Raw genomic sequence first — 69157 nt, forward strand, 5'->3', positions numbered from 1 at the left:
TCACACAACCTCAACCCAATTGAGATGGTTTGGGTTGAGTTGGACCGCAGAGTGAAGGAAAAGCAGCCAACAAGTGCTCATCATTTGTGGGAATTATTTTGAGACTGTTGGAAAAGCATTCCAGGTGAAGCTGGTTGAGAGAATGCAAAGTGTGCAAAGCTGTTAAGGCAAAGATTGGTTACTTTTTGAATAATCAAATATATTTTGATTTAACACTTTTTTTTGGTCACGTGTTCATAGTTTTGATGTCTTCACTATTATTATACAATGTAGAAAATAGTACAAATAAAGAAAAACCCTTGAAGGAGTAGGTGTCCAAACCTTTGGATGTGTGTGTGTGTGTGTGTGTGATAGATGGATAGATAGGTGAGTTGCCTACCAAGAAGACAGTGAATGTTCCTGAGCGACCAAGTTTTACTTAAATCTGCTTGAAAATCTATTTCAATACTTGGAAAAGCGGTGTAGCAATGATCAACAACCAACTTGACAGAGCTTGAATAATTTTTCTAATAATAATGGGCAATTATTGTACAATCCAGGTGTGTAAACCTCAGACGTACCCAGAAAGACTCATAGCTGTAATTGCTGCAAAAGGTGACAAATTCCCCTTTTTAAAAGTTTTTCTTTTTTTTTTGCCTGTATTGACTCAGGTTGTGAATACTTATGTAAATAAGGTATTTCATTTTCAATAATTTGCTAAAAACAGGTTTTCRCTTYGTTATTTTGGGGTATTGTTTAGCTGGCTGAGAAAAATTTAAAGAAGCTATTTAATCAATTTGGAATTCCGGCTGTACCACCACAAAATGTGGAATAAGTCAAGTGGTATGAATACTTTCTGAGGGCACTGGATGCTGTCCTTCCTCTCTTTGTCATTGAATAAATTATTTTCAATCACATTTTTTGATMGTTTATCTTTAATTTTGAGTCTGGTTGTGGAGGCCTAGTCTAAGCATACTACACATACAAACCATGGCCAATGGAGAATCTCCACTAACTGTAGTGTGCTTATCCTGGGATTGTGTAKCTGCCCTTGTAAATGAGAATAGACAAACTATAGTTTGTGTACTCAACAGGTTAACTAGCGTGGTTAAAGCCTACTACTCCCTACTTACCCTTTTAACAGACACCCACTCACCAAATATGCAGACCAGACATCTCTACTATGCCATTAAAAAAAGTTTGTGTGTTGGCAGTGGACTGCTGGGATGGTCCAGATGGAATGCCTGTCATCTACCATGGACACACCCTCACCACCAAGATCAAGTTCTGTGATGTCCTGGCGACCATCAAGGAACACGCCTTTGTGACGTCTGAGTGAGTCTCCATGTGCTCACAGTCTTTGTGTTTTGTATGCTTGAGTGATACTCAGTAATCTACTATCCTCTAAAGAGAACATGAAATTAAATGAGAAGTTCACAAGGGGGGGGGGGGGGGGGCTTTCCACCACGCCTTTCACCTTTGACGTGCTGTTGACCTCTGACCCCTCTCCCCCTCTTACTCCTTCCCCAGCTACCCCATCATCCTGTCCATAGAGGATCATTGCAGCATTGTCCAGCAGAGGAACATGGCTACCTACTTTAAGAAGGTCTTTGGAGAAATGCTGCTTACCAAGGCTGTGGACATCTCCGCCGACGGACTGCCCTCACCCAATCAGCTTAAGAGGAAGATCCTCATCAAGGTCAGAGATCATAGGGTCATGTGGATTTGGAATTAAGATGTTTGTGTTGTCATTTTAATGTACTTGTGGATCAGAGCATCTGCTAAATGACTGTATAAACCAACTGCAGTCTCTTCCTCTCCCTGTCTTGTGCAGCATAAGAAGCTAGCAGAGGGCAGTGCCTATGAGGAGGTGTCCACCTCCACTCCCTACTCTGAGAATGACATCAGCAACTCCATCAAGAATGGCATTCTCTTCCTGGAGGACCCCATCAACCATGTGAGAGCTTTTTTTTCTATTTATCTACAGTSAGCTAGTGGAAAGCCTTCTAGTGGAAAGCCTTCCCAGAAGAGTGGAGGCTGTTRTGGAAGCAAAGGGGGGACCAACCCCATATTAATAAGGACAATGTCTGCACCCTGACGGAAATCTAACTAGCATAATAAAATAAGCATAGTAAAATCTCCATGAATGTCACTTTAAGCTAGAGATCAGTTTTTTGTTTACGTGTCAATCCACCGCATCTGCCTATGTCGCACTTCCGCAGCTGAGGTGAAAGGTGACAGAGCTAGTGCAGTGTTTGTCAGACCATGAGACATCCCAAAAATCGGTCTTCTCACAAAATTATCTGTAGCGTCCGACTGGTTTGGCCTACAAAACTATTATGACCCCTCTATGGAAAGATGACTCTCGCGAACAGTGTTTTGCTCTACGACCTCCACAAGTGTCAAGAGACTCATCTGACGTTGGTACAGCTGATCTGCCAACTTCTGTCTGTAGCGTCCAAACCTTTTGGGTTACACACTCTCACGAACATGTACATGTTGGATATTTTGCTCTAGGATGCCCAAGACTCATCTGAAGGTCCCCCGGTACCAGTTGAAAAAATGTATGGAAGTACACTACCGTTCAAAAGTTTGGGGTCACTTAGAAATGTCCTTTTTTTTTTTTTWTTWWGAAAAGCAAATTTTGCAATTGTTAGCACAGCTTGCTTTCTTTAGACTAGTTGAGTATCTGGAGCATCAGCATTTGTGGGTTTGATTACAGGCTCAAAATGTCCTCTTGCTCAGTTGTGTACTGGGACCTCCCACTCCTCTTCCTATTCTGGTTAGAGCCAGTTTTTACTGTGGGCTGTTCTGTGAAGGGAGTAGTACACAGCGTTGTACCAAATCTTCAGTTTCTCGTATGAAATAGCCTTAATTTCTCAGAACAAGAATAGACTGACGAGTTTCAGAAGAAAGTTCTTTGTTTCAGGCCATTTTGAGCCTGTAATCGAACCCACAAATGCTGATGCTYCAGATACTCAACTAGTCTAAAGAAGGCCAGTGTAATTGCATCTTTAATCRGGACAACCTTTTTCAGCTGTGCTAACAACTGCAAAAGGKTTTTCTAATGCTAGCCTTTTTAAAATGATAAACTTGGATTAGCTAACACAACACATTGGAACACAGGAGTGGTTGCTGCTAATGGGCCTCTGTAGGCCTATGTTTTAACCTTTTATTTAACTGCGCAAGTCAGTTAAGAATAAATTCTTATTTACAATGATGGCCTACCGGGGAACAGTGGGTTGTTAGCACAGCTGGCTTTGTTCAGGGGCAGAAGGACAGATTTGTACCTTGTCAGCTCGGGGATTCGATCCAGCAACCTTTCGGTTACTGGCCCAACGCTCTAACCACTAGGCTACCTGCCGCCCTTAAATAGATATTCCATAAATAATCTGCTGTTTCCAGCTACAATAGTCATTTACAACATTAACGATGTCTACACTGTATTTCTGATCAATTTGATATTTTAATGGACAAAGAATTTGCTTTTCTTTCAATGACAAGGGAATTTCTAAGTGACCCCAAACTTTTGAACAGTAGTGTATATATGGAGACTGGTTAATACCAAAAAATATGTGGTTGAATACATGTAAAAAAAGAAAGAAAAAAAAAATAGATATAGGAGAGACACTTCAGCACAAACTTCCTTTTTGATATTTTTTGGGAACTATCTGTTCCATGTAGTGAATCTGGTTTTCAATGTGTTCATTTTTTTTTTATACTTCAGGGGATCTTAAACTCCAATAGCTAAATGATCCTTGGTATGACCTTAAAACAATTCCATATAGTTTAGTAGAACCCCCCCCCCCCCCTTATTGTAAGTAAGAATAGAATATATTTCTAAACTCTTCTATGTTTAATGTAGTTCCGTGTAGCTCAGTTGGTAGAGCATGGTGCTTGCAACGCCAGGGTTGTGGGTTCGATTCCCACGGGGGACAATGTTAATCATGGATGCTACCATGATTACAGATAGTTCTGAATGAATCGTGAAAAAGTTAGACGCTCAAATATCGTACCCCCAAGACATATATTGGGGGGGGGGGGGGTTTTTATATTTATGCCTCTAACTTTCTCACTCATCATGATTCATTCAGAATTATCTGTAATCATGGTAGCTTCCACATTAATGTAGCAATGTTTAGAAACATATTATATTCTTATTTACGATAACAGTGAATCCAAAATGACACACTACGTTATTTACCATCAATTTATATTGGGCACAAAATAATCTGAAACACAACCAAAACATTGGGGGGGGACTACGTACAAAAAGTGTTATGATTTCAAAACGTTTCACATGATATGGATGAAAAAACCCTCAAATTAAAGCTGACTTTAACCTTTATAGTCACTGTATAATTTCAAATCCGAAGTGCTKAGTACAGAGCCAAAACAACAACCAATGTCACTGTCCCAATATTTGTTGTTCTCACTGTAAATGCCTTGGTTGTATGGTCCATAGCTCTCTTGCCACTGTTACCTTTTTTWAAATACCTTTTTCTAACTCAAACACCATCTCCCCCTCTCTCTGCAGGAGTGGTACCCTCACTTCTTTGTCCTGACCAGCAGTAAGATCTACTACTCGGAGGAGACGTCTAACAACCAAGGCAACGAGGATGAGGAGGAGCACAGAGAGGTAAGGCCTTGCGGTACATCAGTGTTTCATCTGAAAAAATGTGTAGCAGTGGGAGGGAAAGGAGCCGGGGGTGCAAATAAATAGGCTGAAGCATGGGGTTGCCTATCTGCATTTACCCCATTGGGCAGATCTCAAATGTGTTCTCTTAACTAGTTATCATATTGATTCATTTATGTCCCAAGAAACTTGCATAAGCACTGAATAAAATCTAGGCCTATTTGTTAATTTTYCCCCCAACACTTTATCTGGGTTCCACTCCTTTTGCTCAACCAAAAATATTATCTGTCTCATCACAATTTAAGTCATTCAAATAAATAATTGAGGTAGTGAGGCGTTGTACCCCAAGTCACCCTACAATTGACCGGTGTTACWTTCAGCCCCACTCCCCTATGCACTCACTGTGAATTGCTGAGCATAACATGCTTAACCATGCTTCTGCTAAAAACCATGGGTTTAAAATGGTGCAGTTTGTGCATATTTAGGAGTTAAGAAATAAATTAAGTAGGAATGGAAAGCTGGGATTCCCCTCTTTATAACAAAAGCCATTAAAACTGCTGTTTTCGCGATTGCAATAATTGTTGTGCATTGACTGCTTGTCAGAATGCATGTTTCCCTTCCTATGGCACTTATAACATGAATGAGCCACGGAGAGGAATATTTATCTGGCATAGAACACAACAAGCCGACTAGGTAAATAAAGACACTATTCCACTATGGGGTTGTTATTTTTTCTATTAATTAGTTGTTTTGTTTGCAGATAAAGCACATGTGGAATGGAAAAATGCTCCTCAACAGAGTTTTTCATGTTCCATATTTTTTTTATTGTGTGGAGGCAATGATTTTGCAGTGGCGCAGCACCACAGCAAATAAAGCCAGCGGACACACAGCGGTCCATACAGGACAGAACACCACTTTATGGTGCTTAATGCCATAGGACAGGGTTTCCCAAACTCTGTCCTCGGGACTCCAAGGGGTGCACGTTTTTGATTTTTGGCCTAGTACTACACAACTGATTCAATTAATCATCAAGCTTTGATCATTTGAATCAGCTGTGTAGTGTCAGGGTAAAAACCCCTCGGGGTCCCCAGGACCAAGTTTGGGGAAACGCTGCCATAGGAGTTCCAACATTAAACTCTAGCTGTCTGTCTAGGTCTCTAACGGTATGGACCAACATATAGCAGAGAAGTGGTTCCATGGGAAGCTTGGTGCTGGTCGCGACGGGAGACAGATAGCTGAGCGGCTGCTGTCGGAGTACTGTCTTGAGACGGGCGCTCCCGACGGGTCCTTCCTGGTCCGGGAGAGTGAGACGTTCGTRGGAGACTACACCTTGTCCTTCTGGTAAATCTCCCCTACTGTACCCCCCTCTACTAACTCCCTTCTCCTCACCCTTGTTCCTAGCTCACTCTGAACCTGCCTCACCCCACTCCTCATCCCTGTTCCTAGCACACTTACCTAACCCCCCTTCTCCTGACCCTCTGTCTCCTCACCCACCTCATTGCTTGCATCACATAGTTCAGATAATACTTGTGCTGTATGTTCGGCTAGCCCCGGATCTACGGTGCCCATAGGTTTGCTACACTGCTAAACCTTGGACCTGAACAGTCAATCAATCCAAATGGTTGTCCTATTGATTTTGTGTAGTAGCCAGTCACGGTGTAGGCTAGGCTGCTGGTCTCTCTGCTAATGCATGGGACAGGGCTGAGTAACTGGGATMATTTCAAATCAATACCTGGTCTCTCTCTTTCACTGTCCACACAGGCGTTCAGGCCGGGTGCAGCACTGTCGCATCCACTCTCGCCAGGAGGCGGGCAGCCCCAAGTTCTACTTGACAGACAACCTGGTGTTTGACACGCTATTCGCCCTCATCATCCACTACCAGCAGGTAGCGCTGCGCTGTAACGAGTTTGAGATGAAGCTGACTGAGCCTGTGCCCCAGACCAACGCCCACGAAAGCAAAGAGTACGTCCAGCTTTCAAGGCTTCAGATAGTCATTCATTTCAATCTCATGTGTGTCAGTGATGACTTTATGAAAGGAGAAGGAGGGTAGGAAAGATGTAAGTATGAGTGTATGTTCTAGGTGGTACCATGCCAACCTGTCTCGGAGCCACGCTGAGAACATGCTGATGAGGGTTCCACGTGACGGGGCGTTCCTTGTCAGGAAAAGGGCAGAGCTAAGCTCCTTTGCCATTTCCTTCAGGTGAGTCTCAAATGTATAGAAACAAACGACTAAACAAAAAGACAATTGTTTGTTCTGGTTGTTACTGATGGGTAAAATGCAGCATTCCGGTATTAGTTACTTGATATTAGGAAAGTTGACATACATTACCGCCTCACCAGCTTGCTAGAACTTGTTTTGAAAGCAAGACGTTCAGAGTACTGAGCTAGCTCAGAGAACGGTGACCTGGTGCAAACTTCTATGCCTTCTACCTTTTTAAAGATTTTCATGAGAAAGACCATTGTTCTGTTTATCCTACAGTTGGAAACCTAAGCCACAATATCGTAATATGGGACGGCAAGGGCTCTAAATAAAAACATGTCATTGGTAACTTAATGGCATTATGTAACTTTATGGGCGACCCTACCAAATTCACATAGAAATGTGAGTTATAGCTCTATTATTAACCTTGAATGCAAGTCTAAGACACGGTAGATCTGTTCTAGATGCACTTTCTATGCTTCCCGTTAGGTTTAGTTTGTGTCTCTTCACTTTCGGTTTTGTACACCAGCTTCAAACAGCTGTAACAACATTTTTGGTTATGTAAAATATATTTGACAGCGGTTTAGACGGTACGATGATTCTCTCCACTRTACTGTGTTAGATCACTAGTATAGCTCACGCAGCCATCCACCTGGCCTCCCGAGACATGTGTTATAGCGTCTGCTCTGTTATTACTGACTGGGTTGTTTTGAAAATGKACAGGCCAGTTATAGGTCTAATTACAATGAAAAGCATCTTCCATGACCATGGGTTCTTGCCACTGTCGTCTTGGCGTCCTCTTTTGTTTACGGGGGTTTTGGTTCAGATTGCTGTGAAGCACCTGATGATTAATGCATGCAGCAGGACACGTACGTGTGTGTTTAACCCTGTTTTGTCGTCCCCTCAGGGCAGAGGGGAAGATCAAGCACTGCAGGGTGCAGCAGGAGGGCCAGACGGTGGTGTTGGGGACGTCGGAGTTCGACAGCCTGGTGGATCTCATCAGTTACTACGAGAAACACCCGTTGTACCGCAAGATGAAGCTCCGCTACCCTATCAATGAGGAGACGCTGGAGAAGATAGGCACCGCTGTGAGTGGACCACACACACTTGTGCTCATGATTGTTGCTGTAGTCAATGTAAGTGAGTTGGATATCCTTTGAACTGTCATGTATTTGTCAGGAGCCAGATTACGGGTCTCTGTATGAGGGGCGGAACCCTGGGTTCTACGTAGAAGCCAATCAGATGCCCACCTTCAAGGTAAGACTGCACCGGATCTCTCATATCCTGTGTGTTTACATCCTGTCTCCTTCCCTCTCTTTGCAAATGTAACAATGCAAGGATTGTGTGTGTGTCCTAACCCCTTCACATCGGTCTGCAGTGCACAGTGAAGGCCATGTATGAGTACAAGGCCCAGAGGGATGATGAATTGTCCTTCAGTAAGAACGCCATCATCCAAAACGTGGACAAACAGGAAGGAGGCTGGTGAGTGACATCACACACAGGAAGTCAGGTTCACCATCCAAATCTATCAAATCATCACAGAGCTACATGAGTTATCTGGGGTTGGTTATAGAACATCCTTCTAGAGTAAACCCCATTCCGTGTGTGTGTTTTAACTCTCTCACTCAGGTGGAAGGGGGACTGTGGTGGGAAGAAGCAGCTGTGGTTTCCTGCTAACTATGTAGAGGAGATCAGTCCTTCAGCTGTGGAGCCAGACAGATCAGTAAGGCCCTCTACCCTGTAGACACATACTGGGATATGCATCTGCTAATCCCACCTGCTAATAATCCACATTTTACAGCCACTAGTCTATGCTATGAGGGACTGTCATTTTCTAGCATCGTTTATAGCAACAACATGTAAAATGCTGCTGTTGGGTTTTTCGAATAGCATTCACGCCCCCCCCCCCCCCTCCTCTCCCCCCCCCCCCCTCCTCTCCCCTCCCCCTCCCTCCTCTCCCTCCCCCTCCCTCCTCTCCCCCTCCCTCCTCCTCTCCCCCTCCCCCTCCTCCTTCCCCCTCCCTCCTCTCCCCCTCCCCCTCCTCTCCTACAGCAGCTGACAGAGAACAGTCTCTGGGAACCTGCTGAGAGGAAGTGTCGATGTGTCTTCCTGTCAGATTGGTGAGTAACTCCTCCCCTTCCTGTTTCTATCCTCCTGCAGATAGCAGGGTCACCGTTGCCTCGGGACGACCTCTAGATACTTGTTATCTCCCTCTCAATCTCTTCTTTGTTCTCACCACCCACTCTCGTTATCACTGTTATCACTGTTCCATCCTCTTCTCTCTGTGGGTTCTAACTGTTCCATCTCTCTCTCTCTGTGGGGTTAATCACTGTTTCCATCTCTCTCTCTCTCTCTCTCTCTCGCTCTCTCTCGTTCTCTCTCGTTTCTCTCTCTGTGGGGTTATCACTGTTCTCTCGTTCTCTCTCTCGTTCTCTCTCGCTCTCGTTCTCTCTTCTCGCTCTCGTTCTCTCTCTCTCTCGTTCTCTCTCTCGCTCTCGTTCTCTCTCTCTCTCGTTCTCTCTCTCGCTCTCTCGTTCGTCCTCTCTCGTCTCGTTCTCTTCTCGCCTTCGTTCTCGCTCTCTCTCGTCTCTCTCTCTCTCTTCTCTCTCTTCGCTTCTCTTCTTCTATCGTGTCTAATATGTTTGATACTATAAAGGTTCAATACACGGTCCTTCCATTACTACAGGCACATGCTGTGCCATGCACCACTCTGTTTGTTAGGAATAACTAGCACATGTTCATGGCTGCCACAGCTCTCTCTCTGCTCTGCTCTCTCGCTCCCCTCTCTCTCATCTTGCGCTCTCTCTCTCCCCCTAGTGGTGCGGCCTGATGGTAAGGGAAGCAGGCTGCATGTGTTCTCCCTCCTCCCCGCTGCCTCTCCTAGGGCAGGGCAGGTCTTGGACATTGCTGCCAATACCCAGGAGGAGCTCAAGGAGTGGGTCATCAAGATCAGAGAGGTCACCATGACATCAGAGGCCAAGGTATGGAAAGAATACTTTGTAGTAAATGTGTAAGAATAAAGAATGGAAGAAGCGTATACCATGTGCAGGAATACTTCCTCAGAAACTGAGTCTTATGGCTGTCTGTGAAGTAATGACTGTGAGTAGTGTCAAACTGAGTCTTGTGGTTGTCTGTGAAGTAATGACTGTGTGAGTAGTGTCAAACTGAGTCGTGTGTGTGTCAGCTGGAGGAGGGGAAGATGATGGAGAGAAGGAAGAAGATCGCTCTGGAGCTGTCTGACCTGGTCATCTACTGTAGACCTGTACCCTTCGACGAGGACAGTAAGGACACGTCTATACAGTTAAACACACTCTGTCACTCACACACACACAAGGATATCTCACCCTCCCATCTCCCCCCTGCTCCTGTAGAGATTGGGACAGAGCGGGCGTGTTTCCGGGACATGTCGTCGTTCCCGGAGACCAAGGCAGAGAAGTATGTGAACCGGATCAAGGGGAAGAGGTTCCTGCAGTACAACCGGCTGCAGCTGTCCCGTATCTACCCCCGTGGACAGAGGCTGGACTCCTCCAACTACGACCCTCTGCCCATGTGGCTCTGTGGATCCCAGCTGGTCGCGCTGAACTTCCAGACTGCAGGTAYAGAGGGAGGGAGGGAKGAGTTGTTACTGAGTGAGAAGGGGGATTGATACACTGGGGTAGGAGAGGGAATTTTTCAATAAAAAAAAAACATTTTTTAACAGTGGCTGGTTTTCCCTACATTACCTTTTTGAAGATGACTGACTGAACTTCTCCCCTCTCCAGACAAGCCCATGCAGATGAACCAGGCTCTGTTCATGTTGAACGGGAGGAGTGGCTAYGTCCTCCAGCCACCAATCATGAGAGACGACAACTTTGACCCCTTTGACCGACACACACTGAGGGGCCTGGAGTCAGTSACCCTGCAGATAGAGGTGTGTGGTCTTCTATCCTCGTGGAAATCCTCAGAAGTCCCCACAAGGATTGTAAAACAAGGAAAATTCTCCCTCAATGGGACATTTCCCACGTCCCCATGAGGACAACGGCTATCTTAAACTTAGGGGTTGGGGTTAGGGAAAATTTTAGGTCCCCACGAGAATATAAAAACGTGTGGAGGTGTTTAAACTGTCTGTCCTCTCCAGGTGTTGGGTGCTCGTCATCTGCCTAAACACGGTCGTGGCATCGTGTGCCCCCTGATCGAGATCGAGGTGTGTGGCGCAGAATATGACAGTGCCAAGCAGAAGACTGACTCAGAGGGTGAGTAACACACCTTACACTAATACTTAATTCAACCAATCAGGTTCTTTACATCTAGTTAGTAGTTGGTTAGTTGAACCAAGTGTTATTTCGAAGAGAAGGGTCCTAGGTTTTAGGGCAAGGATGTAGTGATGGGTTTGGAATTAAGCTCGTCATTTCCTGTCCAGTTATGGAAAAACAAAGTTGTACAAATATCTAAGGATTGTGTGGCAACCTGATGGACAAAACATCTCCTAGTGTGTACACACAGACTTGGCTGATCTAGTCTTCTCTCTCTCTCCATGTTCTCTTCAGCGGATAATGGTCTGAACCCCACGTGGCCTCGGAAGCCTTTCCAGTTCACCGTGTGTAACTCTGCCTTTGCCTTCCTGCGCTTTGTGGTGTACGAGATTGACATGTTCAGCGACCAGAACTTCCTGGCTCAGGCCAGCTTCCCCATCAACAGCCTCAAGACAGGTAGGTGTCATATCGCACCAACATCCACTCGGATTGGCTGAGACAAGTATGATACACCCTGACTGTCTCTCTGACTAACAGAATAGTTTGGCATTTCAGATTATCATTCTTTTGGCATTACTAGACTCATGTCTGTCTGTCTCTGTGTGGTGTCAGGTTACCGGTCGGTCCCTCTGAAGAACAGCTGTAATGAGGATCTGGAGCTGGCCTCTCTGCTGGTGCACATGGACATCACCCGGAGCAGGGTGGGTACTGGTACACTCACTGGACTGACTCCACCACCACTGTCAGAGTTCCCATCACACATTGACAGTTATTCACTAGGGCCGGGATGGTACCAGTATCGCGTTACTCGTTAGTATCCTGGCAAGGAAACCAAATACATGTTTCCAACATCCCTAATGTTGGAAACGAATATCATTATGTTGTCACCCAGAATCACATTTAATTTCCAAGCTATAGTGCACAGTATTTTACATACAGCAGGTTTTTAAAGGACCATAGTGTTACCTTTGTTTTTCATTTTTGCCATGGAAAACACATTGCATTACTGGTATCATCCCTAATATTCACTCCAACTTATTTTCTCTCCCTCTACTAGGCTGAAAATGGGGAGGTGCTGAGCCCGTTTCTGCCGGTAGGAGGTGTCTCTGCAGCGGTGGTTACCCAGACAGGGCGTGAGCGTCTGGGGGAGACAGGCTCCACGTCCTCAGCCTCCTCCATGTCCCCTCTGCCCCAGTCCCCAGCAGCCCAGACCCAGGCTCAGACACAGGCCTACAGAGGCAGAGAGGGCTCCTTCGAGGCCCGCTACCAGACACCTCTGGATGACTTCAGAGTATCACAGGAGGCTCTGCTGGACCTGGACCCTCAGAACAGGAGGTATGTGTAAGGAGGTATGTGTAACTTCTATCTGTCTGTGTTGGTGCATTTCAGTTTTGTGAGATTTTAGTCCTTGCTTGCTCTCTCTCTCTCTCTCTCTCTCTCCCTCTCTCTCTCTCTCTCTCTCTCTCTCTCTCTCTCTCTCTATTCCAAACCCCCCTCAGGATGATGCGCAGGACCAGAGTGGGCGGAGAGAACCGTGTTTAGGCCGGACCAATCAGGGCGCATTCCAACCCCTCCAGCTCCTCCCCGTACCGATGATGTCACTGACTGCTGTGAACACTGTTTCTATGGAAACACCCACCACCGCTTTGGCCTACATTTCAGGCAGCTCTCCCTTGCTCTGCTCTCTTTCTCTCCTCTGTGTGTCCCCCTCCTGGAGTGAGTGTGAGGTGGAGGGGGCGGGAAGGGAGAGAGACGACAAAGATGACAAGAAAAAAATAATACGCAAAGAAGTTTCAGCCCTCGGCTAAGATGTCGGGAGATGGGGGATTTTGGCGTGCTTGACTCGGGCGCAAAGGTTTGCGAGGGAAAGAAGAATGGAAGAGGGAGGGATGAGATGAGGGAGGGAGCTGTGAAGGTGTCAGTTTGAAACTGTTTTCCACGTTAGGTTATTATTTTTCTCTTCTCTCTGGCGTATATGAGTATATATATTTATTCCTGCTGTGCTGTTGGCCAGACGACGGCAGCAGCCAACCTGCTCTTAAAGAGCTTCTGTCTCCATGTTTTTTTAATTATTTTTATTTAAACTTTTAAACATTCATGTGATTTTTCTTTAATGTGTAAAACACGAGGGCTCTCTGTGGAGTAACTCAAGCCTTTATATATATACACAGGCTTTTCTTATTTTGCCAAACTTGCATTCTGAAAACTACGGGTCATTCCGTTGCCTGCCTTGTGATGTAAAAGCAGTTTCTCTTAACAGTCTCTAACAGTAAAAACACTCACACTCTTACCCCCTATACACTATTCAATCTGGAAAGCTGAAGTGTTAGATTCCGTGATAGAAATGTAAAGGTAATTGAGCCGACAAATGCAGCATTTACAGTGAAAGCAGAGACTGCAAACGCGGGAACATTGCCTTTAAATTCTAATCACGCTGTAAAACTGAACTTCTGTTGTGTAATGAATAGTTCAATTTACCCCCCCCCCCCCCAAATATAGAACCTTGTCAAATGTGCTACCCTATTTGGAGATTAGCATGGCATTATTTTCCCTTTTTAGGATGCCATACTGCATTGTAGAGTGCTGGAACTGAGCTAGCCTGTCTGTCCCTGAAAGTTGTGTCAGTAAGCAATGCTGTGAGTTCAAATGCTAGTGATGAAGTCACATCCTTAATGTTTTATCTCTGTTTCAATGTGGATATATGACGGCGGGAGGAGAGACAGGGTGCCACTGGATGCAGTGTGTTGTATTCAGTTCTGCCCACACGTTTACAAGACGGGCTTGGTTTTAGCAGACATTCCGGTGCCAGCGCAGAGCGATGTTTTTGTTTTTTWAAATAATGTTTTATTGTAGCAAGTGTCTACAGTTTCTGCTCTGGACTTCAATACATTTCCACTTGGAATGAAAGGCGAGGTCAATGGAAGACATTAGTTATCTTTGTTTACCTATGTGTTAGTTGTCTAAATTGTAGACCGTCTTAACTGGTTTTGAGGGCAGATAATCTTAGAGTAGAGCGCGCTAGGAAGTCGACTAACCTAATTAAGTGCAGTATTGCTGGCCGAGAAAGACCTAACTGAAATCCTATAGACAGTATCGATTGAAAGGCTGTAGGTCGGTGGTTCTTGTATGCATATTATTCAGCTGAGGGGATGTTTGTCTTTTCCATTGCGGCATTCCGGATGCTCCCAAAGATTTTCTGAAGATTCTTTCAGCACAGCTGTTTGCCACAGAACTGCTGATTGATAAAGACTTCTGTATTAGACATGAAGGGGTTAAATCACTGTGGTCTATAGTGACATGACTCAGCCTGCAGGGGTCATAACAGCACATTTTTTTATGTAATTCGTAAATCTCCATAGCAGATCTTACTGAATGTATATCGGTGTTGTTCCTGAAAGCTCAATTGATCATTCCTGACTGACAAACGCCCCCAGTCGGTGGTTTAATGGAAGTTGCTCTCGGCAACCAATCTAAGGTCACGCACTTTTGTGCTTACCCCCACAATGGTTTAGGCTGGAAGTAGTGGACGCCGGAGTCATATTTCACTTGATATGCAATGCCCCTCTTGAGCAGACCATACAGTCTAAAACCAGGATTTAGAATGTTATGCCATGGAGGGAATCTCCTTTTGAAGCCATATGGATTTAGTTAAGTGGAACATGGGGGTTGGAACTGAATACCTAAGGTCTGAATCTTCCCACCTTTTGTTTTGCGGCCAATGTCAAACTTTCACAGTAAGGTTGAGGGAATGTGTGCATGCACACACACTTTCGCTCTGTGTTGTCCCTGTTGTGCTACATAGCTCCTAATGCTGACCAGTGTGCTTTCTTCCATGGGCCTCGATGTACACAACTATATATATCTACATTGTTCATTCAGAAATCCTGTTGTCATCTACTGTTTCTTTTGATCTAGACACATCACAATTGTGACTGACGGTCTCATTTACAAACCAAGCCTTTCTGTATTGTGCCTAAGCTATGGAGAAAAAGTATTCATTTTAATTTTGCCTTTCATATGCAACATATTCAAGCCTGAGAATTAAAGTACTTAATCAACTATGATTGGCCTGATCTTGTGCTTGTTTGATTATAATGTATAAACAGTCCTATGAATAATCAGTTTAGTGCACATTCACATCAGGCAACTGTAGGCCTACAGTTTACTGAGAAGGTTTGAAGTGTTAAGAAATTGCTCAATGATTAACTCCTCTGATCCACACAAACGTCAACCTCGATCATTGACTTTGAAAATAAGTGACAGGAAACCAATTTGTTACATTGTTTATTCTGCAAATATCTGTAAAAAGTATACAACAGGCCTAACTAAGTATGTTGGAACTTCTTTTACAGTCAGTCAAGATGTTACAGTTTAAGAAAAAGATCCATGAAAAGATAGACGACATACAGAACAGAAGCACTTGATGTTAAAACAAGGACACATCTAATATTCACCTCAAGTCTCCTTTAAAAATAAAATAAAAACCTGTGCAGTTTCTCCTACCCCAGTACCAAAAACCTCTTGGATACAGTCAGTCTCTTCCCCTCCCTCACACCAGTGATCCTCCCACTGGAGGATTGGATTGGTCGATATCTGTCCAGTCAATTTTTTTTAAACACCCCACACCCTCCTTTCACGTCTGCTGGAGTCAAAATCCCAACCTCCCCTTTTCTCCTCTCCCTCCATTCGCAGGAGAGGATGGGGAGAGAAACACCCCCCTTCCTCAGCAAATCCTGCACTTGAGTCTTAACTGGAACTTGTTGTTTTGAAGGAGAAAATGGCAGATTAGAGGATGTGAAGGAGTAGGGTGGGGGGTGTCGGAAAAATGGAAAGCGGACAGGAGGCCATCTTCAGCATAGCGGAGGGTTCGGGGTTCAATGTCCATCCCCAGTAAAAGGGGTGGTTGTGTGGGTAGGGGGGAGTTCAGGGTCCATTTCTAGTGATCCAGTTACAATCACATCTGCTGTCATGCACTCACAACACTCCCCGTGCAAAGACCACCTGCATTGTCTCTCTGGGCCACCCCTAGACCAGGGTCTCCCAAACTCGGTCCTGGGGAGGACCCCTGGGTGCACACGTTTTGGTTTTTGCCCTAGCGCTACATAGCTGATGGAAACAACCAACTCATCACCTTTGATTATTTGAATCAGCTGTGTAGTGCTAGGGCAAAAACCAAAACGTGCACCGGGGGAGGGGAAACCCTGAACTAGACAAAGGCCCCTCAGTCTGTTCCTGTGACAAACGAAAAAATAAATACAATAAATAAACCTTGTATGTAGTGCTACTTTATGACAGTGTCATGTGCCAACATTCTAAATGCATATACCAAGAAAAAAAACACTACCTTTTTCAGGATTCACAGCCTTGGTGTCCACGCTCCTCTCATCTTTCGCTTCTCCACACACCGACTGCTCCTCATCTTTCGCTTCTCCACACACCGACTGCTCCATCTTCTCCTCACCTTCAACCGGCTCTGACGATCCTTCCTCCATGGGTGCTGGGTTGGGTGTTATTCCCCCTGCCACGGGTGTCTCCTCTGTGGCTGCAACACCCCTATCCTTCCCATGCAGCAGTATAGGAGCCTGGGTAGAGAACCAGCGTCGTACCAGCTCTTCGGTCAGCCCACTAGCCTGGGCCAGCTCCAACACCTGTAGAGGACAGACAGTCTTACTAATCACTACTGACAGGCATTCTGCTACTCAACATTTGGACACACAGGCAACATGATACTATAGACACACTTTACATCCAGGTGCACAAATGCCATGTCATTTAATGATMATTTCTTGGTGTTATTACATGTAACTTGAACCAACTCAGTGGCCTTGTGGTTATAGTATCCGCCCTGAGTTTGGAAGTTCGATCCTCGGCTGAGTCATCCCAAAGACTGTAAAAATGGGACCTGAGTAGTCTGCTTGGCACGCAGAATTAAGGAGATAAATTGGGGGCAAGGCACTGCGATAGACTAGCGTCCTGTCCAGGGGGTGTACTTGTACATCAAGCTACAGAAACAGGATCCTGCTCCTATGAGCAGCTCGTGCAAGGGTACTTCAGAATATGAAGATTAAAAGAAAAACTATTTATCCCAGATAATTTAGAGTCCTACCTGTTCTTCCTCCAGACTCCCGTGGGCCTCCAGATGGGCCTTGAGCATCTGAGTGTCTCCCCTCTGGAAGTCCTCCTTCAGGACCATGGTCTGGTAGGCCTCCAGCCACTTAAGCTGGCCGTTCTTCTGCACGTAGCGACAGTCCCCGAACCAACGCACTACCTCAGGCCTGGGCAGCCCTGTGGAAGAGATCAGCTCGTCATACTGGGCTGCGCTGGGCCACTGGGTCCGGACAAACACCTGCTTCAAGAGGTGGAGCTGCTCTAATGTCTTCTTGCCCCGGATAGGGGAGGGTTTGGGGGACGCGGAGGGCTTGAGGGCAGGGGTGGAAGATGGTGCTGCTGGTTTTGGGGTTGTAGTGGGGGAGGGTTTAGGTGATGGAGATGGCTTTGGGGTTAGACTTGGAATTGTGGATGGAGCAGGGGTAAGGGTGGGGGTTGATGTTGGGTCTGGGGAGGGAGACAGGGTAGGCATGGTGGGGCTATCTGCCTGCCCTCCCTCAGACTCCAGTTTGCCATCTGACTCAGTCACTTTGAGCATCTTCAGGTTGATCTTAATTGGGTTCACCTTCAGCTCGGAGCCTGAACCATCCTCCTCTTTCTTCACCCCGACATCATCCTTACTCTTACCTCCCTCCTCCCCTCCACCTGCTTCCATCTCATCCGCTTGCTCCGCCCTCTCCAACTCCTCTTTCTTCTTCTCAGCAGCGACTCTCTTCCTGCGTTCAGCGAACCAGCCGTGGATCTCTCTACGGGTCATTTTGGTCTCGGCCCGGAGGCGGTCCACCTCCTCTCCAGGTGGGTCAGGGTCCTGGCTGAAGCTGGCCTCCAGCGCCYTCACCTAGTGGGGTAGAGAAGAGATTAGTGTAGGGTAGACGAGCATAGGTTTCTCATGTCCCAGTGAGCAATTTGATTGGCAGTAAATACACACTAAAGGGATACTTCACCTATAATAAAAAATTGTTTTATCTTATGGGGGAAAAAATTAAGCTGTGTGCAAAGTCAATYGTCACACCACCACTCACCTGCTGAGGGTCCCTCTCTTTGTAGCGGATGGCTGTGAAGTCTGGGGAGGGGGGTCTGGGTGGCCGTCTGGACGGGGTGGTGGGGGAGGTGGGTGTCTGTGAGGGAGGGGGGCTGAGGGCTGCCAACCCCTGCTGGGAGATTTTAATATTCTCATTGGGAGTGGCAGTGTCCGAGAGGTCCATGGGGGTAGCACTGTTACCACGGGGCGTCCCGGGTGTGGTCGTTGCGCTAGCACCCCCCTGACCGCCCGTGCTTGAACGCCCCCCCTTGAGGTTGCGGAAGTGGTAGCGGCGGTCACTGAACCACTTACGGACCTCGCGCACGGTCAGGCCGGTGAAGGAGATGAGACGGTCCACCTCTTCCTGGTTGGGGAACTGGTTGTTGGTGAAGCTCTCTTTGAGCGCGCTCAGTTGCTCCACGGTCTTCTTGCTCTTGTAGAAGCCGGGGTCCAGGAAGGTGTTGGGGAGCGTTCTGGAGCTGGGGGTTCCACTGGCGTCTGTGCTCCCGCTCTGCGCCGGAGAAGATGAGGAGGAAGGTTTGGTGGAGGGGGAAGATGCCACCTCTGTTTTGGTGGTGGTGGGGTTACTGGTAGGATTACTGGTGGTGGTGGGGTTACTGGTGGTGGTGGGGTTACTGGTGGTGATGGCAGTAGGGGTGGCTGTGGGGCCACTGGTTGTGGTGATTGTTTTCTTGTTGCTCAAGCTGCTGCTGTTAGTATCTTTGCTGCTGTTGGGTTTGTTGTCCATGGTGCTTTTAATATCAGCGGTTACTTGACTTTCACTTATCATTTTAGCAATAGTACTGCTGTTGCTTTTGCTGCTGTTGTTGTACCTACTGTCAGTGCTGCTGCTTTTAACCATGCTGATAGCATTGCTGTTGCTTTTCCCACTGAGATTAGCAATAGCATGGTTGATTTTACCATTGGCGTTAATGACTTTTCCAGTGCTATAAATGCTGTTCCCCCTGTTGTTGCCAAAGCTAAGGTTAATAACACTAGCATGGCTGCTGAAACTACTGCTATTGTAACCACTACGGCTACTGCTGATGTTACTACTAGTACTCCCTCCACCATTACTAGTACTACTAGTACTCCCTGCACCATTTCTACTATTACTAGTACTACTGATACTACTAGTACTCCCTCCACTATTACGGCTACTGATGATGATGTTGTTTCCAATACTACTGCTCTCCACCACCATGCTGATCCCCTTATCGGCCACTAGGGCGGCAGCAGGCCGGGCCTGCATCATAGGGCGGGCTGCAGCTTGGTGCTTGGGTGTGACCGCCAGGGCCATGGGGGCACTGTTGACCTGGATGCTGTTGGCCATCATGGGCTGGGTGACAATCACCCCACCCTGACCCACCAGAGAGCCCTGGAGGATGTGAGGGATCCCTGTAGGCCCCAGAGAGGCAGGCAGGACCCTGATGGTGTGCTGGGCTGGACTGTGGTGGGTCTGGCTCAATGGCTGGTACTGGGTGCTAGGGGGAGATGTCTGTATGATGGTGTTGAACATCTTCTTCCTGGCCTCCTCTATCTCCTCTGGAGACCAGCTGATGCCTTGCTTGAGTCTCTGGGCGGTGAACCAGATGTTGATCTGCTCCTCTGGGAACTTGGTGACCACGGTGAGGTAGCAGAGCTCTGCCTTGGTGGGATAGGGGAACTTACTGAAGGACGTCTTGAGGAAGGAGGAAGAGTCCATGGAGGCGCTGTAGGTTGGGATGCTGCTCAGAGGGATCATCACCTGCACCACAGAAGGTAGAATATATATTTCATGTAGTACCAACATCGGAATTACATTGAATTTACACTACTTCATGTAACTATTTCATATAAACTAGGAGCAGATTTACACTGACAGCTCAAAAGACACTGAAACCCATGTATTTCCATGGTAAATGTAAATACACTAATTAAACTTCATCAAGCTGGACTGACACTAGTCAATCACCAGACACAAATTGGTATGTTAAGAGCTCCAGGCCTCCTGGTAAAATGACAGGAAGTAAATCAATGTTTGTACCTTGGGCATGTTCTTGGAGGAGGTGGATGTGGAGGAGGAGAGGGCAGCGGACACYGTGATGGGAGCTGTCTGATGGTAGACGTTCCTGTTCTGGACCACTGACACCACCTGGTTCAGAGAATAGAAAACAAACATTATTGTCGACAGTCTGATATGAAATGCATTCAACTCCCTGAGGAAACTTGTACACATTCTGGCAATGTAATTCAATGAAGTTAATTGAGCACCAATTGTAATTTGCAGTAATGGACTGACCAAGATGTGAAACACAGAAAAGATCAAATGCACTAAGTACCTGTGTGATGGCAGTCTTGAGCATGGGCAGMGCCCCCGAGCCGTTCACTATCTGGATAGCAGAGGGGAGCGTGACCTTGGTGGCTGTCCCGTTGTGCACTATGGTAGGGACGTGGGTAACCGTCACTGTGGGGGTCTCTTTTCTCTCCATCTCCTTGGACTTAGAGATGGGGAGGGTGTCTGGGGAGGGTTCATCAGGAGAGGAATGGGACACCACAAACCTCTTGGACTCTGACTTCCCTTTCATCATCCTCATGATGGGGGTCTTTGTGATGGTGATCTCTGTGTCCCTCCCGGTCTCTGACCCTGTCACCAGACTCTGCTCCACCACCACCCTCCTGTCCCTCCTCCTCAGCTGCAGGGTGGTGCACACTGTGCTGGGGTGAACCTGGGCATTGTGCAGGGCCAAGCCCTCAAACTTGGCCGCTGACACCCCACAGTCCACGCACTGGAAGCTGGGGTCAGCTCTGAAGTCCGGGTGGCCACTGTAGACGTGGTCCAGGAACAGGTTTAGGTCCTGGGTCTCAAAGTTACACGGCCTGCAAGTGTAGGTGCCACACCCATCTTTGACATCATTGCCCCCCTCAGGCCTGGAGGATTTGCCTGGGGATCGCTCCCGGGGGCTCTGCCCGTTACCGCTCGCACCCATAGAGGGGTAGCCCTGTTCCCGGGCCTGTCGGAGGAGGGAGAGAGGGTCTGACAGGCATGAGTCCTGCTCCAGCTCCTCCCGGAGGTGCATGGTCTTATGGGGGATCATACAGGGTATGGTGGATTTCCTCTTGCTGGCCATGGTTGGAGCGGATGGTGTGGGGAAGGGAGGGGGGTTGTGGTAGCCGGCCAAGGAGTACAGCAGTCAGTTTGTAGTTCAGTTGGGGCGACTATGGACCAGCCATTGGGAGGGGAGCGTGGTGAAACATGACCATGAGTTGGGTTTGCTCACGTCTCAGTGTGTTTGCGCTGAAAACAAGATGGAGAAGAAAAAACACAATTAAGCTTCAAGTCATCATTATGAAACTATACTGTAAGAGGTCAATCATTTTTATACCGAGTCCCAGAAGCATATTACACTACGTAATGAAATTCATTTGATACAGACAAAGGAAAGGCCAAMATGCTCTGATATGAAAGATGTCTTGAATTGTGGTACAGTGTTCTATCATTTTCAGTGTTGTTTCTTTGTCAATAAATACAGTCTGCTCCTTTAAAAACTCAACTCACAAGCCAAGTAACTCAAGGCTGTCTTACAATTCACACCACCAAAGATATTGGCCAATATTGGGTGTTTCTCTCTGCTCCCCTCCTAGTCTCTCACTCTTCTGTAAAAAAGTTTTTTAGAGAGCTATCCCAGGCCACACCCTCTCTCCTCCACGCCTCTAACTTCCCCAGCCTCATACACAGTACACCCTCAGAGGGAACACAACCCACCCTGGACAGACGCAGCACAGCGCATGACAGATCCACACTCATAGGCTGGCCAAACAATTCACACCACCAAAGAAAACATTAGTGAATATTTTCAAATCTGTAGCGGGACATTCACTCCACAGGATTTTGGTAGACTTCATTTGGGTAAAGGTGGGATTCGTATTAGGCATGCGAATGGCACACACACAAAGATTCAATCTCTACACTATCCAAACTTTTCCTATGTTATAACTACCCCTACAACAACAACAAAATGGCGTAGCTTCCTGTTAGGTGTGCGACTTCTCCCTTCCTTCCCCTCACTTCCTCCCTCCCAAGATGCATTGGTGAAATAATGGAGGACAGCAATTACTCCCAACGGCACCACACACACACTACCAGTCCTTCAACCCAAAGCCTCCTCCATGAACACAATGAATCCCCCTACCTTATAAGGAGCTTACACACCTCTGTCTCTCACCTCTGCCACATGGCAGACATGTCCACTGTGCAAATTAGGTCAGCGTCATCTTACCCTCTAACCCAAGTTCCCTGCATCCACACACACACAGGGTGGGAGCAGAAACCATAGTAAGATGAAGTCGGCCCTACACACTGGTCTAAGACCTGTTGTGTTTCCCTCCTGATGGCGCCGAAGAGCAACGTGTTATTTTGTAGTCCCAACTGACTGGACCCAAACTGCCGACCAAAGTTCCAGTGAGCCTCTGAGCTATGGACTAAATGGTGTAGGGGTGTAGAGTTTCAAATCTCTTAAAGGTGCAGTGGCTTTTGGAGGACTGAGGTGGCGGATGTTTTGCGAATAGGACATGGTGTTTAAATGGAGTTATGGAGAAAAAGCTTGACCTGACTTACTAATCAGCGCATCTGTATCGATTCTATCAATGGGGGAGTCTTCTTCAATAAAGAGAGTGGGTCATGTGTTGAAAATACACAATCACTGAAGACGATATTGCAAATGATAATCTGAAAACAACGTTTCATCTTTTGTTGCTACTGTGAGTCTCCTATATTACGCAGCAAGCCAATGACCAGTCCCTTCCGTAACATATTCACCAACAGCAATATCTTATGTTTTTTATGCCTCAAACTGTGTTAAAAGTAAAATTGCTAACCTCATTGAAAATACTTTCCGGTCTTCTCCAAAGCATCATACTTTTCCTCTACACTGGTGTCTGGTGTACGAGTGGTTAACAGGCAGAGCAGGCCTTTGCCATTGTGGGGGGAACGCGATCCCCCCCCCCCAAAGGGAGTAACTGCCCTCCGTTTTGGCTATAGTGCCCCCCTCTCTCTCTCTGCAACCCGCCACTCCCTCTCCCCTGCCATTCAGTTCTGCATCAGGGGGCACAGCTTTGCCAAGGCGGCCAAGTCACATGACCAACACAAAGGCTTATGGGGGGGTGGGCAGGCCCTGCCATCCATCACATGGGCCTGATGGGGAGAGGGGGGGGAAAGAGGTTGGTGGGGGATGGGCAGGAGGGTTGGGGTGAGAGTGGAGAAGCGAGGGGGGGTGTTAACGGTCTCGGAGGAAGCAGTTAGGTGTTTCAGCCAGGAATTTTCTGCCCCAATACCACCCCCCCATCCACCCAACCCCCGCTCCCTCTGCCTCTCTTCGCACTACAATCACATCAAGTCATTTCTCCTCCCCCTCCTCGACTGCGAAGACTGGAATGTTCCGCCGCAAGCTCTTCAGCCAGTGGACACAACCTGAGAGCTGGGCTGCAGTGTGTGTCTGCACATGTGTTTTTCTGAATGAGCATGATATGTGCGTGTGTGCCTTTGTGCCGAGTACCACACGCCAGCCCCCGACTGGCTACAACGAGCAGTTAAAAGACACAAGATCACAAACTGTGTGTGAACCCCCCATTAACACCTTGGAGCACCACCGTTAGGCTAACTTGACTACTGTAGGTTCACACAACACACAGCTGGGAGGAGAGCTCATTCTCCAGGTGGACTTTTGTTAAGCAGTATTTACACTGAGTATCTCCGAGAGGAACATTTCACAGAGATTACATGAACAAAGAACCTGCTTCACAGGAATTGAGTAGATACATGTATCAGTACAACACTGGTGAACCTCTCCTCTTGATCTCAGCAGATCTCAGACAAGCCCTGTTGACTTATGGGAGATCCGCTGAAAACTAAAATATGGGTCAGAAATGTTTTTCCATGAGCACAGCGAGACTTACCATGAAGCTTGATTGTGTGTCAGTGTGGGTGCTTGCATGCGTGCGCACATCAGTGTGCCTGTGTGTGAGCATGYGGGGTGTGTGTGAGCACGGGGGAGTGTGAGTGTGTGCTTGTCTGCATGCCTGTGCGTGAGGCTTGTTTACCGAGGCAGTAGGGCGGCCATTTTCCCACACAACACAGCTCGCTGTGACCCACACAGACAGAATGTGGTTATTGTCCTGACACTCAAATAATCTGTCAGAGGTAGAGCGCTCAAACTCACATGCCCACCCGTCGCTCTATCATACCCTGGACTTGCTTCTATACTCTGTGTATAGTCCAATATTAGCCCCCACACACTAGAGACCAACACTCCAAATAGTCTAGGAGCGTAGCCGGCCGGGTGCGTACGCCATCCCAGCCAGCATGACATCCCTGACTATGGCTCCTGTCCCTCATCTCTGCTGTATGCCTGTCTGTCCACGTGACAGTGTCCATCTGTCTGTCCTCTCTGTGTGAGAGAGACTCTCCCATATCCCCTAGCCTTCCCATGTTTGCTTGCCTCACCCCTCCCCCTTCTTCCTCTCTCCCCCTTTTTCTGTCCCCTCTTTCTCTCTGACCCACTCCCTTTCTGAATAAGTTCGGCCAAGAGAGACAGGTCGGCAGTGCCACTGGTATGTTACTGTCCCCATGGCAACTGCCCCCCCCACCCCCGTTCCCTCCCACTCTCCTCATTTCACTCACTCGTGCATCCACCCACAAGCTCACACACAAACAAAYACACCTCAAATGCCATCCAGGTCCTGGCTCTAGTGGGCTTGTTTTTTCCACACACTCCTGTGAGTGGTGACTGGAGAGTCCGTGCCCTGCTCCTATTTCAGTGCCTCACTCACGCGGTGTGCATGTCTTCTAGGTGTGGTCGCCCTCGCCAGCGCACGCTATTGGCTGGTGCGAATGGCGTCCTTTCCTTTCCTGCTCACACTCTGTACAGACAGACGCCTGGGTCACTGCCCACCGTTACTGAGAGACAAGCTGGGAGCACTGAGGCCAGTTCTCTTTGTTTCCCTGAGACCCTCTACCCCTTTAAAATAGCCATACTCCCACCATACTACCCCTACAGTTACCCTTCTACATCCCTCCTCAGCTCCCTCTAAACCAGGAGTATGTGGTAGTAATCTCTCCTTCCATCACCACCTCCTCCTCCTCCTTTCCCTCCTCTGGCACCACAGCAGAGGCTTGCGTATGTTTGTCTCTGAGGTTTCCCTTCATTCAGGCTGTATCATTTGTTCTTCGCTTTTGGCAACAGAAACAAAACCCTAATGACACTGTCTCTACACATTGTCAYAGTTCAGCTGCTGCTGAATCCCAATTGGGCTGTGTTCAAGTCAGGGAGCGCAAACGGCTGCAAAAAGGTTGCGAAAGCCTGCGTTGCTGTGGCCACTGGCAGTGCAGGCTTTAAAGCTGGATTGTTAAGAGGGTAGGGAGAGAAAAATGGCGGAGCACCACCATGCTCTGTGCTGGCCAACCTAAAATGGCTGACATCACAGGCTGTTAGCCAGGCAGTGCTCTGCCGGTTACTGTTGACCTAAACCTGCTGGCTCTGGACACAGGCACACACGCTCTCTTCCTCCTCTCGCTTCCAATCCTCTCCTCCTATAGAAAAAGGGGTCTTACAGCAGACAGCCTTAGTGGGGTTTTGTGGAGAATAAAAGTTGAACAGTTGGTAAACGAMCGCAGGCCAACACAGAAAATAGTCCAAGTTTATTTTGAAAAATGAGGACGGGCAAGAAAATGTTTAACTGCTACCCTTGCCAGACATGTTGATGAAATACAGRCAAATAGTTGTATGTTTTTATTTATAAACAAATAAGGGATAGTTTAAACTACCACGTGCATGCAGCAGCTAAATTATTCTGTGTGGCCTACATCTCACAACAACAATGCCAATGGAGCCATTGGGGACACTTTTCAAATCTGATGGTAACAGAGTCAGATATTAGAATCATTCTAATGCAGCCTATGCTATATTGAATTACTGTCCATATACAATCAAGCATTTGTGCCAACACCAGGCCTGGCAGACTGTGCCACAAAGAGAGAAAGGGAGGGTGTGTGTGCGCGTGCGCGATCAGGGAGATAGGCACACCACCATGACCTCAGGCAATCAATTCAACACAAAACACAGTTACTGACTAAATGCACCAACAACCCATTMATAAATTATTTAATGAATCTCATCTGAAACACTGAACCCCTCTTCATATCATAAATGACTAGTCTACCTTTTTCTCCCCAACAATGGTATGTCAGGGGTGAAAACTGTGACATGGTTGATTAATAGATAGCTGGATTAGAGTTGGGGCTCTATGGCTGTTTTATCATGTGGACATCAGATACAAATTTGCCCTTTGGGAACAGCTTTGAACTAATATCTATCATGCACAGAGAGCATGGCAATGTTGACATGTGGTGGGAGTAACCTAAACAGCTACTGCTGCTGCGTGCATACATTCATATAGCCTAGGCTATCAGGCATACACAGTACATTAGTCGAGATATGAATGTAAATATGAAGAGACAGAATAGTGAAAACTATATTCTGAAAACATTTATCATCCAAATACATTTGATTACTAAGCAGACAATGTCTGTCATATCTAGAATGSGAAAAACATAGTATATTTAGTCTTATACTCCAATAATTGTAGATTACAAATTGCATAACAGCGTACTAAACTGGCATGGTCAAACGATTTTATGACATCTAGATATCTTAAAGTTAAACTTTCATAGCCCATCTTCCTCAAAATCGTGCACGAGGATGCAATATGATGGACTGATTACAATAAAATAATTCTACATAACCCATAACGCCTAGAGTGCGTCAACGTAAAGCAAGTTGTTATGATAACTAACTACATTAGTTAACTGATAAAACTGTGATTAATTAAAATTGGGAGAGTGATTTTAAGAGGAAAGCCTGTAAATTACATCTCGTCAATGAGACAGTCAGGAAAATTAATTGATACATTGTAACAAAACTGGCGCGTGTTGTTCTTCCGCTCAATTGCGAAGTGAGCGATAAGTTAATAGGCTGGCTACATACATCTTTGTAATATTGTAACCAATTCAGAACAGGGGAAGAGACAAGCCTCCAAAAACTACTCGCCCCTTGCTGTCGCCATTTTATGCGAGCGACATGCAGCTGGCTAACATTAGCACCATAAAGGTAACGCTCGCACAACTTTGAAAAGGTAAAAACTCGTTTTTAAGAATAAATTCACAGAAACCTTACCTTATTTGATAGAGGTGGAGTTCAGATTGTGGAAAAAGTCAAAAATAAACGTAAGCATATGTAACAAAATAAATAAATAATGTGAGATTTGGGGCTTTGTTGATGCCAACTTAGGTAGGGTGGTACCTCTCTCTTCCTCGAATGGTGATAAACGTGATACTGGCCACTTGGGCTAGTGACACAATGGCCCCCGTCGTTCTTGTTTATTTCGAATGGCTCTCACAGCTTCTGGAGGCGTGTGGAGAGGGAAATACGACGCACGTAGTCAGCATAGAGACAGGCACGTGGTACAGAACGTCATTACCGACCTCTTAAGACCTCAGATCGTCTTGAATTTAGAGAGAGAGGGGTTTCATAATAAAGAAAAGTGAACTTCACCCTTCAATATGGTAGTCTAAATTACTCATGTTAAAGGCTTTCCTTTCAGTTGGTATAGGCTAGTCTATACCTCTATGCCACAGGAGGTTGGTGGCACCTTCATTGGGGAGGACTGGCTCCTGGTAATGGCTGGAGCGGATTTGGTGGAATGGTATCAAATACATCAAACACGTGGTTTGATGCCATTCCATTTGCTCTGTTCCAGCCATTATTATGAGCCGTCCTCCCCTCAGCAGCCTCCACCGCTGTACTGAGTTAGGCCTAATGTGTTTTCATACCCTAGGTTTTTAGCCTAGGTTACTTTTCTGTTCTTATGTCTCATGGGGTGTGAATGCGAAACAGCTCTGATCCTGCCACCACAGCCTCATGGTTATCAGACACATCAGACATGCATGTGAAGTCATGCACACATCACTTTCAATGTGGTGGATGGGCTACAAAATCTGTAGCACAGTAAGGTCCAGATGATCAAATGCTGGAACAGGCCTACCGTTAATGGCTGATCGTTTTTATAGGGATGTATTTAAGCACTACTTTACTTTATCAAGATTCTGCAAAGGAAAAGCACACAATCTCAGATTCCCTAGTGAATTGACTGAGACCATTCATCCATGTTGTTCTTGTAACGAAGCCTTCAAGGCTTACACTCAACTTTAGAGACTATGACATTTGTACTCTGCCTTCTTCCTGGTCTTGACCTTTATGCACAGGTGGTATARTGCTGTGTAGTGTTGTGCAGTTGGTTCACAGGTGGTATAGTGCTGTGTAGTGTTGTGCRGTTKGTKCACAGGTGGTATAGTGCTGTGTAGTGTTGTGCAGTTGGTTCACAGGTGGTATAGTGCTGTGTAGTGTTGTGCAGTTGGTTCACAGGTGGTATAGTGCTGTGTAGTGTTGTGCAGTTGGTTCACAGGTGGTATAGTGCTGTGTAGTGTTGTGCAGTTGGTTCACAGGTGGTATAGTGCTGTGTAGYGTTGTGCAGGTGGTGTAGTGGAGTAACACGTTGCCTTAGACCTGCAGGACTCGAGTCTGCTCCCAGAGCCTGATGGTGGACTAACACAGTCTGAGTCTGTAGTTACACATACCGCACAGGTTACATACTAGGTCGGCTGCTGGGGTTCATGCAAAGAGATGGAGGACAAGAGTTTACTAATGGTAGCTCCTCTGACCAAGCTTAATATCTAGGGTTAAGCTCAATGGGCTAACACAGGCTCAAGTCCTTCAAACAACCCAAGTTTGATACCAAATTGGTCACACTAGTTTCCCTCTAACGGTTGATTGTGCCCCACTACATCAGTGGTGGTTGTAGTGGGATGTCTGCTGTCTATGTAGCAGTTYGCCTTGGGGGTTGGATGCAGACCTGTCTAAGGTATGTGAGGCCTGGACCTTTATGGCAAATATGTCTTTGCCCTGTAACCACAGAGCAGTGGTGGAAAAAGTACCCAACTGTCATACTTRAGTAAAAGTTAAGATACCTTAATAGAAAATGACTAAAATAAAAGTAAAAGTCACCCAGTAAAATTCTACTTGAGTAAATGTATAAAAGTATTTMGTTTAAAATAGACTTAAGTATCAAAATAATAGTATAAATCATTTCAAACCAGATGGTACCATTTTCTTGTTTTTTTTTATTTCCGGAAAGCCACGGGCACACTCCAACATTCAGACATAATTTACAAACGAAGCATGTGTGTTTAGTCAGTCCGCCAGATCAGAGGCAGTAGGGATGACCAGGGATGTTCTCTGTTTAGTGAGTCTACCAGATCAGAGGCAGTAGGGATTACCAGGGATGTTCGGTTGATAAGTGCGTGAATTTGACAATTTTCCTGTCCTGCTAAGCATTCAAAATGTAACGAGTACTTTTGGGTGTCAAGGAAAATGTATGGAGTAAAAAGTACAATATTTTCTTAAGAAATGTTGTGAAGTAAAAGTAGTCAAAAATATAAATAGTTAAGTAAATTACATATACCCCAAAAAACTCCTTTAGTACTTTAAAGTATTTTTACTTAAGTACTTTACACCACTGCCACAGAGTCAGTGGAATTAACTTCAGCCATAGTCTTGTAAACCCGACCCTAGGCAAGCCAGAACTTTTGAAAATTGTGGGAGACAACCTGGATGTCTAGAGAGACTACTTCAATCATTTTTACCCATCAATTGCTACAATAGTGATACATTGTGAGTTGCATTTAAGCTTGAGTATCTATTCCAAAGACTTCCACATTGAAGAAAGGACACCCTCCATCCCATAATCTACATCAGCCATACTCAAAGACACTGAAAATACTGCTCTGCATCTATGATTAGAACACAGCTCTATCATTTGAAAGGCCAGAGCAGCCGTACAACAAAACCAGAAAGACAAAAAGAAAGAGGCAATAGCATGACTCCACCTCCAGAGTGCGCTGTCTTTTATTTTTGTGTGAAACTTGTCCGTTGGGTGAACGTAGCATTTTCTTATTGGCTCTTACCGACAGGCTAATTTCGGGTCAAGTCCTTCCTGCGCATGAAGTCTGTAGTGTCAGCAGTGCGGTGGTTCCTTTAGCCCTTTGTAAACATTTGACAATAATAATCGATTGAAATAGACGACGGGAACCGTATAATAATAACATTATTGTAAGGTGTGTTGCACGCGGAGCTTCATTTAACGTCTGCAGAGCAAAGGGGTAACAGCAGAGAATGACGAACGGTTCAAAGAGAAAAGAAGAAGTTCATCTCGCCAATGGGGGTGTAAAGCAGTCCACATGGAGCAAAGTCTTAAATAGTACCGCTGTATGGGAAGAGAAGGTTGGTTTAGCTCATCTGATTATATCGATATGGTTGTTTTTCATGTATATTTTGGACAAAGCTGGATATTTAGCGTTTTCATATTGGGCCCTCCTCACTTGATTAGCCAGACAGCTAACTTTAACCAGCATGCTAACGGAGCTAGCTGGCTGTCACCAGGAGTCAGGATCGGGTAACGTCGGGGTAGGCTAACGTTAGCTATTTAGGCTGGGGACATGGTTGAGGGATCTGATTGCCCTGTCTCAAGTGCCAACGATAGTTGTGACTCCTATGATTTTGTATTTTAGCTAGCTACATTGACATTGTGAAGATAGGGCCCGGAAGTTGTCGTGGCCTTTGTTACAGTCAAGATTTAACGCAAATACTAATTCAGTCAAACCCACTGATCTTTGAGGAGCCGTTAGCTTCACCCCTCAGTGACTTCTTCCTCGAGAGTAATCAAACGTTCCTAGGTTGTCGGTATATAGCAAGAGCTCTCAAACGTACCACTGTTTACACTACGCTCGTACATGCATTTGTGGAGATTTCTGGATACTGTCTTTAGGGGAAACTTGCCAGTGGATGAATATAGAATACTTTATATGTGACTATGACATTACTTGCTCCTCTTTTGAAACAACTCACTTACGTTTATCCTTTTCTTCTGCATACTCCCTCAGGATGAGTTTTTAGATGTGATCTACTGGATTCGAACGATTATCGCTCTCATCCTTGGAGTGATATGGGGTGTTGCACACTAAAAGGCTTCCTAGGAATAGCCATGTAAGTATCATAATGCCTACTCTCCTTTTGCACTCATTGTGGCCTGCAGGGCAGGAGAGTACACTGGTTCATGCATCTTTCTCTACGATACATCCCCTTAAAACAACTACCTTTGCAGTGTTAATCATTTCTTTTAACACAGTAACATCTTTGTGTATAGCTTCCCTCTCCCTTGTTCCCTTCCTGTTTTTTCCCAAACAACTATAACAACTGTGCCTTAACTTCAATAACAACGATGGCTCCATCTCTGTCTAACACTACCCTCTGGTCCTCCAGATTCTGTGTCATAACGCGGGGTCCTGTATGTGTACTTCAGCAGCTTTCAGCAGGTGACGAGGAGGAATATGGAGGAACGTGGAACTCACCAAAGAAGGCTTCATGACATCCTTTGCATTATTCCTGGTAGCACACAATATTTGTTGAACCTTTGGAAGTAATGGTCCAGGCAGTATTTATGTTGTGGTCAGTGGTCACAACCCTGGTCATGGAGAGATTGTTTAGGCTGGGACATGGCTGAGGGATCTGATTGTCTCAAGTGCCAATGATAGTTGTGACTCCTATGATTTTGTATTTTAGCTAGCTACATTGACATTGTGAAGATAGGCCCGGAAGTTGTGTGGCCTTTGTTACAGTCAAGATTAACGAAATACTAATCAGTCAAACCCACTGATCTTTGAGTAGCCATTAGCTTCACCCCTCCTCAGTGACTTCTTCCTCGAGATTAATAAACGTTCGCTAGGTTGTCTGCATTTAACGATAGTTGTGACTCCTATGATTTTGTATTTTGTTCCTGGTTAGCAGTAGCACTAACAATATATTTTATTTATTTAATTTTTTTCCTTTATTTAACTAGGCACGTCAGTTAAGAACAAATTCTTATTTTCTATGATGGCCTAGAAACAGTGTGTTAACTGCCTTGTTCAGGTGCAGAACGACAGATTCTTAACTTTTYRACTCAGGGATTTGATCTTGCAACCTTTCGGTTACTAGTCCAACGCTCTAACCAGTAGGCTACATGCCGCCTCCATCTGATTGAAGTAAAAGCCTGATACGTGATCTATTAAGAGTTAAATTGGATATTGATGTGATGTAAAAAGAACYTGCACAACAAGATACATTCTTTGAGCGTTTTTGCATGGATTCAGTACCCTGATATGGTTCTGAGAATTGAACAAACACTGTTTTCACAAGAACTGAAAATAGATGCAGATTGCGAGACTTTTGTCTATCAGTTTCTGATACTGTATGTGAAAATGTCCTTTATCCATGGCTAACCCTCTCTCTTTCCAGGTGGTGTGGATAATATTTTACACAGCGCTTCATCATGACTGAAGACCTGAGGGGAATCCAATCCATTTGAGAAAAATATGAACATTTCAGTTGAAGTTAAAATGTCAAGACATGAAGTGTTTAGAAATWGTTTTTAAGACAACTCGGAAACTCGGATCCTCTTTAGTTAAAATGTACATACGTTTTTTTTTTGCGTAGAGCTTCCTATTGGTTGATTCTGATATTTTCCAAGTGGGTAAACTGAGCTCATTTTTCTACAATGAGTTTCCAAGTCGGAAATGTCAGAGTTTCCGAGTTGCTTTGAAAGCGGCAAAACTCCACAGTTTCTGGTGTGTCACCACCCACACCTAGGACCCGTCTTTATGCAGTGCATTTTGGGAGCCATAGTTTGACATGAATGACCTTGTAAGACCATCAGGTTAACATTAAGTTATGGCTCTGTTTGAATACTTTATTGGTGCATCTCAATAGTTTAACATGGCTTCTTCTCTTCACCTCCTTTCCTTTATCTGAACTGACCTGTAAACACAGCACTGGTGAGGGAATGTGGAGGATGCCATTTAGACATTTGCTCTCACCTGTCCAGTTATTTCATATCAATGCAGATAAAGGGGATGAGGAGAAGAGGTATTTTTTCACTATTGAGATGCAACCTTTCCATCCATCTGTATTTCTCCTTACCTTTCTAGAGCTGATCACTGATCTGACAGAAATGGGTTGATGAAAGCAAGTGCTCAGCCAGATTGTTTCCACCTACCCATCCCATAGAGAATGATAGAGGCCTCTAGYGGCCAAAAGGCTGTATTTGCATGGGCAGCACCATTGAGGACTAACACCATTTTAATGTAATCAACTGGGTGGGACTTTTAACTTCATTGGCTGATCCCTCCTGGTGACTCTGATGGAGTAATGTCCAACCGGGTCATCAGAAGGGATCAGCCAATTGTAAAGAAGAAATTTGACTACTTAAAAATGGAGATTGCCTCAATCGTGCTGCCTATGCTGTCACACACGCTATAATTGCACAGATACAAAGATGAGTCCTCTGTATATCTTTGACCCACCCAGCCTAGATCAGTGTAATCTTCATGGAGAGATGGAAGGAAACCTTCATCTCTGAAGTGTTGGAACTGTCCAACTTTTAAGCTAAAACTGTTCTACAGCCATAATTTGTTATTGTTTTTCTTTTCACTCAGTARTGGCAGTAATTGTATCTAGCAGTCAGAATTGGTTTTAATGAAACTTTTTTTGTTTGTTTTCCCTCACACATAGCTTCCAAATCAAATAGTCTTACCTAATGTTCTGAGATTATTAATTTAAACATCTGTCAATTCTGTGAAATGTTCCCTTTTCTCAATCTGCATTGTATTAAACTGATTTATTTGTACTACTTTGTTATATCTTGGTTGATGTAACATACTTTTCAGTATTTTATAGTTAATTCAAGATTGCTGTAATGACACTACTGTACCACGTACATGGTTGGTTTTTGAGAGTATTGTATTTTCTGATTTGGAAATCACATTAAACATTGGCTTTGTTTATCATMCAATTTCAAAGAGATGCTGTGTCACTAATTTAGTATTTGTTAAGAGCATGTCAACTCTTGCTGAGTAAAATCATCTGCATTCACACAGGTGCAGTTCTTTGAATATGAATGGTACAGTACAGGAGACTCAAGTGTGTGCACATCCTTGTCTCAACAGCTAGTTACTAGTACATCATCTTGCAAGCATACAGTCTTCTGATTTTTCAAATAAACTGTCTCCATAGCATGGACAAGAAATGTCACATTTTTGGAAACTYATTTGCAACTCGTCCTCGCCTCAAAACCCATTGGAGGAGAAGRTCAGAGGGGTGGGACCAATGGGTTTTGAAAGGTGGCAAGGAGTATTCATTTGAGATTAGCCCATTGTATTATTAGTATAGTAYTTTATATACAGTACCAGTCAAAAGTTTGGACACCTACTCATTCCAGGGTATTTATTTTTACTATTTTCTACATTTGTGGAATAATTCAAAATTATGAAAACACATTTAGAATCATGTAGTAACCAATTTATTTTTTAACTAATCAAAATATTTTAAATTTGAGTTTCTTGAAAGTAGCCACCCTTTGCCTTGACAGCTTTGCACACACTTGGTGTTCTCTCAACCAACTTCATGAGGTAGTCATCTGGAATGCATATCAATTAACAGGTGTGCCTTGTTAAACGTTAATTTGTGGAATTTCTTTCCTTAATGCGTTTCAGCCAATCAGTTGTGTTGTGACAAGGTAGGGGTTATTTTCAGAAGATAGCACTATTTGGTAAAATACAAAAGTCCATATTATGGCAAGAACAGATCAAATAAGCAAAGAGAAACRACAGTCCATTACTTTAAGACATGAAGGTCAGTTAATGCGGAACATTTCAAAAACTTCGAAAGTTTCTTTGAGTGCAGTCGMAAAACCCATCAAGCGCTATGATGAAACTGGCTCTCATGAGGACCTTCCTTTCCACAGGAAAGGAAGACCCAGATTTACCTCTGCCTGCAGAGGATAAGTTAGTTACCAGACTCAGGAATTGCAGTAACAGACATCTAAAGATCAACTGTTCAGAGGAGACTGCATGAATCAGGCCTTCATGGTCAAATTGCTGCAAAGAAACCACTACTGAAGGACACCAATAATAAGAGACTTGCTTGGGCCAAGAAACACGAGCAATGGACATTAGACCTTTAGTCTGATGAGTCCAAATTTGAGGTTTTTGGTTCCAACCGCCGTGTCCTTGTGAGATGCAGAATAGGTGAACGGATGATCTCCGCATGTGTGGTTCCAACCGTGAAGCATGAAGGAGGAGGTGTGATGGTGCTTTGCTGGTGACACTGATTTATTTAGAATTCAAGGCACACTTAACCGGCATGGCTACCACAGTATTCTGCAGAAATACGCCACGTCATCTGATTTGCGCTTAGTGGAGCTATCATTTATTTTTCAACAGGACAATGACCCAACACACTTCCAGGCTGTGTAAGGGATATCTGACCAAGAAAGAGAGTGATGAGTGCTGCATCAGATGACCTGGCCTCCACAATCCCCCGACCGCAACCCAATTGAGATGGTTTGGAATGAGTTGCACCGCAGAGTRAAGCAAAAGCAGCCAACAAGTGCTCAGGAAATGTGGGAGCTCTTTTGAGACTGTTGGAAAAGCATTACAGGTGAAGTTGGTTGAGAGAATAGCAAGAGTGTGCAAAGCTGTCAAGGAAAAGGGTGGCTACTTTGAAGAATCTTATTATTTGTTTAAACACTTTTGATAACTACATGATTCCATGTGTGTTATTTAATAGTTTTGATGTCTTCACTATCATTATACAATGTMAAAAAATAATAAAGAAAAACCCTTGAATGAGTAGGTGTGTCCATACTCTAACCAATGAATTACAGTACTTGACTTTTTTGATTCAAATTAGATTGTGTCACTGGCCTACACACATACCCCATAATGTTAAAGTGAAATTATGTTTGTAGACATTTTCCCAAATATTTAAAACTGAAATGTTCTAACTTAATAAGTATTCAACCCATTTGTTATGGCAAGCCTAAATACRTTCAGGAGTAAAAATATGCTTACGAAGTCACACAGACTCACTATGTGAAATTGTGTTYAACATGATTTTTGAATGACTGCCTCATGTCTGTATCCCATACATACAATTATCTGTCAGGTCCCACAGTTGAGCTGTGAATTTCAAACAGATTCAACCACAGAGACAAGGGAGGTTTTCCAATGCCTCGCAAAAAAGGGGACCTATTGGTAGATGGGCAAAAAAAAAGAAAGACATTGAATATCTCTTTGAGCAAGGTGAGGTTATTAATTACACTTTGGATGGTGTATCACACCATGTCGAAGCATCAAACAGGCAAAGCGTCAGTACAGGACTAAGATTGAATCCTACTACACCGGTTCTGWCGCTCGTCGGATGTGGCAGGGCTTACAAACCATCACGGACTACAAAGGGAAACCCAGCCGCGAGCGGCCCAGTGACGCGAGCCTAACAGACAGGCTAAATGCCTTTTATTCTTGCTTCGAGGCAATCAACATTGAAGCATGCATGAGAGCGCCAGCTGTTCTGGACGACTGTGATCCCTCTCTCCTTAGCCGATGTGAGCAAGACCTTTAAACAGGTCAACATTCACAAGGCCTCRGGGCCAGATGGATTACCAGGACTTGTACTCAGAGCATGCGCGGACCAACTGTCAAGTGTCTTCACTGACATTTTCAACCTCTCCCTGACCAGGTGTGTAATACCTACATGTTTCAAGCAGCCTTGTAGCACTCACGTTGGTAGCCATGAAGTGCTTCGAAAAGCTGGTCATGGCTCACATCAACACCATCTTCCCTGAAACCCTCGACCCACTCCAATTCGCATACCGCCCCAATAGATCCACAGATCACGCGATCTCAATCGCATGCCACACAGCCCTTTCCCATCTGGACAAAAGGAGAGCCTATGTGAGAATGCTGTTCGTTGACTACAGCTCAGCGTTCAACACCATAGTGCCCACAAAGCTCATCACTAAGCTAAGGACTCTGGGACTAAACACCTCCCTCTGCAACTGGATCCTGGACTTCTTGACGGGCCGCCCCCAGGTGGTAAGGGTAGGTAACAACACATCTGCCAAGCTGAGCTTCAACACAGGGGCCCCTCAGGGGTGGGTGCTTAGTTCCCTCCTGTACTCCCTGTTCACCCACGACTGCGTGGCCAAGCACGTCTACAACATCATTACATTTACTGACAACACARCAGTGGTAGGCCTGATAACTGCCAATGATGAGACAGCCTATAGGGAGGAGGTCAGAGACCTGGCACTGTGGTGCCAGGACAACAACCTCTCCCTTGACGTGAACGAGACAAAGGAGATAATCGTGGACTACAAGAAACGGAGGGCCGAACACGCCCCTATTCACATCGACAGGGCTGTAGAGAAGCAGGTCGAGAGTTTCAAGTACCTTGGTGTCCACATTCCCAACAAACACACCAAGAAAGTCGTGAAGAGGGTACGACAATGCCTTTTCCCCCTCAAGAGACTGAAAAGATTTGGCATGGGTCCCCAGATCCTCAAAACGTTCTACAGCTGCACCATCGAGAGCATCCTGACTGGTTGTATCACCGCCTCACAAGACCACTTCTGGTTATCCTCACTGATTCCACAGCACCCAAATCGGTTTTCACCCACCCTGAAACAAAATAGATCAGGCAAAAGGCAAGGGTCCACTTTYTCCAAAAACACAAACTCATCTTTAGCCTGACCCTTGGYGCAAGCCTCAGGCTCTGAGATTTTCACCACACCTACCACYTCAGATACTTTGTAATGGTTAAAAGAGATCCAGCTATTATTCAAATTAAAGTCAAAAGTGAATTTATTTTTTTGTATTTTATTTAACCCTAACCCTTTACCTAATTATCCTCACCTGCTACATTAATTCTCCAAACTTGCTGCATAAGTTCTCCTAACCTCCTCTGACATGCRCTGTCAACTGTGGGACCTTATATAGACAGGTGTGCGCCTTTCCAAATCATGTCCAATCAATTGAATTTACCTCAGGTGGACTCCAATCAAGTTGTAGAAACGTCTCAAGGATGATCAATGGAAACAGGCTACACCTGAGCTCAATTTCTAGTCTCATAGCAAAGGGGCTGAATACCTATGTGAATAAGGTATTTCGTTTTTTTTATATATTTGCCAAAAATTCAAAAAACCTGTTTTCGCTTTGTCATTATGGGGGTATTGTGTGTAGATTGATGAGAACATAAGGCTGTAACATAAAAGAAATGTGGAAAAAGTCAAGATGTCTGAATACTTTCCAAATGCACTGTAAATTATTTCTGCACTGATTTCTGCTCTCGTAAAAGCCTCGGGTTTCTGCACGTTAACACTAGAAGCTAATTAMCTAAAATGTATCAATTGAAAGTGTGGGTTCACAGCTCCAATCCAGATGTGTTGGTCATTACTGCGACGTGGTTAAGAAAGTGTTTTGAACACTGATGTTAACCTTTCTGGTTATAACCTTTTTCACCAAGACAGATCTTCCTAAGGTGGTGGAGTGGCAAKCTTTACCAAGGAACACCTTCAGTGCTCGGTTGTCTCCACCAAGTCTGTCCCCAAACAATTTGATTTGCTGGTTTTAAGCATTAAACTATCAAAAAACACCCAGTAACAGTCAACAAAGAGTTATCAGCCACCATCAGCACCGGCATGTACATTAAATGCCCTAAGCCAGGGCTTTCCAACCCTCTTCCTGGAGATCTACTGTCCTGTAGGTTTTCAGTCCAACCCTTATTTAACAGTTCTCATTCAGCTAGTTAAGGTCTTGTTGAGCAGCTAATTAGTAGAATCAGGTGTGTTAAATTAKGTTTGGACTGAAAACCCACAGGATGGTAGATCTCCAGGAAGAAGGTTGGGCAGCCCTGCCTAAGCTCTCTCATGGCCCCTTACACTAAGTTTGAATTTGTCCTGCTAGGTGACCTAAACAGGGACATGCTTAAACCACCTGACCAAGTCCTAAAGCAATGGGACTCCCTAAATCTTTCTCAGAWTGTTACCATTCCCACAAGGTATGACTCCAAACACCCAGAAATGGCTACTCTCCTTGATGTTATACTTACAAATAATCCTGATAGGTATCAGTATGGTGTTTTCTGTAATGACCTTAAGTGATCACTGTTTAACAGCCTGTGTTTGTAATGGCTGCTCAGTGAAACGACTTGTCCTGACTTGTCATAGACGCTTGCTAAAAAACTTTAATGAGCAAGCCTTCCTTCATGAACTGGCCTCTGTATAATGGTATAGAATCAGCTTGATCCCCTCTGTCGAAGACGCTTGGACCTTATTTTTTAAATAATTTCAGTGGTATCATTAACAAACACTCACCCATAAAGAAAATTAAAAACAGGTTCAGCCCCTGGTTTGACCGTGATCTGGCAGAGTTACTCCACCTCAAGAATTCTATTTGGCAAATTGCTCRGCATACTCAGGCTGACTGGCTCTCATTCAGGCAAATTTGAAATAAGTGCACTCAGGCTATCCGGAAGGCCAAAGTTAGTTACTTTAAGGAGTAGTTTTCTCTGTGGGTCTAACCCCATGAAGTTCTGGAAAAYGGTTAAAGACCTGGAGAATAAACCCTCCTYCTCACAGCTGCCAATGTACCTTAATGATGATGTGGTTGTTACTGACAAGAAGCACATGGCTGAGCTCTTTAATCACCACTTCATTAAGTCAAGATTCCTATTTGACTCTGCCATGCCTCCTTGCCCGTTCAACATTTCCTCATCTCCCACCCCTTCTAATGTGACTATCTCMGATGCTCCTCCCTCTTTTCCCCCTGCCCCGCTACTTAGTTTCTCCCTGCAGGCGTTCACTGAGTCAGAGGTGCTAAAGGAGCTCCTTAAACTTGACCACCAAAAAAAATCTGGTTCAGATGGTTTAGACCCTTTCTTCTTTAAGGTTGCTGCCCCTATCATCGCCAAGCCTGTCTCTGACCTTTTTAACCTGTTTCTCCTCTCTGGGGAGGTTCCCATTGCTTGGAAAGCAGCCACAGTGCATCCTTTATTTAAAGGGGGGATCAAGCTGATCCTAACTGTTTTAGGCCAATTTGTATTTTGCCTTGTTTATCAAAAGTGTTGGAACAACTTGTCAATAATCAACTGACTGACTTTCTTGATGTCTATGGTATTCTCTCGGGTATGCAATCTGGTTTCCACTCAGGTTATGGATGTGTCACTGCAACGTTAATGGTCCTAAATGATGTCACCATTGCCCTTAATTCTAATTCTATGTTGTGCTGCTATTTTTATTGACTTGGCCAAAGCTTTTGATACGGTGGACCATTCCATTCTTGCGGGTCTGCTAAGGAGTATTGGTGTCYCTGAGGGGTCTTTGGCCTGGTTTGCTAACTACCTCTTTCAAAGAGTGCAGTGTATGAAGTCAGAACGTCTGCTGTCTCAGCCACTGCCTGTCACCAAGGTAGTACCCCAAGGCTCTATCCTAGGCCCTTTTCAATTTACATCAACAACATAGCTCAAGCAGTAGGAAGCTCTCTCATCCATTTACATGCAGATGACACAGTCTTATACTAAGCTGGCCCCTCCCTGGATTTTGTGTTAAACACTCTACAACAAAGCTTTCTTTGTGTTCAACAAGCTTTCTCTGCCCTTAACACCTCCAAAACAAAGGTCATGTGGTTTGGTAAGAAGAAWGCCCCTCTCCCCACAGGTGTGATTACCACCTCTAAGAGTTTAGAGCTTGAGGTAGTCACCTTTACAAGTACTTGGGAGTATGGCTAGATGGTACACTGTCCTTCTGTCAGCACATATCAAAGCTGCAGGCTAAGGTTAAATCTAGACTTGGTTTCCTCTATCGTAATCAYTCCTCTTTCCCCCCAGCTGCCAAACTAACCCTGATTCAGATGACCATCCTACCCATGCTAGATTACGGAGACGGAATTTATAGATTGGCAGGTAAGGGTGCTCTCGAGCGGCTAGATGTTCTTTACCATTCGACCATCAGATTTGCCACCAATGCTCCTTATAGGACACATCACTGCAYTCTATACTCCTCTGTATACTGGTCCTCTCTGTATACACGTCACAAAACCCACTGGTTGATGCTTTTTTATAAAACCCTCTTAGGCCTCACTCCTCCCTCTCTGAGATACCTACTGCAGCCCTCATCCTCCAAATACAACACCAGTTCTGCCAGTCACATTATGCTAAAGATCCCCAAAGCACACAAATCCCTGGGTCACTCCTCTTTTCAGTTCGCTGCAGCTAGTGATTGGAATGAGCTGCAAAAAACACTCAAACTGGACAGTTTTATGGCCATCTCTTCATTCAAAGACTCAATCATGGACACTCTTACTGACAGTTGTGGCTGCTTCGCGTGATGTATTGTTGTCTCTACMTTCTTGCCCTTTGTGCTTTTGTCTGTGCCCAATATGTTTGTACCATGTTTTGTGCTGCTACCATGTTGTGCTGCTGCCATGTTGTGTTGCTATCATGTTGTTGTTATGTTGCTACCATGCTGTGTTGTTGTCTTAGGTCTCTCTTTATGTAGTGTTATTGTGTCTCTCTTGTCGTGATGTGTGTTTTGTCCTATATTTTTATTTGATTTGTTATTTTTAATACCAGCCCCTGTCCCCGCAGGAGGCCTTTTGCCTTCTGGTAAGCCATCATTTTAAATAAGAATTTGTTCTTAACTGACTTACCTCATTAAATAAAGCTATAAAATAAAAAATAAAAGTTATGGAAATAAAAGATTGATCTATTATGAATTATTATTCGGCTGTATGGATTCATTAACTTTTTTGGCGGCMTTKTTTGTCAACAATGTGGCCTCATTAACCTGGACAGTGGTCTCGAGTGGAAGGCCTCGAGCGGAGCATGGGGGGTTCTCAAGCTGAGAAAAWATATATTTTTAAATGATTGCTAGTATTATTATTTTTAAGTTATGCCCAGCTCAAGAGGCCCCTTGATGATGTGAGCCCTGAGGCAATTTCCTCTTTTGGCTACTGGTAAGTCGCCACTGCTTGACAGAGCTTGAATAATTAAAAAAACAATATTATACAATCCAGGTGTGCAAAGTTCTTAGCGACTTACCCAGAAAGACTCATAGCTGTAATCACTGCCAAAGGTGATTCTAACATGTATTGAGCAGGGGTGTGAATACTTATGTAAATTAGATATATCTGTATTTCATTTTCAATCAATTTGCAAAAAGTTCTAAAAACATGTTTTCACTTTGTCATTATGGGGTATTGTGTGTAGATGGTTGMGATTTTTTGTTTGTTTGTTCATGCTTTAACAATAAAATGTGAAATAAGTCAAAGGGTATGATGAATACTTTCTCAAGGCACTGTATGTACTGTATAAATCATAAAAAATGTTTTGTATATATATACACTGTATATAGCATAAAGCATTCACTTTAACCTATGGTCATTTGTGCCATATTGTGGTCAAAATAATAAACACTCAAGGAATCTCGCCGTAAACATGACGTTATATTCCTAACACCGCGTTTTATGTTTTTTTTGCCGCGTTCAAAACAACTAGGAACTGGGTACTCGGAAATCGAAATATCCGACATCCGACCTCAGTGTGTTCAAGACAACTGGGAACTCGTAAAAAACGTGCACAACCTGGAAAATTTGTTTTGAACGGTCATCCAACTCGTAATTCCAAGTCCTAAACTCGGGTATCTTTCTTGAGCTCGGATTTTCTGATTTGAATATTACTCACGTCATGATTGGAGCTCTTATCACCTGGAAAAATAGTTTTGAACGGTCATCCAACTCGGAATTCCAAGTCATAAACTCGGGCATCTTGCTTGAGCTCCGACTTTCTGACCTGAAGATTACYGACGTCATGATTTGACCTCGTATTTTTCCTTGTTCTCAGTTGTGTTGAACGCACCATTAGGCTAGAAAAAATGTGTGACGTAGAAGCCAAGATGGCGGCCCCCCTCTCCACGATGAAATTTTGGAAACCGGGTAAGCSCAATATTGTTAAATTAGACAATGATTGCATGCATTTGGTTGTTTCACGTAAAAAGTGTATTCATTTGTGCATGTGAATTAGTGCGTAAGACATTTATAGCAGATAACCAACGTTTTTTCCCGCCTGCGTTGTRTTATGATCGCTAACGTTACTGCTGTGGTCCATTGTCCATGATACTAGCTAGTTATAACGTTAACTAGCTAACGGTAACGTTAGTAACTAGTTACTGATATCTTGAGGATTGAGAACGTATTTAAGTTGCCCAACATGACAAAATATACGTTGTCAAGCCACATTGGCTAGGTTGTAAAGGGGTGTAACTAGCTAACTAATTAACTAGCTAGCTAGCTAGTTACTATCATTCGGTTCCCGCTCGGTTATGCATAAGGATTTTGCACGTCCCTTTGCAGTAAAAATGTATCTATAGCTATATTGGCCCGTCATCATATCAGGCGTTAGTTATGTAAACGTTAGCTGAATCCAAGCTGTMAGCAGTATTTCACTATGCAGAGAAACAATCTGTGGTGTTAGGTCATCTTATCAATGTTGTATTTGTTTCATTGCGGCGTTGATTACGGTTGATCATGAATTTACGCCGATCTTTGATTATCCTACATCATCATCATCGTCTGTGTCTAAGGTTCGGAGGCCCCCGGGATATCGGAGGAGCGGCATGTCACGACAGAAACGACAGGCTCCCCCATAATTTTCAACCCTCACACCGCGCTGTCCATCGAGAAGCAGCGACAGAAACTTCCTGTTTTCAAGGTTGCTCATCAACTGTCATTAGTAAAGTGTTTTTTATTGTTTCTACTAAAATCATAGGAGCCCTGTTGACATGTCTGCCATGTTGTTTTCAGCACAGAAACAACATCCTTTACTTGGTGGAGAGTTACCAGACAGTGATCATCGTAGGAGAGACAGGATGTGGGAAGACTACACAGATCCCCCAGGTTTGGATAAGCTAATATACAGTAGCCAGGCTTGACAATGACAGAGTTGGCTCAAGCAGCAGTTCATATCTGGCTAGTTCTAACTAAATATGAAGGATTTTGACCATTCTCATGAAGTAGGACAGATTAAAATAGAAGTTGGGGTAGGGGAACACTTGACTCATTACTGTGGAGAATAATATGGACACACCAGTCTTCCACTAGTGAAGCTGAGTTGTTTTGCAGCCAGTAGAACAGCCTCCAGGCTGGACACTGCAGCAGTATACTGATACCCTTCACACAGCTTCCTTCTTACGGAGCGGGAGAGTGACCTTGTCCGCTGCTTACKAGCCATTTTATCTTCTATGCAACCAGGGTTCGGAGCAAATCAAGTGGGACTTAATTTCTGCTGAGTAGGCTGTCCTAGACTTTATATTGATGCCCCTCGCTCTCTTTCTCTCACACTCCCCCTTGTCCTCTGTCTTTCTCTTGCTCTTCTGCATCCCACTCTTCCCCTCTCTCTTACCCCTTCCTTTCTTTCTCCACCTCAGTATTTGCTGGAGGCTGGCTGGGCAGCTGAGGGGAAGGTGATTGGTGTGACACAGCCTCGTAGAGTGGCTGCTATCTCAGTAAGTACTCCTATCTCCCTCACATTCTCCTTAAGCTCTGCCGGCCCTTTGGACCGCTTACTGCCCTGAATATCAAATAGTCCCCTTTTATAATTTTAAAGAGTTGCAAAGAACGATATAACTTTATTAAAATAACTGTATTTTGGCACTTTTTAGAGGGGGGCACTGAGGCTGTTTCCTCTCTCTTCCTGTCAGGTAGCCAATCGTTTGGCAGAAGAGCGTGGAGCCCTGTTGGGGCATGAGGTGGGCTATACCATTCGCTTTGATGACTGCTCTGACCCCCATGCCACCCGCATTAAGGTACTACAGTCAGCCTGTCGCCATGTCCCCTGACACATAGTGGTACCATCAATTCCTTGGATCTTTTCCTTATGTGAATTTTCTTTTTCTCCCTCAGTTCCTGACAGATGGGATGCTGGTGAGAGAGATGATGGCTGATCCTCTACTGAAGAAGTACAGGTGAATAACCTCACTAACAAAATGATCTAGTATTGGCTACGCCATACTAGCCTCAGACTGAATATCAATGGTGGATTCACAGTCTGGGTTCATCCTGTTTTAACCCCAGGGATCTGTCTATCTTTCCTCCTCAGTGTCCTAATGCTCGACGAGGCCCATGAAAGAACCCTCTACACGGACATAGCCATCGGCCTGCTAAAGAAGGTAGCTTCTGTGCATGTCTTCTTTAATGTTGGAATCCTTAATTGAAAAGATAGAGAAGTGTTTACCCTGCCTATGTTTTGGTAAACAGCTGAGGGATGGGCCTGGAGAAATGAAACCACTCTTAAATTCAAAGCCACAGCTATGTATCTGAGGACTGACCATCCATGWTATAAAAACTTGAGTTTTGAGGCTATGCAATGTTATATTGACTTTGTTTGCAAACATTGGAGTATAACAAGCTTATATTTTGYGTTTCTGATTGGTAYGACCGTTGAACTAAGCTCATCAGGCATTTATAAGTTATGTTCTTCAAGAATCAATGGGCGTATGTTCAATTTATAAGTCAAGAAATGTATGTAGCAACTAAGGATTCACAGCTTTAACAGCTCTATCTACTTCACTGTAATGTATTTCCACTGACCATGCATTCAGTTAGGCTTACAATGCATCTGAAATCTATTAAATCTAATAAATAAAGCTATCTCCTCGTTTCATCCTTCTCTAGATTCAGAAGAAGCGCAGAGACCTCAGGCTGATAGTGGCCTCTGCCACTCTGGATGCCAAGGTGATTCTCTGATTCATTAAGATGGTAATGCTTCAGTACAGAGAAACAAAGGAACCGGGAGAGATGAGCTAATGTCATGAGAGACCACAGTGCACTGACATCTGAAATGTACTACCAAGATAGTGCAGTCGGCTCATGAATGCGTCAGTCAGCAAGCCAGATGGGACATCAGGCTGTATTTTTTTTGTTTGTCTTGTGCAGAAATGGTTTTTATGTTAGCCAACTCAGCAATTTTTGCTTCATAGGATTTTTTCAGAATTGCTGTAGTAATRCTGTTCCCTGTGTAGCTCAGCCGAATCTCGATTTAGGTACAGTTACATTTCACATTTGCAAATACAGTTGGATAAAATATCTATTTTGTCTTAGAAACAAACAACTCCTTTGTTGTGGTCATGCCAGTGACAAGCCTGTTTAACTGGTTACATCTTACCCACTCCTATGTTATCACCTTGGCTGCAGAAATTCCAAGAGTTCTTTAACCTGAATGAGACTGGAGATCCTAACAAGGATACGTGTGGAATTCTGACGGTGGAGGGACGTACCTTCCCTGTTGACGTCTTCTACACTGTCAGGTATTCCATGGAATTCTGAGCGTCTCTTCTGACTCCAAACCTGTCACATATGATCACATTCTACAGCCCCACATCCTTAATGTTTAATTGGTGTCAGAATTAATCAAGCTCAGGACAGACTGAGTTGAGCATCTCCTCACATTGTCTGCGCTCTCTTTCTCTCTGTCCCCAGACCAGTCATTATACACTGTCCCCTATCGCTCTGTCCCCAGACCAGTCATTATACACTGTCTCCCCTATCGCTCTGTCCCCAGACCAGTCATTATACACTGTCTCACCTATCGCTCTGTCCCCAGCCCAGTCATTATACACTGTCTTCCCTATCGTCTCTGTCGCCCAGACCGTCATTATAACTGTCTCCTATCTCTTGTCAGCCCCAGTCATTATACACTGTCTCCCCTATCCTCTGTCCCAGCCAGTCATTATACACTGTCCACCCTATCGCTCTGTCCCCAGCCCAGTCATTATACACTGTCTCCCCTATTCTGTCCCCAGCCCAGTCTTATACACTGTCTCCCCTATCGCTCTGTCCCCAGCCCAGTCATTATACACTGTCTCACCTATCTCTCTGTCCCCAGCCAGTCATTATACACTGTCTCCCTATCCTCTGTCCCCAGCCCAGTCATTACACTGTCTCCCCTATCTCTTGCCCCCAGCCCAGTCATTATACACTGTCTCACCTATCGCTCTGTCCCAGCCCAGTCATTATACACTGTCTCACCTATCGCTCTGTCCCCAGCCCAGTCATTATACACGTCTCACCTATCCTCTGTCCCAGCCCGTCATATACACTGTCTCCCCTATCTCTGTTCCCCAGCCCATCATTATACACTGTCTCCCCTATCTCTGTCCCCAGCCCAGTCCTTACCACTGTCTCCCCTATCGCTCTGTCCCCAGCCCAGTCATTAATCCTGTCTCACCTATCGTCTGTCCCCAGCCCAGTCATTAAACACTGTCTCCTATCTCTGTCCCAGCCCAGTCATTATCACTGTCTCCCTATCTCTCTGTGCCCCAGCCCAGTCATTATACACTGTCTCACCTATCTCTCTGTGCCCCAGCCCAGTCATTATACACTGTCTCACTCTCTATCTGTGCCCCAGCCCAGTCATTATACACTGTCTCACCTATCTCTCTGTCCCCCAGCCCAGTCATTATACACTGTTCCCCTATCGCTCTGTCCCCCAGCCCAGTCATTATACACTGTCTCCCCTATCGCTCTGTCCAGCCAGTCATTATACACTGTCTCCCCTATCTCTGTCCCCAGACCAGTCATTATACACTGTCTCCCCTATCTCTCTGTCCCCAGCCCAGACTATGTGAAGGCCACAGTGGAGACGGTGCTGAAGATCCATGAGACTGAGGATGATGGAGATGTTCTGGCCTTCCTCACTGGACAGGTGTGTTTCTCTTACGGTTTGATTTTGAGCTGGGTACTTGTTGTCATGTGACCTGTGTGTGACCTGTGTGTGTCCTGTAGGAGGAAGTGGAGAAGGTGGTGTCTCTGCTCCAGGAGCAGGCCAGAGCTCTGGGCCGTCTCGGCATGAAGAAATACCTCAAGGTGCTGCCCATGTACGCAGGCCTGCCCTACACTGACCAGATGAAGGTGTTTGAGAGGACGCCCCCTACTGTCCGCAAGGTGAATTTCAATCTGCCTCTGTGCTCCGTCCCAATGTCCCTACGCAGTGGTCATCAACCCTGATCAATGGAATGTTAAATTAGTTGTTTTGTTACTGGGCTGACACAAAAGTCTGCACATCTTCTAGKTCTCTAGGACCAGGGTTGGTGAGAGCTGGTCTAGGGGTACTGCATATGATGCATGTATCACTATCAGCGTCCTAAAGAGACGCAGGGTCTTGTCCGGGACAAGTAAAAACAAATGGACATATTTATTTATTGTCGGACAAGAAGAATATAGATTTAGGTTGTCCAAATGGACAAGAAAATAAAATCACACATCCCAATATCAAACAATTACTCTGATCAGAGAGGCTAACATTGGAATACATGTTTTAATGTACATAAATAAAAAGCCTACAGTGCCTTCAAAAAGATTTCACACTAGTGGTCTTCACGGATTCAAAAAGTTGGACCGGTTCTGAAATGGATCTGGGTCTTTCCCACCCGGACCCAATATGCATAATCTTTTTAAATATAGAGACCCGTTCCAAACGGACCTGGGGACATCTAGGACACGTTCCATATAGTCCTAGGTGGATCCCAGTCCGCTCTGGGTGAACAAAGCATCAGAAAAGCTACTTTATTAACCAGAGCTGATAAAGCACAAGAGGAGGGAGAGAGGTACCACTCTAGCAGACGGGGGAGGGGGCATACTGTGAGCGAGTGACAAGGGGAGGAGAGACGGCAACCAACCAAGCCGACTCGTGCTATAATAGACTAAGGGCTGCCATAGSTAGGTTATTTATCATCAAATATGATTACATAGTACCTGTCTTGGACTGCATCGAACCAGGAGAAGCTAATTAAGCTAGCTAGCTAGGCTAACTGATGCTGCAGTTCATACACTTTCTCATCTTAGTTACAAATAACTCCATTCAGAATATTAAGTAGCAGCCTGCCTACCTGTTTGCTCTTGGTCGTTGTAGCCTATCCTTCTCCTTTTTATTCCGTAATTTTAATTCCATCTTTCACTGATTAGATATCTCCTAACTTTTGCCACACACTGAGCGATGCTCTATGACTGTAGCCTATTGCCRCTTTGATGACTTATGATTGACCAAGAGAAAGCGCCGTTCTTGTGAAAAGCAAGAGCAGCAGCATAAATTATAAAATTTCTTTCTCTACTGCAGCAGTCGTGTTCGGATCTGTATGGGCCCTTCCGGACAAGTCAGTTAAAGTCAGACCTACTGGTAAATTTAAAAAAGCAGACATTGAATATCCCTTTTGAGCATGGTGAAGATATTAATTACACTTTGGATGGTGTATCAATATACCCAGTCACTTCAAGGACACAGGGGCCTAACTCAGTTGCCGGAGAGGAAGGAAACCACTCAGGGATTTCACCATGAGACCAGGGTGACTTTAAAACAGTTGGTGTTTAATGGCTGTGACAGGAGAACGCTGAGGATGGATCAAATCAACAACATTGTAGTTACTCCACAATACTAATGTAAATGACAGAGTGACATGAAGGAAGCCTGTACAGAATAAAAATWATGCTAGTTGATTCTGTTGACATACTCGAGGCACGGTAGTGTTCAGATCAAATGGTCACGTTAGCGGAGGCAGTCATCATGTTGAAACTATTTAACCATAKACTTAATTGTTTAAAACCTGGATGTTTTATGTCATTTTATGAAGCATGTCTTACCTTGTTTCAAAGTAGCCTAGCCTAAAATACGACCATAGAAATGTTGAGGGAATTACTCTACATGGMCAAATGTATGTGTTCATCCTTTCAAATTAGTGCATTCTGCTATTTCAGCCACACCTATTGCTGACAGGTGTATAAAATTGAGCACACAGGCATGCAATCTCCATAGACACACTTTGGCAGTAGAATGGCCCGTACTGAAGAGCTCAGTGACTTTYAATGTTGCACTGTCATAGGATGCCACCTTTCCAACTAGTCAGTTCGTCAAATTTCTGCCCTGCTAGCGCCACACAAACTCACAGAATGGGACCGCCGAGTGCTGAAGCGCGTAAAAATTGTCTGTCCTCAGTTGCAACACTCGCTACGAGTTCCTAACTGYCTCTRGAAGCAACGTCAGCACAATAACTGTTCGTCGGGAGCTTCATGAATTGCGTTGACATGGCCGAGCAGCCGCAAGCACACAAGCCTAAKATCACTATGCGCATTGCCAAGCTTTGGGCTGGAGAGGTGTAAAGCTCGCTGCCRTTGGACTCTGGAGCAGTGGAAACCTGTTCTTTGAAGTGATGAATCACGCTTTGCCATCTGGCAGTCCGACAGACAAATCTGCGTTTAGCGGATGCCAGGGGAACGCTRCCTGCCCGAACGCATAGTGCCAACTGTGAAGTTTTGTGGAGGAGGAATAATGATCTGGGGCTGTTTTTTATGGTTCCAGTGAAGGGAAATCCTTTACRCTACATCATACAATGACATTCTAGACGATTCTGTACTTCYATCTTTGTGGCAACAGTTTGGGGGAGGCCCTTTCCTGTTTCAGCATGACCATGCCCCCGTGCACAAAGTGASGTCCATTCAGAAATGGTTTGTCAAGATGGGYGTGGAAGAACTTGACTGGCCTGCACAGAGCCCTGACCTCAACCCCGTCGAACACATTTGGGATGAATTGGAACGCAGACTGCGAGCCAGGCCTAATCACCCAACATCAGTGCCCGACTTCACTAACGCTCTTGTGGCTGAATGGAAGCAAGTCCCYGCAGCAATGTTCCAACATCTAGTGGAAAACCTTCCCAGAAGAAGAGAGGCTGTTATAGCAGCAAAGGGGGGAACAATTCCATAATAATGCCCATGATTTTGGAATGAGATGTTAGACGAGCATACTTTTGGTCATGTAGTGTATTTTATAATGCTTAATATGACAATGAAACCAGCCTTTTTCTCATGTTCTATTGGTTTTAAATCAATGTTATTTTATTGTCCTGCAGCCAAAGGCATAATCCTAGTCATATTAGTAAACCATGCTAGTTGATAATAATCCTAGTCATATTAGTAAACCGATGCTAGTTGATGATAATCCTAGTCATATTAGTAAACCATACTAGTGATATAATCCTATCATATAGTAAACCATGCTAGTTGTGATAATCCTAGTCATATTAGTAACCATGCTAGTTGATAATAATCTATCATATTAGTAACCATGCTAGTTGATAATAATCCTTAGTCATATTAGTAAACCATGCTAGTTGATAATAATCCTTGTCATATTAGTAAACCATGCTATGTGATGATAATCCTTGTCATATTAGTAAACCATGCTAGTTATAATAACCTATCATATTAGTAAACCATGCTAGTTGATGCATCATTAGATCTCCCTTTAAATTCTAACTGATATTTTAATCTGTGGGCTTTTGAGAACGGTGTTTTCCTGCWAATKGCATTTTTTAACATTTGCGCATAACCTACAGCAGGGTTAGCCAACTGTCGGCCCGCTAGTTGGTGTTGGAGACCCTTTTCCAGGGGTGGGGGTAACGTGACAGGTGACTTTAACATTTGGSCAAGTAAAAATTCTGTCCTAWTTATCTGAAGGACAAGTGGCAAAGAAAAGTTAATGTCAAGTTCTCAGATGGCCAGATTGTAGTTTGTGGCAAAGAATGCTTTTATACCTCTGCTTGGACATAGGACAGCCATGGGTATACGGTAAGCTTCCTTAAGAGTACCGAGCGATGAAAACACTTTTTGCCACAGGATGAAATGATCTGATTGGCTGAAGCGTGTGCTTTATAATCAATTCACAATGTGCAATTCCCCTTTGCAAAGCCTTGTATTGGATATACAGGAGTGGGCGGTCTATGTTAAAGCGCTCTCTCTGGTTCGCTAAGGTGGTGGTGGCCACTAACATAGCAGAGACGTCCATCACCATCAACGGCATCGTGTTTGTGATCGACTGTGCGTTTGTCAAGCTGCGGGCATACAACCCTTGCACTACCATCGAGTCGCTGGTGGTCACGCCCATCTCCAAGGCCTCAGCCAGTCAGAGGGCAGGACGAGGGGGACGCAACCGAGCCGGGAAGTGCTTCAGACTATACACAGGTGTGTATGTGTGAGGGAGGGGGGGGTGTGTGTGTTATCAGAAAAGGCCATCGGTGAGGGGGAAAAAGTGTCAAGAAAGCTCTAAGCTTTCTCAGATCAGCAATGGAGAGTGAATGACAGCAGGGGAAGGGTGTGGAATGCAGCCCTGTACTGCGGTGTGTGTGTTCTGACCTGTCTGTGCTCCAGAGGAGGATTTTGAGAAGCTGCCTGCGTCCACGGTTCCCGAGATGCAGCGCACCAACCTGGCCCCTGTCATCCTGCAGCTCAAAGCTCTGGGCATAGACAACGTGCTGCGATTCAGCTTTCTCTCTGTGAGTCCATCCAGTACAATGTGTGTACTTTGTTTTGAGCACTGTAATCTCGGGTTTACTCAGATCTAAAATCTTTTGGAATTTGGTCAGATGCTGAAGTAGTCTGTACACAAGATTAAGAGCACTGTGAAAGGCTCACAATTCTGAAAGATGGTGAATTGACTCAAAGAGCACCAAGACTGGTTGTCAACAAATKATAAACTTTGATAGCCTGCGTATTAAACTAACTTTATAATTGTTCCCACTCTAGCCTCCTCCAGCCCAGTCCATGGTCCAAGCCCTGGAGCTGCTCTACGCCCTGGGGGGTCTGGACCAGTATGGTCGTCTGACTGACCCTATGGGCGTGCGTATGGCAGAGTTCCCCCTCAGCCCCATGTTTGCCAAGATGCTGCTGGAGTCAGGAAACTTTGGCTGTTCCAAGGAGATCGTTACCATAGCAGCCATGATGCAGATCCAAAACATCTTCATGGTGCCAGCCAATCAGAAGAAACCAGCAGTGAGTGTTGCACATGTCATCATGTTGAATGCCCAGTCTAAAATGTTCTGTTGTGCAGATCTGTATGTCAGTCTCTGTGCTTCGAGACTCCAAAGCTTTTACCTGTGTCTGAGAAGCACGGCATCTACCATCCTAATCACCTCTCGTCTCCCTCTCTGTCTGCATGTCTCCCCGTCTCTTTTTCTCTCTCTGCTCCCATCCTCCTCCCTCCTCCATAGGCGCGGGAGCATCGCAAGTTTGCTGTGGCGGAAGGAGATCATCTCACCATGCTCAATGTGTACGAAGCCTTCATCAAGGTGGGCACTGCCACTGTATGGGCCACCGCTGGGAATGAAGCCTTCCGTTTAGCAGTGAAAAACCTGAATCTTTTTATATGAACATGGTCCATGAACAGCAAAACACTCTGAATGATATAACATTTTAGATTGATATCTTTTCAGGACTTGGTGCTAAAGATCAGCTTTACTAAGCATTTGCATTTCTGAGAACTATACTGAACAAAAATATAAACGCAGCATGCAACAATTTAAAAGATTTTACATCTAAGGAAATCAGTCATTTTAAATAGATTCATTAGGCCCTAATCTATGGATTTCACATGACTGGGAATTCAGTTATGCATACAGATACCTTTTTAAAAAAGGTAGGGGTGTGGATCAGAAATCTGGTGTGACCACCATTTGCCTCGTGCAGCGCGACATATCTCCTTTGCATAGAGTTGATCATGCTGTGGAATGTTGTCCCACTCCTCAATGGCAGTGCAAAGTTGCTGGATATTAGTGGGAACTGCAACACGCTGTCTTACATGTTGATCCAGAGCATTCCAAAYRTGCTCAATGGGKGACATGTCTGGTGAGTGTGCAGGCTTATTCAGCTGTCAGGGTGGCTGTTCTCAGACGTTCCCGCAAGTGACAAAGCCAGATGTGGCGGTCCTGGGCTGGTGTGGTTACACGTGGTCTKTSGTTGTGAGGCCGGTTGGACGTACGGACACATTTTCGAAAACGATGTTGGAGGTAGCTTATGRTAGAGAAATTAACATTCAAATCTCTGGCAACAGCTCTGGTGGACATTCCTGCAGTCAGCAAGCCAATTGCACGCTTCCTCATCTTGAGACATCTGTGGCATTGTGTTCTGTGACAAAACTGCACATTTTAGAGTGGCCTTTTAGTATCCCCAGCACAAGGTGCACCTGTGTAATGATCATGTTTAATCAGCTTCTTGATGGCCACACCTGTCAGGTGGATGGATTTTCTTAGCAAAGGAGAAATGCTCACTAACAGGGATGTAAACAAATTTGTGCACAAAATTTGAGAGAAATAAGCTTTTTGTGCGTATGGAACATTTTCTGGGATTTCAGCTCATGAAACATGGGACCAACACTTTACATGTTGTGTTTATATTTTTGTTCATTGTAAGTACCCTTGTTATTTTCCAGAGGGAATAAAACCTAAATGGTAGACCAAAAGGTCAAATACATGTAACTGGTTTGTGTCTACCCCCTCTCATCCCTCCAGCACCAGAAGAGCTCTCAGTGGTGTCAGGAACACTTCCTCAACTACAAGGGTCTGCAGCGAGCCATGACTGTTCGAGAACAGCTCAGACGACTCATGAATAAATTCAAGGTGCCACGCACCTCCAGCGAAGGTGTGTATACCCCACATTTCTGTCCTGTTTGTATCCTTTATGTGCRCCTCTTTACGGTGTTCAAATTAAACAGGAAATTGTGTTTTTTGTCTTGTCCAGGTGACCCGGATGTGATCCTGAGATGCATTGTGTCTGGGTTTTTTGCCAACGCTGCCCGCATGCACCACTCAGGATCCTACAGGTGACTACCAACTACCTGAAACACTGTTGCTCATTGCTTTTGCCTTGACTAGGCTGAATGTCTCTACAGTTAATTCATCCCCTCACACCTTCTGTTTCCCAGGACTCTACGGGATGACAGAGAGCTTCACATCCATCCCAACTCTGTGCTGTTTGGAGAGAAGCCTACGAAGTGGTGAGGATTTGGCTTTTACATTGGTCCAAGGGTTCTCAAACCTCTCCCTGGGGACCCCAGAGGTTTCACTATGTTGTTGTAGCCCTAAACTAGCTCAGCTGATTCATCTACTCAAGGGCATAATTGATAGTTGACTGAATCAGGTGTTCGAGCTCTGGAATAGATCAAATATGTCTGGGTCTCAGAGGAGAGGAATGAATCTCCCAGATATATGCGTCTAACACTGCCATGTCCTCCCCCAGGGTTGTCTTCAATGAAGTCGTGCAGACCTCTAAGTACTACATGCGTGATGTCACAGCTGTAGAGTCCTCCTGGTTGGTCGAGCTTGCTCCCCACTTTTACAAGCAGGCTAAGGTAGGAGAAAAACACTGTCTTTCTAATACTCTACTCTTTTTGTTCTCGCTTGTTTGTTCTGAGAAAAGAACAAAGCACGCCCATAACACATATTAGGKCTATGTATGTACATTACATKATCAAAAGTATGTGGACACCTGCTTGTAGAACAGCTCATTCCAAAATCATGGGCGTTAATATGGAGTTGGTCCCACCTTTGCTGCTATAACAGCCTCTTCTACTCTTCTGGGAAGGTTTTCCACTAGATGTTGGAACATTACTGCAGGGACTTSCTTTCATTCAGCCACAAGCATTAGTGAGGTCGGGCACTGATGTTGGGTGATTTAGGCCTGGCTCGCAGTCAGCATTCCAATTAATCCTAAAGGTGTTCGAYGGGGTTGAGGTCAGGGATCTGTGCAGGCCAGTCAAGTTCTTCCACACTGTTCTCAACAAACCATTTCTGTATGGACCTCGCTTTGTGCATGGGGGCATTGTCATGCTGAAACARGAAAGGGCCTCCCCCAAACTGTTGCCACAAAGATGGAAGTACAGAATAGTCTAGAATGTCATTGTATGCTGTAGTGTAAAGGATTTCCCTTCACTGGAACTAAGGGGCCTAGCCCGAACCATGAAACAGCCCCAGACCATTATTCCCCCTCCATCAACCGTCAGTTGGCACTATACATTCGGGAAGGTAGTGTTTTTTTCCCTGGCAACCCAGATTTCGGACTGCCAGATGGCGAAGCGTGATTCATCACTCCAGAGAACGCRTTTCCACTGCTCCAGAGTCCAATGKCAGTGAGCTTTACACCACTCCAGCCGAAGCTTGGCATTGCGCATAGTGATCTTAGGCTTGTGTGCGGCTGCTCGGCCATGTCAACGCAATTCATGAAGCTCCCGACGAACAGTTATTGTRCTGACGTTGCTTCCAGAGGCAGTTTGGAACTACCACTTTGCGGCTGAGCCATTTTTGCTTCTAGACGTCTCCACTTCACAATAACAGCACTTAYAGTCGACCAAGGCAGAAATTTGACAAACTGACTTGTTGGAAAGGTGGCATCCTATGACGGAGCCACGTTACRAATAGCCRAATCCACAAATTTCACGGGGTGTCCACCTACTTTTGTGTATGTATAGTGTATGTAAGCATGCGTGTAACTGTCCGTAGGACCTTTTTTTGGATCTAATCTTATGTATGTAGAACAGTCTATTGATGTTCTGTGTTATGTTCTGTGTGGACTCCAGGAAGAGTATCTGCTGCTTCAGGAACAACTAATGGGCATTCTAATAAAACACTACCATATGATATGTTTATCTTAGTCTTTCTCTGATTCACTTTATATCCCTCTTGTTCTCTCTCTGTCTGTATCTCCTTCTCCCCATCTGTTAGCATGGGTCATTAACCAGCAAGAGATCCAGGGTCCTCTGAGCTGGTTTCTGTCCGCCTGTCATAACTCTGACCACTACGTCCTGGTTCCAACCCCTCACCCAGAGAGGACCAGCGTTAGGGGAACAGAGTCATGGGAAGCAGGGTACTGGGTAAGACCCGAAGAGGAGAAAGGAGAACACCCCTCCTAAACCTACACTGTGCCCCCCCCCCCCATCCCCATTCTGATACCCTCTTCCCCTTTATCACCCTGTACAAAGATGTATTATATATTTATTTCTCATTCCACATGGTAGTCACTAGAGGGCCATTCTGAAACGGACAGAACAAATGAGCATGTACATGGGCTATTTGTTCTGAATTTACTGAAGGGTTAGGGGACCCCCCCTGTCTGCGTTTTGGMTTAGATCAAATGTAGGATCTGTTCTTATCAGTTTAATGTCTGAAAGTTATAGTATGGTTGGAGAGCTTTATAGTTCTGTCCTTTCCAGCATGGCCAGATAGACCAGGTCCCATCCACACCTGTACATATAGAGACAGAGCAGGCTCGGGTCCAGGGAATGGGGGTACCATACCTGGTCCTTGGTTCCATGGTTATTTTTTTATGGCTTTGGGCTCAATTCAATCGAACCCTGTAGTATTTACGCAGTAGCTCTTTTTCCCCMTGGTCAAATAAAATCYCAACCAACACCAGCTAGACTCCACAGGTAGATGCTTCCAGTTTAAGATAATCTGTGTGTGTGTATATGTGCAGTAATTTGTAAAACCAAGATGCTGTGTAAACATTGCTATGGGGGGTTTGATTTGAATTCCAGCCTCTGTTTTTACGTCGTGGCATGGCGCGGTAAATAAACRAAGACTGAGTGTGAGGATGTGAAAYGTTTTTTTTGGGGGGGTGCAAAAAATGTGTATCTTATTTTGTAATAATTTGCTCCTCCCCTAGACTGGGTGCTAGTCTCATCCTACTGTAGCTGTCAGTACCAAGGCTAGCGGTCTCCTTTTTCCAATACTTGTCTCTAGAACAGGAATCCCCAACTCCACTCCTGGAGAGATGCGGGAACAGCAGGGTTTTGTTCCAACCCAGCCCCAACACAATCAACTACTCATGGTCTTCAATCTGGATCACGTTTAGCTAAATCAGATGTGTTAGTGCTGGAACAAAAGCCAGCACACCTAATGGCTCTCCAGGACCAGAGTTCGAGAACCCTGCAATCTTCAATCATAAGTGTTTTGACTCAGTGGCACAGATCTATAAGCTTGTGCCACAGATGGAAATTCCATTTAGGATTTGATGTGTCGACACAGAATGTAGCGTTCTGGGTTATTACTGTGAAAAAGACCTCTTTGCTTTTAGACAGTGTCTCTACAACTCTTTACTACTGTCTATCTCAAACATAGTGGCCTTTTTAACCGTTCTGTGCCAAATGATCTAACCATATTTCACATTTCATTTTGGTATGAAATGTGCAAATAACCCATCAAGCATTTTAAGTGCAAAAGAAGCAATCAAAACTGAAAAATGTAAGTGCCATTTTTCCATACGAATAAGTGCATTGAGAGATGCATATGAAGCCTAAAAAATGTAAGCATTGTATATTTTTGAGCCATTTCTCTTTGGCCCACCACTGTTTCCCTTTTTCACCATTGGTTGTGGTTTGCATAAATCAGTTGTTCTTTTGTACACCATTGTCTGTGTCAAGACCAGYAATGTTCAACAGAAAGGAAGGCACACATTTTTATGGGTCACTGCTATCTTGGTTCCTTTGGATGTCCCTGCTCATAACCCTAACATTTTACATTTTAACTTCAATGGGTGGGTAGGGACGTCAGAAGGATACCGGATAGCATGGCCCATTTTTAAGTACGTTTCACCCCATATATTACAACAACCCCTGCTCCTGTCTTGATTTGCTCTTCCTTATTTTCTTTGTTTTTCTCTAGGAGTGCTATTATTATTGGAGAAAAAAAATTACCCCCAAAAGCTTTAGAGTAAGAAAACAAACAAAACCATAGGGCCTGCTTTCATTTCAGTAAGGTTACTGTCCTTACTTTATTGACTTATGTCTGCATGGTTTTAACTTTCAATTCCTTGTCCTTTCTAGGTACAATATAACTGCCTCTGAACTCTGGAAAACTAACATACCATAGATGATCCAATGCAATCTGAATAGTAGAATGACTACAAGTGAAATACTCTTGCATGTTAAATTGTAGTCTTTTAAGAACACTGCTAAGATCACAATGTAGATTTGCACAAATGTAGTTGACTGTGAGATGACTGATGTTCCTCTGTGCTGAGAATCTTAATGCGTCTGTCACAAAGCCACAGTGTAATCTGTAGTCTGTAGTTGCCCAGCTCTGATAAGCAGCTGTATCCCTCCACATCTTGAAATAAAGCCGTATGGTCATGGGCTCAACTATGCCTGTCTGTGTCTGTTAAWTGGTTTAAACTTAAGCAATAAGGCCTGAGGTGGTGTGGTATATGGCCAATATACCACGGCTAAGGGCTGTTCTAAGCAYGACGCAWCATGGRGKGCTAGGACTCAGCTCTTAGCCGTGGTGTATATTGGCCATATATCACAAACCYCCRAGGTGCTTATTGCTATTATAAACTGTTTACCAAYTTAATTAGAGCAGTAACAATGTTTTGTCACACTGATGTACTGCAKCTTTCAGCCAATCAGCATTCAGGGCTCGAACCACCCAGTTTATAATGACCATTAGATCAGTGTTTAGGGGAAACTTCATCCTACACCTGAGTCCTGGGTGAACTTACTGGTGTCCTCAAATACTGGTGCTGTAGTGTACTTGTCCAGCAGGTGTCAGTGTTGTACTGYAAACTGATCTGGAATGGTTTCCAGTCATGCCAGTATTTCCTTTGATAGATGTTATTCCATTTAAGATTTAAAGAATATAATCAGTATTATTATGGGAGACAATGCCAGCATGTTAATAATGTAGTATGCCCAGTTTTTTTTAAACCTTTTTCTGTTTTCCCTACTCATCCAACAATGTACTGACAATTCTTAAAACAACCTTGTATTGGCATTAAAGACAATCTTCACGGGAATGCTCAWAATTACACTGAATTAGATGTTTTGTTTCAACTTAAGGTATTTTGAGTGTTTTAAATTACTAATGTAACCAACTGGATTTATCCTCTGATTAGGCAATTGGAGATTGTGTTAGGCATATGGCTGATGTTAGGCCCTGGTGTGTTTTGTATGGCTGATTAGGTTACAAATGATTTCATATTGGGCGCGCATTTAGGCATCTACCTGGCGCGTTGATTGATCTCTGACAGCGGTAAAAGGGAATGTGGGTAGAGTAACCTTACAGCGGGTAGCGGAAATGTAAATAAACTCTTTGAGATGACAGTATGAGAGAGTGCGGCTGACTTCCTCGCTTAGCGCTCCAATCAGTTTGCRGAGTTGCGGGAAGAGCGTGCTCACGACTCCTGGGAATTGAGGGAAGCTGGCAACCTGGTCTCAGAGCATTTCGTATTATTCTGTATGTATATCCGAAACATTGCTTTAGCTTGATGTTATGTTTCGTACGGTATGTTAAGAATTACAATGGCAATTTGTATATGTTACGAATTTTCAAAACGTTTGAAATGTTACAAATTACAATTTGTTGTGGGTAACGTTAGCTAGGCTATGGGTTAGGGTTAAATGTAGGTGTTAGGTTAAAGAGTTAGGGGAAGGGTTAGCTAAAAAGTTATATGCAGTTGCTAACATCCTAAAGTTGTCCGTGATGAGATTTGAACACACAACCTTTTGGGTTGCTAGCTGTTCACATATGTCCACCCTGACCAACCACCCTCCTTTCATCTTTGCCTTAAGTAACATGTCTTACATAACCATAACAAACATATTGACATTTCAATATCCTGGATTTACATGTACTATGCTATGTCTAGTCTATCAGACCAGTCTGAGGAGAAAGAGTCTTCTACTAAAATGTAAGAAAGAGACCTAGGACCTAAAATTAATTTTAAAAACGTTGTGACTCTTAAARGGATGGCACTGGCAACCACTTGGTGGAGTGGAAGGAGGGAGTCATGGCACCAGGCTTTTTTGTTGTTGTTGTCTTGTATGGTTTTTATTTTCTTAACCCAAACACTTTTTTAATGCCTGCTGCATACATTATCCTAACCTGTTATGAAAGTCACTTCTGACATAAACTGTATACCATCTAGTCAAAACTTTTATATAGCCCTGCCATACCTGGAAGATACCAAAGGCATGYAAGTAGGCTAAATATGATTAGCCTAACCCTAAAGCTTTTCAACATGAATACTTCCATACAGCATATGCATTTGAAATATCCCCATTTAGATTATTTATTCAATAAAGAAAAATGCTAACCATAATAGTTTTATCACCAGCAAAATAATTTGTAAACCAAAAAGATACCATACCATCTCCAAGGACAAAGTAGTGCCTGCACAGTGAAAAGGCCACTGTCCTGGAGAGAAACCCAGAAAAACRCACACCAGATGTAAGTTAATGGTGATGTTAGACAGTAATATAATGATTCTTTTAGAACAGTGTGCTGCACCGTTTAAAAAAAAGTATTATCCTTTAAAGTACTACTACTAGTTTGATGGTTGTAGCCCATTATCACATTTCTCTAGTATAGGCTTCTTATCATAATGAACCATATCAGCAAATTGCCTGCGWTAAGTGACCGGTATGATGTGTCGATAGTCACTAATCGTCTCAGTTCTAGGGATTTAGTATTGAGACATTTGGGGACACGCTTTCCTGAAGGAAGGGGGTAATGTACTGACCTTAAACCAGCACGTAATCACCTCATCAACAGGGGCCGCTTGGCGTAATGGTAAAGGTGTTAACTTGACAGCCTCTGTACCCAGGTTAGAGTCCTGGTCAGGGCTACCCCCCGAATTCAATAAAAATGTTCAGAATTCAATAAAAATGTTCAACAGTAGCCTAATACATATCAAGAGTAAATAGGGTTCCTCCTGTTACAATATTTTAACTTTTGACCAAACAAACAAGATGCTGCAAGGCGCTAACTGGCCACTAGCCTAATTGGAATAAGGACAATAACCATTAGCTCCAATGATCATTCTATGATGAGTAGCCTAGTTAAAAATAACCATGCTGGTTGGCAGTCTGGCAGATGCTGTCCAAGCCAAGGTGAAGGGATAGAGCCGGTATTCTTACAACAAACTGGTAGCCTGATGAGCCCCATGTGTGTTCTCAACATTTCAAAGATGTCCACGCTCCCTCATCTAARTAAGATTTACTGTCTCTAAAGGTATCTCACTTCAATATCACTTATAGCCCTATTGATAAGAATTTATCGCGACAGTTGTCATCCCAACCCTGTTGATGGGATATTCTACCTCGGTGTCTAGGCTAGGAAGGAGTCRCCCCTCTGTCCTTGATCTAGGCTGCATTTCTGCTTTAGCTTACATCTAGGTGTTCGGGTCTGTAAAACAGTATTACCGAACCTGTTTTCCARTTCCACTCAGTTGCCTATTCTAGTTCTCCAACCATGGGATGACAGGAGGAGTGACAGCCACATCTGTTAGTRATTCATAGTAGCCTATTGGACCACAGGATTTAGACGAGGCAGCAGTTTGAACAGGTTGTGTGTCTTAGGTCCACTGTCTTCCTTTCCGTGTTCTAGGCCTTCATTTAAACAATCATTGACGTGTTTGAGTCCATTTGAAGAATGTTTAACAGTGATAAAGTGTTCTGGAGGGGAGGCATGTCATGTTTAGATTGTAATTAAGGCCTACCCCCTGTTCAAAGTTTACACATGTTTTGAAAGAAAACAATGTGGTTATTTTTTCCTATCTGTCTTGGTCATTCAAGCGAGAAGTGTCCACGTCTACACCTACATGTTTTTTTGTCACTATGAACGTGTAATTGTATAAACAATATGTCAGTTGATCAATAATATACAGCAGGTTAGTTGAGCTGTAGTCTTGGAGGGTGCTGAGTTGAATTTCATTTTATCTTCCTATTATCAGTTTGTTTTTCATCTCTTGTAAGGAAAGGATAGCTGTTGTAAAAATGTACAAATGCTGATGAATTTGAGTTAAATCTGAGTTGGGGATGAGATAAGGTTCATTACAGCTGACCCTTTTGATAGGTATGCGTGTAAGTTAAGTTGCATACCGAGAGGCAGCTTGTGCCCATCAGATCATTCTTCGAGGGCTATGAGAAGTGTCTAGAGGTAGGGGGGACTGACACATTTCGTTGACATCCTAGACCTAGATGGTAAACCTGTGGCAACATATTGGCAAATATAACCACTCACATGATGGTCTTCCATCCTGTTTGGCCACACATTAACATATTCTAATAAATGGCCAGAGTCAAAGGGCCCAGACATGTGCTGAGGGTTAATACTGTTGAATAATAGTTCAAATAACATTTTACGTTCTGCTCTGTTATGACCAAGTGAGTGTGAGAACTGTTGTTGTATTCCCAGGAAGAACTATTGACCTGTTTAATTAACCTTGTGCGCAAAAAAAAACATTTAGCTGAGGATTGTGTAAGATCTTACCAGTACTGCCTCATACATACTGCGTAGTCACTAATGGACACTATATTATATTCCAAATGATCTCTCTTTATAAAATATTATATAATTGAAGGATTGAATTCTTCTCACAGTTTGTATTGCTTAAAAATAAATATATCTTCAAAAACGGTGAAAAGTGGATATTAAATAGACAACATACACTACAAAGCAGRCTTCAGTTTCCACGGGCTTTTGGAGCCTGTAAAGGACATGGTGGAATGGACTGGCGGAGGGCTTGTAACATTTTGCCATAAATGTTAAGTAGTAGAGAAAATAAAATGAAAAGGAAGAAAAAAGGAAAAGACCAGAAAGGATTTCAACCGCGGGAGGAGTTTTTACATTTGGAATGGTGGATGCAATCAATTGTGCGAGGCTGGTTAGTGGGCTCCCCGGGTGACAAATTGAAAGTGTCTCGGTCTAGTTTATAGCCCTGATCAGGTCAAACGAAAAATATTGGAGGTCTGGGTGAGAAGACAGGCCCGCCTGGCGCAGATAAATGGACTGATCATTTCTTATTGAGAAACAATTCCTAAAAGGTAGTTTACTGTGTGACTGGGGAAGCGGGGGAGCGGAGAGCACGACTGCTCCCTCCCTGACCCTTCCTCCAGCGCCGGAATGAAATGGATAGAGAGAACGCGCGTTTCTGATGGCACTCCTCCGCCAGAGAGACACTCCATTTGTTATGAAGTAGGGGTCCTGATGAAGTGTAGGGAGCGCCTCCTTTTTTCTCTTCTTTTCCCCCCTCATCCCTCCTTTCTCAGGCACTACAAGGCCGGCCTTCAGTCTGCTACACTCGAAATGGATGGAAGGAGCCGATTGAATTTTACACTCCCTTGGTCATGATTAATGTGTCTGGAGTGGGGCRTCGCGGCAGTGTCATGCCATGACCACTAGGTGGTGGTCAAGCTCCTCTGGTTGAAGCTTGGTACTTGGGTTTGGGGGCAAGTGGCGGTGAGGGGCGCATTGGTGTTTGGAGATACGACTCCTCTCTTAGCAGTCGACCCCTTCAACTCCTCTCTCTAGTGTTAATAGAAAATGTGTGCTCACTCCCACTCCCTCTCGTTATTAGGCTACTTCACGGTCTGTTTCTCTGTGCTGTGCGCTGCCCTCTCTGTGTAACTTGGCAGGGTTGGCTGTAAATGTCAGTTTATCACTTAACGCATTGTAAAAGGGTGCGAGGCCTAATAAAAAGAGTCAGGTCGCATTACTAGACTTTGTAACAGATGTTTATGGTGTCCCTTTACTCATGTACAGTTCAAGCCAGATGTCTATCAGTAGGCTTAAGTGTGTTGTGGGTTTTATTCTAGATTCACCTAAGAGGGAGCTTGTACAAGGTAATGTTTTCTTTAGTGGGTTGTGTCAGTTGATAACAGTAGCTTTTCTCTGTTGGTGTCACAGTGGGGGTCAGCTCTGATGGGGTCTGTGTATATTCATTCCAGAGAAAGAGGATTTCCCCACATTGATGCCAATAATACCAGCTATAATCTTTCCCTGGTTAAATCCAGGAAGTCTGATATTGGGATAATATTGTGACACACATCCAGGCCCAAGCCAGCCAATGGTCCTTAAAGTGGCTGGTGATAAGGGGTCTGTGGTTCATTGGTATTAATGGCATTAGGGCAGGAAGTACTTCAGAGATAAGGGATCAATAAAGGCCAGGGGGGGGGGGGGGGGGGGGTGCATGCGTGTGTGTGTGGCTGGTTTTCCCCAGAACAGGAGCAGGTTTAATTTGGCATGAATAATGCAGACAGAGAGAGAGGAAAGATTGGACGGAGAAGCTGAAGCCTTCAGGTAGACAGTGGCTCTTATCTTGTCCCTTCTCCCCTTCTAAATGATCTGCTACTATCTGATGCTACAGGACATCTTGTGATCGTGACTGATTTGTGTATGTTTATCAGGTCAACAAGCAGGTCATTGGCTTATCTTCATCTTCTTCCAATATCTTTTTTTCTGTTGTTCATCTCCTGAAAGATAATTTACTGTGAACAACATCTTGTCAATGCATGAGGAACTCACATTCTCAGAACTCCTCTCAATGATAGGCAAACACTCGTGGTGTTCTGCCCTTTAGAGGAGCTCTCGTCCTATTCTTGCTCCTCCTGTCCAAAACACTGTTTTCATCATCAGGACTACAGCCTGTGATGGATGGAGCTGTCCTTAGCCAGGTTGTCATTGGCATCTGTTGCATGGCACTATCTCTCTTTATACTGCTTCTAGATGCTTTGTGTCTTCATATTCCTCACTACAAACACCATTACAAAAGCACACACACACACACTACGACACAGCACACGACACACAGCACACCACACACAGCAGCAGCAGCACACACACAACACACACACACACAGCACCGACGCACACACACACATCTATCGAGGCGGACCACACACACAGGCACATGACACGACTTGCGTCTGTGGGGAGTCTTGGTGCCGCAGTCACCTCACTGCTGGGACCCGAGTGTCGCTCTGGTAGGGCAATTATAGAATCGGCTTCTAGAGCAGTGAATCTCCACCATACTCAAGTCCGCCAAATGGACTGGGTTTGAAATCGGATCATCTGCGTGCCATAAGACTGTGGTAGGCCTTTGAGCTCATTAGGCATTTGGTAATTGGTCATTTGGTAATTGGTCTCCAGGCAAGTTTACTTCACAGGCGCAGTGTCATTCACCAAACCACCTCCACTACCTGGAGCTCTCCTAAAATGGCTGACAGGACCGCGCGTCTCATCATGGAGGAGGAACAGAAGGATGGAGAGAGGAAGGGAGGAGATAACTGGAGATAAAACAATGGGAGAGTGACGAAGCGAGAGATGGTGGAATGGAGGGAGAAATCAATAGGAAATCAGCGTTGGGGAGGGCCCGCCGTTTATCAGGTGACACGGTTTAAACAGCGTTAAGGCACTAAAAGTGAGAAAAATACGGGCCGTCCGGCAGGCCATATTGATCACAGCGGAATGGGCCAGCAGAAGCCGAAGCCACTAATAAAATAAGACGTATCTGAGAGGAATCAGCCAGGGATCGATCGCGGGGTGATCAAGGCCAAAAACATCTTCACTGGGATTTAAGCCCTCTTCCGCTGACCTGTGGCTCACACCCTCACACACACACACACCACACACACACACACACACCACACACACACACACCACACCCACACACACACACACCACACACACACACACACCACACACACACACACACACACCACACACACACACACACACACACACACACACACGGGGGGCACAAACACCTCATATCTCTATCTAGTGTGATTCCGCCCCAGGTTTTTTTCTCTCCACCTATAGCCTATCCCTGTCTTTTTGGTTCAGTGAAAAGGCAGTAGAGGAGACGAGCAGAGGAATCCAAGTTGAACTATTGAGATGCACCCGTAACATCTCCCCCTGTCCTCCTTCCCCTTCTCTATACCTCCTCATTACCTAAGTGCCTGGATAGTACACATTAATGGCTTTATTCACTACCCCCACAGACCTCAGGCTTAAACATGTTTTATAGCCCACCTAGCTTGTTTCAAGTACTCATTTAAATCAGGACCAGTGAAAATGGCCCATCATTGAGTAAAAGAGAGGGAAAGAGAGTAGAAATCAGAACGCCATGCCATTTAACATCTGTCCATAGGCACATAATGAGAGTAGTTCAGTTGACTAGGGGGCAGGGCTTCGAGATGGAACACTTCTGGGTCTTGACCTCGTGACATAGGAATGGAGTTCCCCTTTACACACTAATCTAAGATCAGGTCTTGCTAGAACTATCAGGTCTTGTCTACCAGAATCTCCAGTAGGACTTCTGTGGAAAGAAGGGTCATGGTAGCAGASCAGAAGTGCTAACAGACTGACTGAGACCCCTCATCTTCAGGGACAGTCTTTCCAGTAAAATACCACAAACCCTCGCCATTGTCTGTCTTGTTATTTCTAGGAAAACAAACAGGTGTCATTGGGCCAGGATGACCTGACCGAGAACGTCTCCTGTTTTTCCTGGGTAAGTCACATGGTCARGTAATAATCATTGGTGTGTTGAAGGCCTTCCCAAACACCAGAGGTTAGTTGATAGACAGTTAGTGCTCCTCATTGACCCCTTCCCACAACTTCCACATTATGAGAAGCTCTTTCCTCATCTCTTTCAACAGCCCAGGCGTTATACCAAAATATCTTTGTGTTGTGTAATAACCGTTAACCAGTTAGGATGTTGTCAGTGATTCACAGAAACTCTGGGATATTTTCCTGCGTTCAGAATGGCAAGTGTGCATAATAATTCATAATAATMATTTGGTGGGTGCTTATATTTGTCCTATTTCACACATGTACAAGCGTGTGTTAATATGCGTTTGTGAAATGTGTTTTTTGCATATCCCACTCCCTGAGAGGTCACGGGCCAGGGTCTGCCATTATCAACAGTGTGTGTATGGTGAGAATGGCAGTGCATTCAAGTCAATGATGCACAATGAGTGTACCATTGTGAGTGTACCCATAAGAGCAAAGCAGGAAAGATGACATTTTGAGCCAAGGTCAATTGTAGTTTATTGAGAACATTTCTTACAGCCCCCTTTATCTCTCCTTTCTAGTGAAGGGAAGGGCAAAACAGGAAGTGTGCCAGTCTCTGACCTGTGTCTCCAACATATCTCAAACTTCCTTCCTCCCATGATGCAATGGTAGGAACCAGTGGCATTGACTCAGGGTGGGAGGGACAGTCTTTCTTTCCCCATTGCGTCGTTCTGCGCTGGCATTAAGTTTAACAAGTGCTACAAGTGAGGGGCGGCTGGGGAGAGAGCGGGAGTGTGACAGATCGCAGCAGATCATGCAGAAAATGTGCCATGCTAAACATCACTTACTGCACATGGGAGAAGTGGCGTGTTTGTGCGGTGTTTGCTATCCAAGGAGTTCTGGTGATGGGAGTAAAACAGAGAGAGAGGGTTGTTTGCCTTCACAGCTGGGGACTGGAAATTGAATATACAGCTTCATTTTCACAGTTTGAAAAAAAMAMMYWAAAAAAAACACAGAAACTCACAGGAATTATGTTTAGGAGGGCAGAAATTGTTGCTGGGGTTTTGAGTTTCGTTTGATGTGTCCTGATGACGATTATGAAATCCAATAAAAACTAATTAGGAAATTAGGAGAGGGGGATCAATATAGTATGCTCTAGTGGAGCGCACTCTGCGTGTGTTTTGCAATGTGTGTGTGTATGTGTGTGTGTGTGTGTGTGTGTGTGTGTGTGTGTGTGTGTGTGTGTAGTACGTGTCAGTGTATGTGTGATGGTCAGCCTTCAGTAACCCCCTACACCCCCAGGAGTGAGGTGCAGACCCGACCTGGCCAAAACAATCGTTAGCCTGTGGTCCTCTGTGGACTCTCCCCCCCTCCCACAGAAGTCATTTATATTTTGTTGACTGCCAGTTCCCTCTCCTATGTGTAATTTGATTCCAGCCAGGGCTACTCATTTCTGATTATTCCCCCCCTCTAATGTTACACCTAATGTACTCTGGAACCTGCTTATTGCTCTTTAGTTACTTAATTTATTTATTTAGACTCTGTTTGGCCACCACAAAAACAAATGACGTAGTAGTGTTGGAGTAGGAGCCTTGTGAAATGTCTCTCCTGCAGTGTTTCTCAGTGCCATGGTGACGGGTGGATGGTGACGGGTGGATGGTGATGGTGAAGGGTAGATGGAGACGGGACGATGGTGACGGTTAGATGTGATGGGTAGATGGTGACGGGACGATGGTGACGGGACGATGGTGACAGGTAGATGTGACGGGTAGATGTGACGGGTAGATGATGATGGAAAGATGGTGATGGGTAGATGTTGTTGGGTAGATGTGATGGGTAGATGATGACGGGTAGGTAGTGATGGG

The 69157-nt window shown here is 44.7% G+C and overlaps 4 protein-coding genes and 1 pseudogene across 4 annotated transcripts in view; 4 read left to right on the plus strand and 1 right to left on the minus strand.

Moving 5' to 3' along the window:
• The window catches only part of plcg1 (phospholipase C, gamma 1), a 36907-nt gene extending 23895 nt beyond the window's left edge, over nt 1-13012 (plus strand). The window contains 22 exon segments of the mRNA XM_024005544.2: nt 1194-1314; nt 1510-1678; nt 1814-1936; nt 4517-4618; nt 5769-5956; nt 6377-6577; nt 6696-6815; nt 7723-7903; nt 7995-8072; nt 8194-8297; nt 8445-8538; nt 8868-8884; nt 8886-8935; nt 9633-9796; nt 10000-10096; nt 10187-10411; nt 10577-10725; nt 10933-11047; nt 11342-11503; nt 11660-11748; nt 12105-12382; nt 12547-13012. Of these exon segments, the coding sequence (XP_023861312.1) occupies nt 1194-1314; nt 1510-1678; nt 1814-1936; nt 4517-4618; nt 5769-5956; nt 6377-6577; nt 6696-6815; nt 7723-7903; nt 7995-8072; nt 8194-8297; nt 8445-8538; nt 8868-8884; nt 8886-8935; nt 9633-9796; nt 10000-10096; nt 10187-10411; nt 10577-10725; nt 10933-11047; nt 11342-11503; nt 11660-11748; nt 12105-12382; nt 12547-12589 (2870 nt within the window). The 3' untranslated portion in view covers nt 12590-13012.
• Nucleotides 13013-16214: 3202 nt separating this feature from the next.
• zhx3b (zinc fingers and homeoboxes 3b) lies at nt 16215-27625 on the minus strand. The gene is made up of 7 exons (XM_024005545.3): nt 27386-27625; nt 20498-21453; nt 20203-20310; nt 18178-19923; nt 17154-17993; nt 16392-16695; nt 16215-16279 (listed from the first exon to the last, which is right to left on the minus strand). The coding sequence occupies exons 2-7, from the start codon at nt 21284-21286 to the stop codon at nt 16269-16271; spliced, it is 3798 nt and encodes a 1265-aa protein (XP_023861313.1). The 5' UTR covers nt 21287-21453; nt 27386-27625; the 3' UTR covers nt 16215-16268.
• Nucleotides 27626-30228: 2603 nt separating this feature from the next.
• On the plus strand, nt 30229-34162 carry rab5if (RAB5 interacting factor). The gene is given in 8 exon segments (XM_024005888.2): nt 30229-30547; nt 31207-31276; nt 31279-31309; nt 31586-31600; nt 31602-31636; nt 31639-31665; nt 31668-31711; nt 32600-34162. Coding segments are annotated over 8 exon segments (372 nt in total). The 5' UTR covers nt 30229-30439; the 3' UTR covers nt 32642-34162.
• An 8839-nt stretch (nt 34163-43001) lies between these two features.
• Nucleotides 43002-59140, plus strand: dhx35 (DEAH-box helicase 35). The gene is made up of 20 exons (XM_024005540.3): nt 43002-43128; nt 43776-43903; nt 43996-44088; nt 44619-44696; nt 44892-44996; nt 45094-45155; nt 45290-45359; nt 45865-45924; nt 46384-46496; nt 47803-47893; nt 47974-48132; nt 51987-52197; nt 52384-52508; nt 52759-53004; nt 53223-53300; nt 54519-54648; nt 54748-54829; nt 54932-55003; nt 55246-55357; nt 56727-59140. Exons 1-20 carry the CDS (start codon nt 43068-43070, stop codon nt 56763-56765), a joined length of 2115 nt encoding a protein of 704 aa, XP_023861308.1. The 5' UTR covers nt 43002-43067; the 3' UTR covers nt 56766-59140.
• Nucleotides 57106-57211, plus strand: LOC111977300 (U2 spliceosomal RNA; annotated as a pseudogene).
• Nucleotides 59141-69157: the final 10017 nt, after the last annotated feature.

This window comes from Salvelinus sp. IW2-2015, linkage group LG17 (genome assembly GCF_002910315.2).
Source record: "Salvelinus sp. IW2-2015 linkage group LG17, ASM291031v2, whole genome shotgun sequence".
NCBI lineage: Eukaryota > Metazoa > Chordata > Actinopteri > Salmoniformes > Salmonidae > Salvelinus > Salvelinus sp. IW2-2015.

What these genes read in the sequence shown, in the direction of transcription:
- dhx35 (XM_024005540.3), top strand. Translation starts at nt 43,068, where the DNA reads ATGTGTGACGTAGAAGCCAAGATGGCGGCCCCCCTCTCCACGATGAAA. An exon ending in CCCATGCCACCCGCATTAAG is followed by an intron (nt 44,997 to 45,093) that starts GTACTACAGTCA and finishes TTTCTCCCTCAG; the next exon opens with TTCCTGACAGATGGGATGCT. An exon ending in CTGCCACTCTGGATGCCAAG is followed by an intron (nt 45,925 to 46,383) that starts GTGATTCTCTGA and finishes CCTTGGCTGCAG; the next exon opens with AAATTCCAAGAGTTCTTTAA.